The 72089-nt window shown below is 37.0% G+C and overlaps 1 protein-coding gene across 2 annotated transcripts; it reads right to left on the reverse strand.

The window, feature by feature from the left end:
- Positions 1–1176: 1176 nt before the first annotated feature.
- On the reverse strand, positions 1177–27736 carry RLIM (ring finger protein, LIM domain interacting). Of its 2 annotated transcripts, XM_043571086.1 has the most exons (5): positions 27444–27651; positions 25573–25636; positions 10880–11072; positions 9494–9577; positions 1177–8188 (listed from the first exon to the last, which is right to left on the reverse strand). In XM_043571086.1, the coding sequence occupies exons 3-5, from the start codon at positions 11046–11048 to the stop codon at positions 6576–6578; spliced, it is 1866 nt and encodes a 621-aa protein (XP_043427021.1). In that variant the 5' UTR covers positions 11049–11072; positions 25573–25636; positions 27444–27651; the 3' UTR covers positions 1177–6575. The 2 variants fall into 2 exon arrangements, with proteins under 2 accessions (XP_043427021.1, XP_043427020.1); XM_043571085.1 differs by lacking the exon at positions 25573–25636 and having other exon boundaries at positions 27444–27736.
- Positions 27737–72089: the final 44353 nt, after the last annotated feature.

Raw genomic sequence — 72089 nt, forward strand, 5'->3', positions numbered from 1 at the left:
AGGCCTGGAATCAGAGATGACTGGAAATACTTGGCCACTTACCATGTGACCTTGGGAAAATTACAAAATGCCTGTTTCTCATCTGCATCACCTATAAAACAGGGTGATAACAATACATCTCAGAGTCACTATGGGGATTACATAATTTATAGAGTGCCTGATACAATGCCTAACAGCAATCAGAAAAATTTAGCTATTTTTAATATAGCTATTCGTAATCCATTTGGAATGTCTTAAATTTAAATCTTGCCTGAATTCAAAGACCTCAAAGAACTTGGACCCTAGATTTCCTATTTTTTTAAAAAAAGACCATTAAAAGTATAGCTTATATTCCACTCTGATGAACCAGATCCTCTGTTCTGGGTAATGGTCTCTTCCACCAAATTTCCCTCAAGATGCTTGTGCATTGGCTTATTTTGTTGTCTACAGTCAACTTTTCAGTGGTGTTCTTGAGTTTCAAAGAGCAGAATCATGAACAACACTTAAAAACCCTGGGAAGGTCATAAGGCAAAGAGCTGACCACACCAAAGTTATTCCGAGGAACTGAGTTCCCATGCCAATAACAGGGCTCAGTGGGCACCAGAGGAAATGAAACTAATAAAAACCACCATCAGCTAAATGATTATCAGTACCAAGGGGAAGTCTCATCCAGGTATCAGAATGTGACAACCTACTTAAGAAACAAGGACATGACATCTTAGTGGCTTAAGGAACATGTGTTAAGAGTTTGGAGATAGGGATGGAAAACAAAAGCTACATGAACACATGTGCACACCTAGATGGGTTTTTGCATTTACAGAGGTCAAGCAAGAGAGTAGGCAGGGTAACGGTGAGAATACAAGTTAACAGCAAAAATGCACCTACTTAAGATGTCTTATTTACATAAATCTTTTCAGGATTCTTGCATCGGAATACACTTTAATCTTTTATTTTACCACTTGAAGATAAAGGATAAAGCCATTAAACTACACAACATAAAATGGAGGTCATATCCCATAAACCAAACCTACTCAAACTCATGGAAGTGAGGAAAATCAAAATCAAGGTTGTGTTAAGGAATTTCACTTGATTCTAAAAATCAAGTCTATGTGACATTGGTTTGATGCAACAAAACCTTTATTAGATTTATCAGATTCCCCTTTTTAAAGAAAAACCCAAGAGATGATCAAGCACAAATGATCACTTCATGCATTTTATTGATAGTCTATATTTTAAATCTGCAGTATGACATCTTACATAGGGAAAAAGCTTCTTCCTAAAAGATAACTATTAATAATGAAACCAGCTGTAATATGACTGACCTTTCAAGGTCTTGTTTTGCATTAAACAAGTTATTTTTTAGCAGGTGTAAAGCACTGTACAAAAAAAAAAAAAGGAAACTGGGTACATTCTCAAAATTTAATACAGGGCTTCCCAACCAGGAGTCTTCTGGATAGATATTGGAGAAGGGTGTTACGTTCAGATTTAAAATTGAAAGAAAATGAGAAACCAGATAAAGCAAGCCAACCAAATTCACTTCACTTTGTGCTCCTTTCTGCTTTTTTGAAAATCTCTCCCAGAGGTCAGGAAGCCCTGGTATAACAATCACTTTAGTCTTTACAGAACATACATTTATGTGCTTCATGTTCAAAGACATAAAGGCAGCTTTTGTTACTATTCCCCCTCCAAATCCCTTCAGGTTCTTTTGGCTTCAGAAAGCTTTCTAAGACTGCTGCCCAGTTAGTTCTTTATATATGAATCCAAGTAAACATCTATACCAAAGCAGCTCTTCATGGGAGAAGATAAAACAGGCACAGATACATAACCAGGCCAACTGCATACCTACTCAACCTGATACCTGATCACATGGCCCTATATCTTTAAAAGCAGCACCAGGGACAAATGGAGCTAACAAGAGGTAAAATCCAAACATCTGACAGTTCAAACACAAATTAATCAGTTCAAAGAATGTTAGCAGAGGGCCACTAAATAGAGTTTAAGGCTGGGCAGCTGGTTCAACCATACATTGGTATTGGAATAAATCTGCAAGATGAGGAACTGAGAGGAACCCTGAAATAACCAGGCACAGTGGTATGGTGGGGTTCACTTTCATTGCATGTATTTAAGGTATCGTTCAATCCAAGTGACTATAAAGCAGCTTGTCGCTCTTTAGTAGTAAACAAATCCTAATCAAAACCAAATATCTCACTGTAATTGTATTTGAGAGTGTTGGAGAGTGTGTTCATTTGCTTCAAATTTGAATTAAAACACCTATATAGACATGGAAATCATCATGAAACTGATAAAAACTGTTGTTATCCCTTGAGAGTTCCAACACTTGAGTACCAGCTCTATCCTACACTGTTAAGTACAAAATGGAGTTACTAAAGCAAGTGAGATCACTCACCTATTGGGAATATTACAGTATTTTAGAAGTGTTCCAGTTAAGAACTCAATTTCAAGATGCTAAAAATTTTAAAGGGCAAGTACTTAACTCGTAGCTGTTTCTTAGTTGCTAATTAAAAATCCAATTTAAAAATAAGTGAAACACTCATTCCTCGGACCTTGCACTTTTAACTTTCCAAATGAAGCATGTTATTTTTGATTTACGTCTTCAAGTGTTTTTCGAAAGTGTACAATTTACCAGTTAACTCATTGAATTACAACACTGTTATTGAATACTAAACATAGTGAACAATTATACTATAGATAAGGGGGGGAAACAACGCCTAACACTTTCATATGTGCCTTATCCACCTCTTACATCACTAAGGTACAGAATACTTTAGAAAATAGCAATCAACAGTCTCATAAGAAAAGAAAAAAGTGCCCTGCAAACATGGCTTCTGTGTACTTAATATTGACCATACATTTGATAGGGAAGCCAGTAAAGTAAAACTTAAAAACTCAAGGAAGATTATATTTTTTGTTCACAAAAGAACAAAGGAGAATAAAAAGGGGTGGAGGGGAATACCCTCCATTTTTAAAAGGAAAGTATCGACAACCACCACAAGGTGCCACTGTATTCTAGCAAGCTGTAAAAATGGCCTTGTAAGAGTCATTTTGCAACATTAACCTCCCTATCGCATGGGTATTTTGGGAAATGACTGAAAGTCACGACTGATGCTTGACCCATTTCAGGTCATAGACACTTGAGAAGCAGGTGGTTAAATAAAAAAGCATATTGAGTGATAACCCTTCATAAATACAATTTGAGACACTGACACTAGGAGAGAACACTTGGCACAGAAAGGACATGTTTTCCCAAAGGAAAAAAAATTACTTGAGGTAACACTTATAGCTAAGCAGTTTCCTAATCTTAAAGTTTGGATAAACTCAACAATCATGTTTATAGAGATTGTATGTGTGTGTACATTACACACACACACACACACACACACACACACACACACACACACAATCCTGGTACTAAACTTTGTTAACTTTACAATTGATTATTTCCTATACTCCCAACACTAATGTGAACACTTCTCTCAATCTCCACCTCCATTAACCATTAACACCACTGAGGTGTAACTAATGTGTTCTTTTTAGAGCAAATATTCCAAATTAACAATATGGCTCATCTTCTAGTGTTGCTATAGATAAAGTCTGCACACTTCAAAACCTAACTTGCTCAATTTTGGTTTTAGTAATAATAAATCTCAACCTTGTCAGCTGCTTGGAGTTAAACAACATAACACCTCAAACACTTCATACCAGTAAGTGAATTTTTAAAAATACCTGAAATACTCGAGAAAACTCAGTTTTTAGTATTTTTCCCTATGCTCTGAACGTTATTTCCCAACATTGTTTTTTCTTGTTCCTATTACTGCATGAAGTTCAAACTAGGTCTTCAACACAGAACCTTTTGTAATAAAGAAAAAGTGCAAAGATACAAAATGAAATGTAGTCTTTAGCAAGAAAATGTTCCCTCAAGAGAACAGGTGTTTTGGATGCTGGTGGGGAAAAAAGACTCTTGTTCTCCATTGTACATCTGACACCTACAAATGACCTTGTCTTCCAAGGTCCACAACACCAGTAAGTATAGTCATGGGCCTTGTAAAAAAAAAAAAGTAGCAAATTTCACTAAAATATTTGTATCCATTCTACACAATCCAATGGAAATTAATGAGTGCTACTGAAAAAGGTGTCCACATGCACATGTCCAATATGTGCATTCTACTGAAGGCTAAAAACTTAAAATCCTATTTCCAGTGTTTATGAATAGCTTCAATATCTACATTCATAACCAGCATTCTGCATGAGTTACCTCTTACCTTAATATGTCACAAATGAGTAATACATCTTGGGAGGTTAGGGAGGTACCTGTTGTCAATAACTTTTATGCTTAGAATGTGCTGTAGTTGTTTTTAAACTATTTAAAATAAACACCCTTATAATGGGACATTTCAAACCAAGAGGAAAATGGGTTTGTTTTTAGCCAATTGGGACTACCCTGCAGATCTGAAAACCGTAGATTACACCCTTGGGAAAGGAGACAAGGAGGCTCACAAATATAAAGGAATCCTGACTTTTACATGGACATTTTTTTTAAAAAGATAAAATGTATTACATAAGCGCCATAAACAGTGAAATCTGCTTATATTAAAAAAAATAAGTGAAGCTTTGTTTGGACATTATTTCCTTGCAAGAGCAGTACATATCCTTAGTAAACAACTACCATATTTACAAGTTAATTACCTTGATACTTAGGTAGGATTGAAAGCTGGAGGAAAATATAAAAGAATGAGCTTTGAAATAACCTTTACAGACAGGTTGATAACAGATAAGGTAGCCAGATAATTCCTGAAGCAGACTTGTTTATTTTGTAGAGTATCTGACTATGCGTGGATAGTTGTCACTTTAAAGACCAAGGATGCATTCAATTCCTCTTTGGGTCCACTATCTTTTCCCAGATAAACAAACAAGTCCTCCACAGTCAGATTAATCCTAACCAAAACTGGCCTCAAAAGAGAAATTTGGCAAGAGTACTGGGGTATTTCATAAACCTAATCTTATTACTAAGGAAACAACACAAAAACACATGTGCCATTGATTTTGAGTTGGCAGCCTCATCTTCAAATATGAGCAGTACAATGAAAAATTTGAATTTCAAATAACCCAACTTTCAACAAAGGACAAATATCCCTTAATTCTTCAATTGGTCTTTAAATATGAGATGTTAAGTGTGTGTTGGATAGTAATGAAATATTAACAAGTGTGGCCTGGTACCTTAAATGACAAATCTCGAAAATAATGCAAATTGGAGACTTTCTTACAGAGTACACACCTCTGTACCAACTTTAATTCTTATGCTAAAAGTGGTTTATAGTCTCTTTCCTCCACCTTTTTCTTTTTTTGAGGAGCAGACTTGTAGAAACATCAATGTAAACTTGTGCTAGGTGGTAGTGATTTGTTTTCTTTAAACCAAAACTCTACCAAAGTTGTTAAATCTATTTCATCAGCTCAATTAGAATACTGTGTCAAGGATCTCACCATGTGAAACCAGTTCACATCTGTATGGTTACTGTCTTCATAAAAATTTTAAATTCTTCAGAGCAGTTTTCTTTACTCCTCCTATCTTTCATTTCCTGCCTAAATCCAAGTTAAAGTACAAAATTTCCATTGGTTATCTTCAACGCAGTTCAATTCTGCACTCCGTCCTTTCCTCTGCATGTCACAGTAGCTGTTCACATACATTATAAATACTATAGATATGTTCTGCTCTTGACATCTACACACTTACAAAAGCAGCTTTGTACTTTGTTTGGTGTGTTTTTACTATGTTGGCTCACAAAAAGCAGTTTTTTTCATTTCTAAGCATGGTACTTTACAATTTTTAATGCATTAATACAACAGTGCATTGGAAAAGTACTGAGCCTCTACAAAATAGCTTTACATTTTTAAACAAATGAATGTGATTTTTTCACTTACACAAGCATAGGCTTTTTTTAATATTTCCACAAGATAAATATCTCAATTAAACTATAAGCTCACTCTACAGTGTGCCACAGTGATGGGCTTAGGAGACAGTTATACATTTAGAAGATCCTAACCTTAGTGTTATTTACACTGACGTCCAATATCACCTCATCTGAAAGGTGAACAAATGACATTCAGCATGTAGCTGAATTTGTGCCAACTAATAACTGGGAATGGCAAAGCTTTAAGCAATCACTTATTATACATGTACTGTAACTTAGTCTACACTGGGAATTTCCTTTGTCCCTCTCTCCTATGGCATGGGAAACGTTAAAGATCAAAGATCAATGAGAAACAGATAAAGAGTCATTGCTAAGGCTGATCTTTTAAGATAACAAAGGAAAAACTGATAAATGTAGATGATGAATCACCAGTAATAGCAATTACTGGTACTGAAGTCAGATTTTTATGTCCTAAAACATTGCTTTTTAAATATTTCCTTTTATTCTGGAACAGAAATTGGAAAAAGGACAATGATGCATTCAGAAAGCAATGACTCAATTCAGGTTGCTACTTTACATTTAAGCACCACCCAAAAAGTGGGCATAAAGTAAGTGATTCCTGTTTGCCCATCACTATACCAGCTACATAGCTGAGAGTTCAGACCTTAATTACACAACACTTTCTCTGTTACCAGAAGCTAAGACTGCTCTGCGACAAATAGGACAAGTAGAATTCTCAGATAACCAGCGATCGATGCAGTGGACATGGTACTCATGGGAACAAGGTAGTTTACGAAGTTTGTTGCCTTCTGTATATTCTGTAATGCAAACACTACAGGTTTTTAATGCATCGTTTTCACCAAAACTTCTCATTGCCAAGTTGTCAATCTGTTCTTTGGTGAGTCCTCTAGGTTGGTCATCATCATCCTCATTTAAGAGGAAAAACTGAGCCAGACTAAGGAAGGGCAAAGAGCCACTTTCATCAAATGTTACTGGGGCCCTGTGTCGACCCTCTCGCCTGGCACCTGATGAGACTGATGATGAGCTTCCTTCATTACTGCCTTCAAACACCTCTGAGCTAGTCTCTGAACTTTCACCACTGGAACTGGAACTAGGACTGGAACTAGAACTGGAACTAGAACTGGAACTAGAACTGGAACTGGAACCAGAACTGCTACTACCACCAGAACCCCCTCTTCCATTCCGTGACTCTGCCCTTTCCACATTTCGACTCGAGGCTGAGCCACTAGGCTCTGAATCACTATCACTATACATAAAGTAGCTTAACTCACCAAAACCTGTCATTATCTGCCTTAACATGGTCTGAATTGCAACAGATGTAGTCTCACTTAAACCAGTATTTAAGATTCTACGAATCGGAATTCTGATGGTACTGACATAGGTTCTCACACCTGCCCGTTCGGAACGTGAAAACGTACGCCTAAAACCTCCTCGTTCACTTTCATAAGTGACAGTGTTGTTTGGCGTCTGAGACCTTGACCGAGTTCTGCTAGCTATGCTATCTCTCTGCCTATACTCTCCAGGACGAACTCTTCTTACTTGAAGATCAAGGACTATGGTTGGAGGTCTCTGTCCTGATCCTGTAGATTCACCACTGCTGGTTGTGTCTGAAGAACCTGCTCCTTGTGAAGCATTTCTGGTTCCCGAAGCTGCAAAAAGACCTCTACTTAGCAAGTCAGGTCCACTTATTTGTTGTCTCAATGTCACATGGTGCCGGGTTCTAGAACTTCCCTCAGTCTCATTTACCAAAGGATGCTCAAAAGTCTGAGATGAGATACTATGATGAGATCTTCGTGGAATTTCACTCATTGGATGCAGAGGCGACCTACTTCGTTCAGCTCTTGCTCGGGTTCTCCGATGGTCTGGGCTCCTGCTTCTTGCCCTTCTCTGACCTCTGGTAGGTGCAACTTCTCCCGTTAATGCTTCAGTTGAATTTCGTTCTGATCTGGAAGGCCTTGCAGATGTTGATTCAGATCGTGGATTTTCCACTTGCCTTTGGCTGTTGTTGTCTGTATTTTCTCCACCAGAACGTCTTGCAGATGGCTCATTTTCATTCTCTGGATTTTGGCTCCCATTATTACGGTTAACATTGATCTCTAAACTGAATCTGAAATCACCACTGTTTGGATTAGTCCGGCTCACTGCTCTCCAAGATTGGTTTCCTCTTTGCCCACTTCTTGTTGTATTTCCAGTTTGTCTGACAGAGTTAAGCCAGTCTATTATAGAGTCACCATTAGACACATCATCTGAAGAGTCTCCACCTGTTTTTAAAAAAGGGAGGGGTGAAGGAGAAAAAGGAACTACTAAAATTAGGACAATCATATAATAATGCTCTGAAACTCTGCGTTAGAGAAAAAAGAAAGATTCCCAATGGATGTCACATTTACAGATATTTGTAAGCTATACTGTATAGATTTGCAAAGTAAAGACAGGAATGTTTTAATTTCGTTTCAAAAGAACAAGCTAATCCTAGAGAAATTTAGAGAATGTTTTTTAAAGGGAATCTGTAGGAAGTCTATTTTCAATACTTCATATACAGAAGACATTTTTTCAGTCCGCTGTCAAAACACTAATGTAATCAAATAAGACAAATGCCAGTTAAGGTACAGGGCTACTGCTTTAGTGCAAAGTACATTTCTCTCAAATTTGCATTAGTTTACAATATTTCTTCTAGGATCCTGACTTAAATGCTTTTGATATATAGGTCTTTTAAAACACAAGACTGCTGTAGCCGTTGCAAAAATATAAATGGGGTTTACTAGTTTAAAAGTATTGAGTACTTCTTCATATTACCAAGAGCTTAAATTAACATGAAACTGGAGATCAGAACAAATGAATAGTCTGAATCTGGCATAGTACATGTAATGGCATGCTTAAGAACCAAACTGTTATCACAGCCTCTTATGTTAGATAGCCAAATTCCCCACAATCCTATTTAAAACATAAAAGCAGGATTTCTCAACACTGGCACTATTTCCATTTTGAGCCAGATAATTCTTTGTTCTGGGGGCTGTGTTGTTGTGAATTTTAGGATGTAAAGATGTTTAGAAGCATCCCTGGCCTCTACCCACTAGCTACTAGTAGAAAGCCCCAGCTTGTTGTGGCAACAACCAAAAAACGTCTCCAGATATTGCCAATGTCCCCTGGGGGGCAGCGGGGGGTGGGGGTGGGAATTATAACCTGTTGATAGCTACTAGGTTAGAGAATATAGCCATTTCTTTCTGCTGGTGGAAAACTCACATGTTTATAAGGAAAAAATAATTCAGTAGGAAGGAAAAAATTTCAATGGAGGTAAAAAAATCAAGAAAAAATATCACATTATTTAAATGTGGCTTATTTAAAGCCATTTCTCACTATGTCTCAATTAATACAAACAACCCAAAGGTGAAGCAGAAAAAAAACACGTTGACATTCTCACCAAATATCAAGAAAATGCCAGTTCTCTTTTTATTAACAATTACTTAGCACTAAATTAATTTGTTCCATTTCTCGGTAATCTCTGGCTGACATTTACTGAAGTTCCTTATCTATTTCATCCTCTACCCACCCTCCAAAGCAAAATATACCTCTATTTTCATCTGAGTTTTGTGGTGGTGGACCCTCTTTAATTTGTTGTAGTCTTCTCAGCAACTCTTCCTCAGTACTTTCACCTGAAAATAGTTTAAAAATGTTTGCCAAATTACGAAAACTGAGATGAAAACCAAGGAGTAGGAACCTGGGTATGGGAGCATGACATTAAAACTTAATATAAGTTTCTTTCCAGTTTACTAAATGCTTTGGCATATAACAGCTCATTCTTTAAAACTGTAACTCTGGGAAGCAGACATTATTATCTGCATTTTAAAACAAGGAAACTGAGACTAAGTGAGAGACTGATGTATCAATAAATGGCAGGGCCAGAATACCAACTTAGGCATTCTAATTCAAGTCTGGTTCTGTTGGCTCAAAACACACTCCTTCTCATAAGAGGCATGCTAACACCTTACCTTTTAAAATTTAAACAATAACTCAAAAGTTAGTAGAATTAAATAGAGGGGCGCCTGGGTGGCTCAGTTGGTTAAGCGTCCAACTTTGGCTCAGGTCACGATCTCGTAGTTCTTGAGTACGAGCCCCACAATGGGCTCTGTGCTGACAGCTCGCAGCCTGGAGCCTGCTTCTAATTCTGTGTCTCCCTTTCTCTCTGCCCCTCCCCTGCTTGCACTCTTTCTCTCAAAAATAAAATCATTTAAAAAATTTTTAAAAAGAATTAAATAGATATGAGGAGAACTAGACATAATGAGTTTTAATTAGGATCAAATGGGACCTAATTGGGCAAAAGAGAATAATCAAGCACAAAGTTCTGAATTAACAATTTTACCCAAGGCCAGCTTTGGAGGATTATGATTAGAATATAATCTGGGAATCAGAGATGACAAAAAAGGAAGTCTGTCCTAGGAACTAACATTCCCATTAGCTCTTCCACACTCAGATTTATGTCTTGTAGGTTAAATAAAGCTAACTAAAAACAAAAATATTGTTCAGTTCCAGTCTTTTCAATTCAGCTTGCTATAAATTCATAATATAATTCATAATTAAAAGATGTGATAGAGGTTAATTCCAAATATAAGTGAACAGAATTAGGCAATAAGTACAGCAATAAATGTCATTCTGTATCCCTTGTATTAAAATCACACTTCATGGGGCACCTGGGTGGCTCAGTCGGTTAAGGGTCTGACTTTGGCTCAGGTCATGATGTCACAGCTTGTGAGTTCGAGCCCCACATTAGGCTCTGTGCTGACAGCTCAGAGCATGAAGCCTGCTTTCAATTCTCTCCCACTTGCACTTTGTCTCTCTCAAAAATAAATAAACATTAAAAAAATTCTAAAAATCATACTTCATAATGGCTGCAGAAACAGATTTTTATAATAAGACTTTTTTTTTTAAAAGACCAGAAATCTTCACACATCGCATACCTGGGGTGCCTAGCAAATTGTTATCTCTCATAAGTCTATAATCTTCTTCACTCAGGTTATTTACAAATTGATAGAAAGCTTCTTCCCGATCCAATCGGTCCATCTGACTTCTGCGCTGTGCTGCAGACTGATCACCACTTCCTTTATCGTTAGAATCTGAGCTTTCCATCTTGATGAACAAGTGGAAAATTATCTACAAGGAGAAAGGAGATCAATCTTGAAAACAAAAGTTACCATGTGTTCTGCAGAACACTTTAAATTATGTGAAAATCCAGAATGCAGGTCAAGATGTGAATTTTCAGACATCATATGAATAAAATTTCATCAAAGAAAAACTCCCAAAAAGGACTGTTATACTAGGAAAAAAGTAGGTCAGGAGTAAGCAAACTATGAAAACCAGCCCTGGCGCCTATTTTTTTCCTTGAGATCAAAGAATGACTTTTTTTTTACACTTTTAAAGACTGTTTTTACAAAAGGGAGATAATGTTTTGTGATACACAAAAAGTATATGCAATTCAAATTTCAGTGTTCATCAAGTTTCATTGGAATACAGTCATATGCATTCATTTACATATTGTTTGTGGCTGCTTTTGTGCTGTAGTGGCAGAGCTGAGTAGAGATGAGCGACCGGATGTGGCACTCTCATCACTTTGCATTGGTGATGATCTGTACCTTATAAACTGTAGTGATGTAACCTGACAGAATTTCAAGTGTCATACATATCACCAGAACTATGACATTTTAAAAAACTACCAGTTCATACTTATCATGTCAAATGAAGTAAAAGTGCACTTTGTCAACCTCAAAGGCATAGTGGAATATGGATTTTGTTGTGAGATGGAAAAGACTGAGTTTATTATGCAATGGCACTCTTTTTTTTTTTAATTTTTTTTTTCAACGTTTATTTATTTTTGGGACAGAGAGAGACAGAGCATGAACGGGGGAGGGGCAGAGAGAGAGGGAGACACAGAATCGGAAACAGGCTCCAGGCTCTGAGCCATCAGCCCAGAGCCCGACGCGGGGCTCGAACTCACGGACCGCGAGATCGTGACCTGGCTGAAGTCGGATGCTTAACCGACTGCGCCACCCAGGCGCCCCGCAATGGCACTCTTTAACTGTCCTAAAATAAAATAACACGTTCATACTATCAGACTAAGCAACCATCACGATATTCCCAATTCACAGAAGAGCTACAGTCCAAAAAATTGGAAATTTAAAAAGAACACTCTCATCACAAAATATTTTCTCAGAATAAAAAATGAAGCTTCAACCAAAGTAAGTTTCCAAGTGGTTTGTTGGCTAAATCAAGAAAATCTGTTTATAATGGGGAGTTAATTAAACTGTGCTTCATTGCAGAAGCTAAAGAAATGTGTCAGAGAAAATAAACCTGTTTAAGATGATTAGCTTTGTTTTGTTTTTTATTTTTTAATGTTTATATATTTTTGAAAGCATGCACGTGAGTGGGGGAGGGGCAGAGAAAGAGGGGACACAGAATCCAAAGCAGGCTCCAGGCTCTGAGTGGTCAGCACAGAGCCTGATATGGGGCTCAAACTCACCGACTGTGAGATCATGATCTGAGCCGAAGTTGGACGCTTAACTGACTGAGCCACTCAGGCGCCCCAAGATGATTGGATTTTTGTGAGAGTAGCTGCTCAAAAATTCAAGGATATTGGGATATGTCATAATCAATTGAAAAATGAGACAGCAAATGATTCTGAGTGAGTTTTCTTGGCTCTTGATGAGTCGACAAATGTAATTGATACTATTCAGTTGTTTATTCAAGGAGTCAAGTATTGATTACTCAAGAAGTTTGAAGTAACTACAGAAGTAGCCTCTATGAATAGTCTGCATGGAGCAACTACAGGTGATTCGTATTTTTTTTAAGTTTATTTTATTTTGAGAGAGAAAGAGCATGTGCACAAGTGGGGGAGGGGCAGAGAGAAGGAGAGACAGAATCCCAAGTAGGCTCCACAGCATCAACGCAGAGCCCGATGCAGGGCTCAAACTCACTAACCCATGAGATCATGACCTGAGCTGTGATCAAGAGTCAGAGGCTTAACTGACTGTGCCACCGAGGTGCCCCAACTATTTCAAAAAAGTTGAGAAAACATTAATTGAGCACAGCTTAAAGTGAAATCTGCTAAGATGTGTTACAACTGAAATGGTGGTAAATATATATGTACAGCAGCTAAAGACAAGTTGGACAAATTTATAAAGCTTGTGAAAATGTAAGGTATTTAAAGTCTATGGTTATTCATTATATTATTCATCAGCAGGTAGTTTGCAGAAACTATGTGAATCTAACGTATTACTGAACCGGTATTATTACCAGTGAACTTCATCACTGTGGACTTAAACATCACCAGTTCTCTTGAATTTTTGTCAGAAATAGAAGCTCATTTTCCTAACTTGCCCTACTCCTTGTTAATTTGATGGCTTAGCCTTGGTAAAGTTATACCGTAATTCATTGTACGCAAGTCCAAGACTGAATTTTTTTTCTGAATGAGAAGAACCACCTTCAATCACTATTACCAAATGATGAATGGCTTGAGAAATTAGCTATTGCTGTAGACTTCCTAATGTGTTTTAATGAATTCAACCTAAAATTACAAGGCAGAACAGCACTTATATGCAAAACTTATAATGCAGTAAGATCATTTCAACAACTAACACTGGAATCACAACGTTAAGCTGCTTTACACATGCTATCAAAGAAACAACAGTTCCATTCCCCTACAAATTTGTAACAGATTTATTTTCTGAGCACAAATTACAGTTACGGAAGCATTTTTTGGACCTCATTGCAACTACAAAGAAAATTTCCTTATTTCAAAATCCCTTTAACTGCATCTGAGGAGCTTCCACCTAACCTTCAACTGAAAGTGATAATTCTGCCGTGTAATGATATGCTGAAAGGTAAATATCAAATGAATTCTATAAATGCCTTCTGTAAGGGATAAATATGCTTCATTAAAATTCTATGCTTGTGTACTGATTAGATAGCAACATAGGCATACTGTGTTTTATTGAACTTCACAGATAACTGTTTTTTTTTTTTAATAAATTGAAAGGTTTCTGGCAATCCTGAGTGGAGCAAGTCTATTGGTGCTAATTTTTCTAGCAGCATTAGCTCAGTTTGTGTCTCTGTCTCACATTTTGGTGATTCTTGCAATATTTCAAACTTTTCATTATTATTACATTTGCTGTGGTGATCTGTAATCTTTGATGTTCTAATTGTTTTGGGGTGCCATGCACCATGCCCATGTAAGATAGCAAACTAAACAGATAAATGTGTGTGTTCTAACTGCTCCAACCACCTGTTCCCCATCTCTCCCCCTTTTCCTGGGCTTCCCTATTCCCTGAGACACAATACTGAAATTAGGCCAATTAATTAAACCCTACAATGACCTCTATGTATACAAATGTGAAAGGAAGAATCACACATCTCTCACTTTAAATCAAAAGCTAGCAAAATGATTAAGCTTAGTGAGGAAGGCATGTCAAAAGCCACAATAAGCCAAAAGCTAGCCCTCTTGTGCCAAATAGCCAAATTGTGGATGCAAAGGAAGAGTTCTTGAAGGAAACTAAAAGTGCTATTCCAGTGAATGCACGAATGATAAGAAAGGGTAACAGCCTTATTGATGGTATGGAAAGTTTCAGTGGTCTGGATAGAAGATCAAACCAGCCCCAATATTCCCTCAAGCCAAAGTATAATCAAGAATAAGGCCCTAAAACTTTTCATTCTATGAAGGCTGAGAGAGGTAAGGAAGCTGCATGAGAAAAGTTTGAAAGGTAGTTCATGAGGTTTCCTAATATAAAACTGCAAGGTGAAGCAGCAAATGCTGATGTAGAAGCTGCAGCAACATCAAGGAGGCAAGACCCTCTCTCCGCCAGCAAAAAGATTACGACTCACTGAAACGCTCAGATGATGGATAGCATTTTTAAGCAACAAAGCATTTGAAATTAAGGTATGCACATCATTTTTCAGACATAATGCTATTTATTGCAAACTTAACTTACTACACTGTAAATATAACCTTTATATGCACTGGGAAACCAAAAAATTCATTTGACTTGGTTTATTTGCTTTGTTATATTTGTGATATTTGCTTTGTTATGTTAGTCTGGAATTGAACCTGCAGTATCTCCTAGGTTTTCTTGTACCTGTATGTGTGAAAAGACATTTTCAAAAATTAAATAAGGAAAATCTCATTTTAAGTCAGTAACACTAGATGAACATCTGCAAATAATTTTGATAAGTAATATGTTTAGCCCTGATTAAGCAAAATGTCCCTCCAAAAAAGAATGCCACTCTTCCTGTTATCAGACCCATATTACAGAATACTACTCCACTATTATTATATTTTGAGTTTTACCAAGAAAAACTTTGTGGAAATTTGGGCTTCTCTCTTTTTATATAAATAACTACGAAATATGCTCAATTTTGCTTTTTGATCAGCAAAGCCAAAAAACACATTACTACCTGGCTTTTCTACCACTTTCAATTAACCACTCTAATGAAAAACAACAGTAGTAAGTAAGCAATCTAAAATAAGACTCCAAACAAACAAAAAAAGTCATCCTCTAGCTTTTTTCCTTCTAACACCAGATTGACCTTAAGTTCACACTGAAAATATAAAAGTTAATTCCACAAAAATATGAAGACCTGACTTGTGGAAGAGGTAATCTATATCAGTACTAAGATTCAATCCCAAATACAATACATGAAATATCTGGATATTCACAATTCAGTACTAAAGAGAAAAATAAAACCAAACTCTCTTTCAGATAATAATAATAATAAAAGAAGAAGCTTCTCTACCTGTCTGGTTTTTATAACTTTAAACTTTAAGACTGGAAATCAACAGCTTAAAGTCATATAGGCCAGGAAATGGAAAACAAACAAACAAACAAAAAACAAAAGGAAGTCAAAATTTTCCATATGTAGCTAAGGAACACAATTTGGTGTTGGTAATAGTTAAGCAGCTAACTTAAAAAAATACAGGAAAGCACAAAGGAAAAAGACGCTTCAGCCATAACTCTTCAAACCAAAGAAAACCACCAGCGATATTTGTTATTAAGCACCTAATATTCTGAAAGTTAACATGGAAGTTAGGACAAAGTCCACTTGTGGAGGATCAGTAAATAGTTCTAAAAATAATTTATAAAAAAAAGTATAACTCAGTATGGTTGAAAGGCTTTTAAAACATAAATCTTGAAAGACAAAAATGTCTGGTAAGTTCTGACATTTGAAGGATATGAACCAAAGATAATAGAAAACTCACATACCAAGGACTGTTCTAAGAATGTCACAAACTCTTAAGAACAGCATCGGGGAGGTTAAAGCCCATATGGAACAGAAACTTGCAAAAATATGGAAGATTTTTAAAATGGCTTTGAAAAACGGAATCTGAAACAAGAAAGGGGTCTTATACTCAGTGGTGGGGGAGTTGGTATATTAACAGAGGACGGAAGGTAGAGGCACTCAACTTCTGTTTTGTTCCTATTTTATTCAACAAGGAGAACCACCTTCCAACTGGAAGCAGTGGAAAAAACAAACTTCTCAAAGAGAGAATCAAGAGACTGAACTGCAAAACTTCTAATGATGATCTCTGAGAAATCACAGAGAATAGGAGAGATGATTAAAAAAACACTAGATTTAGAAATAATCTAACCTTCAAATAAAAAGTGAAGTCTATAAACTGTAGCACAGCAAAATCTGACCAGAAACCTAGAGGGAAATTCTGGAATAGACTATCAGATATATTGCAAACACGGAGAAGAAAAATATGTTTACCAGCAGTGGGGTTCACTGCCAAATTAACCTTATTTGCTTTCCATAGGGATGGTTCTCAACCTTGGCTTGTACATTAGAATCACCTGGGAAGCTTTCTCTGGGGTTGGCCAGATAGCAATATTTTAAAAATTCCACAGGTAATTCTATTGAACAGTTAGGTTTGAGAACCTCTTTAATAGGAACGTCAGAATTACACTGCTGACTAGTCTGGGTTGATTTCTGTACAGAGTCTGAGAAGGTTTTACATCCTTATTTATTATCATGGAGAAATGTAGCCTAGATTAGCGCTTCTCAAACTTCAGCATACAAACAGATCACCTGGAAATCCTGTTAAAATACAGATTCTGATTCAGTGGATTTGGGGTGGGGCCGGAGAACCTGCATTTTAAATAAGCCTCCAAGTGCTGCTGCTGCTGATCCTAGAATCACAGTCTGAGTAGCAAAGAGCTTGATGACAATACAGCTTAACAGATTCACAGAATACAGCTTAATAGATTCACCCTCAAAGGTTACAGAGCAATGTTAACCTGCAAAGAATCCTGTCTTCAGTATTTAAATAAGAACCATGTCAAAGACATGCCAACCAAATCTAACCAATTCAGAGTTGGGAGTTAGTAATGAAGATGTATGTATATGATAAGTAATATTTTGAATTTTCAGTGGCTTGTGAGGATGAGCTGAAATCAACAAAAGTGATGGTATATGTGCTACCCTGAACACTTTATGAAGGATTATCAAATTAAAATAACCTATATGAAGAGTACAGAGTAGGGAGGAAACGTACTCATGTGAAAAGAGCAGTTCACATGAAGACCTCAAGTTTTCAGTTAACAAAAAGCTCAATAAAAAACCTGTTTGAACTAGCTAAGAAACCTAAGATAGTCTCATACTGCGTTCATAGACCACAGTGTTCAAATAAAAGTGGTAACAGACCCAAGGCAACCTGTTGTTCAGATCTAGAATGACCAAAATGACAAGTCAGGGAACACCATAAAGAAAATGGCTGAATTACCCAGAGAAGACTTGCATGAAGACAAAACTAAAAACGGGCATGATTTACATTTTCAAATATTTAGAGTTATAACATGACAGGGAGAACCACAGAATCAAACTAGGGCTAACAGTTGAAGAATTATGGGAGCAGATATTTCTTTCTTTTGATACAATGGTCTAACAATGAAACTACTCTAAAGTGGAGATGTAACCAGCCTCTTGAAGCAAGCAAACTACCCATTCTCTCAAAATATTCAAGCAGAATTCTGGTGGATATTAAGAGGAGATTGCTTACTAGGTAGGAGTTTGAACGGACGGACTTCAAAAGACCCTTTGGATTAACATGTCATTAAGGATGGGGAAGTCTCTTAGTTTTCTATTCTGGGCTTAGGGTCCTATTAAGCTACGTATTCCACTGCCACAATTTTGTTATAACACTTTGATAAGACAAATCCACTTAAGTTGCTGCATCCTTGCCCTGCAACATACCTTGTACTTTATACTACCTTCACACTTCCACTAACACTGTTCCCTCAGCTGCTTCTCAGTCTCTCCCCATTTCACTCACCCTTTAAGATGAAATGAAATGAAATCTTACCTCCTGAAAAACTATTACTATCTCAGCTAGCAATTTTTTAAAAATTTTTTTTTCAACGTTTATTTATTTTTGGGACAGAGAGAGACAGAGCATGAACGGGGTAGGGGCAGAGAGAGAGGGAGACACAGAATCGGAAACAGGCTCCAGGCTCTGAGCCATCAGCCCAGAGCCTGACGCGGGGCTCAAACTCACGGACCGCGAGATCGTGACCTGGCTGAAGTCGACGCTTAACCGACTGCGCCACCCAGGCGCCCCTCAGCTAGCAATTTTTTCATCCATTGCTGCACACAGCGTTTGTGCCACTAGAGTGGCACTTCATGCCTTACGTGGTCTTTTATAGTTTTGAAATATTCTTCATAATCTTACTTACCCAACATAACCAAAATACCATTTCAACATGTTATCACTATAAAAAATTAGTGAGATGTCTCACATTCTTTTTGTTAATACCAAGTGTTTGAAATCTGGTATTTTGCATTCACAGCACATCTCAAGCTGGATACTAAATTTTCAATGGTTAAAGTAAAATGCAGTCCTACCAAAACAATGAAGTTGTGTTTAATGAGAAAATATTTTACGCTGCTTCACTTTTAATTTAACTTAGTTAAAATGAAAGAAAATTAAAAGTTCAGTAATACAGTTACACCAGTGACATTTCGAGTGTCAGGTAGCCACATGTGCTTAGTGGCTACCACACTGGACAGTGCAATTTGAAAGAATTTGCTTGTAAGGTAGAGAAATCCCACATATGCGACGAATTTCAAAGTGTTTCCAATATATTGTTCGTGCTCTACACACCCACTATTTATTCATCCTCTTTATGTTTTTCTAAAATAAAATAGTAATGTTAATATTCTACCAATATACATGGAATAGAGAATTCTTTCCTATGTTCACCAATCATCAAGATTTCATTCTTGACCTTTTTAGAATTTCTATCATTTCCTACATGGAAACTAGAGACAAAACATTACACCTCTATTGAAAACCCTACTGACACTGTGATTTTAGGGACTGTTGAATCCTAAACAGCTCTTTCCTGGTGAGCTTAGAGGTTAGTTTATTCCATGCAAGAATCTTTATCTTGGTTTAATTTTATCTTTAAATTTAACACTTTAACAATGGGACACACTCACAAAGCAACACATGATCATCCAAATTACTCTTACTTCCATAATCATATCCTGCTCTCCTTTTCCCTCCTCCCAATATACACCAGAGAAAATCAAGGAAAATAATTTCCCCACATGACATCCCTTGTAATACACTTATTTTTATTTCAAAACTGCGACCAAACCAGCAAGGCTTCATTAAACAGAACACACAATGTTTTTGCTAAGGTATAGGTGTCCACTGAAGGAGAAGTTTATTTCTTGTAGTTGATTAGGGGACAGGGAAAGAAAACTTTGACTTCTTTCCCTACTTTTGCCTTCTTTCTGACTTACTCTGCATTTCCCCTAGGCTGGGCATGGGGTTCAAGAGATTTCAGCACTGACAAGACACTTCTACACTTTCGGGACATTTAATGGGTGAGTTATGACCGTTACACCTGCAGAGTTCCCCTGGACAAGAGGTAATTACATTCTGGAGAAAAAAGGAAATCCCGAATATAAGCAATGCTCTCAAATGCCTTGTAAAATGATCTTACACACACACACACACACACACACACACACACACACACACCCATGAACCTGGTCTTATTTTAAGCAGTCCCTTTATTACCCAAGCAGAATAAAGTGAAAAAATATAGTAAATCTAAACCACAGGTTCAGACCCTGGTAGATGTAACATTACCACTCGTAAGTGAAAATGAACATTTTAAAGGTTAAAGCACACTAAAGATGCCAGACACCACAATTCAAATGATCAAATACAGATCTCTCTCCATTTTGGTGTCAAATTTTAATAAAGAATTATGTTGCCAAAATGGGTCTCTAGATTCTACTCTATGGTGAACACTGTGGTACACTTCCAGTTTAACTAGTAAGAGGAAAGAAGAATCCTCCCACACTCTTGGGCTCCTTCTATCAACAATAAAAGAGAACATCTTAAATCTATTTAGTTATCTTACTCTCAGTTACAATATTCATGTGCATAAGTCAGAAATTTTGGAGTAAATATATGATTAGCATCACCCACTTTTAAACTTAAATATTTTTTTTGAAAAGTTTACCAATAAAATAATTTAAGAGAATATGTAATTGTTAAGTCACTTAGGTCTCTCCTTTATTATAAGCAATACCCACTACCATGTATTGACACAACCCTTTCACTTATATTTCACTTAATCCTCACAACAATCCTATAGGAATAATCACCTCTATTTTACAGATAACAGGTATAGAGTGAGAAAGTGATTTACCAAATGCCAAGTAGCTGGTAAGTGGAAAGAGTCAGTAATTAAATACAAGTCTCCTAATTCCAAATCCAGTCAAGTTTTCACTACATGAACAACTGACTCCCAATAATTTTGCAAAACTATATACTTTAAAACACATTCCTTCAATCCCAACAGGCATGTCTAAAGTATTCAACCTCACTATGAGCTTTTTATACCCTGTTCACTCTTGGTATGAAAACTTCCAAAGCAACAAAACACCTTTTATAAGCAGTATGAAGCAAGTAGGACTTATTTTTAAGTAAGTCAACTTTTAGTACTTTTGTTTTAAAAACAAAAAATAGCATATTTTATTAACCTTATTTCTTCCAGAGTACTGTGTGCCAATATATCCAAATCCATTCCTGGAAATGAGCAGCCAAATTATAAATTTTGCCCAGTCATTTCAAAAACTATTCGTTTGGTCAATGAATGTTTGTGTCAGGTAAATTCAATTCCAGGAAAGAAAAGCCAGCAAGAAAACTAAACCTGAGGTTTATTCTGTAATTAGAGAATTTAAAGCAGATTTTATTCACCTTGAGTATTTTAAAGCACTGTCTTAGGGATTTCCATTTCTTATATATTAATACAAGTATGTTTCTGACCACTGTTAAAAGTTTTTCATTTAATTTTCCTATGTTCTCCAATCTTTAAAGAATGTAATTTTCTTATGTCAGGGTGAAAAGTCATTTAAAACATATTGTTCATACTAATGGGTCACTCCTGGTGCTAAATACATACATATTATATTCAATAGATATACTGCATCACAGTACCCAATGAAGGAGACTTAAGGCACCAAAAATACTGTTAAACAAAAGACTTTACAAAACTGAATCCTGAAATCCAAATGCTTGTGTGAATATCAATTTAAAAAGAAGCCACATCTATTAAGTCTGTGAGATATAATCTCTTCTTAAAAACAAAAAGGTACAGTGGGAGGGAGTAATCAAGGTAACCTAATATCAACTAACTACCAGAGCACCTTGAGCATTTCATCTTTTGTGTTCATACAAGCTCCAGACTCAATAGTGTTCTAAAGGAGAACATGCCAATTAAAAAAATCATAGTATCAACATAAAAATGTGTCATACTGAAAAAGAACAAGTATCATTCTGTTTGCAACAGAGCTTAATTAAGAACCTCAGAAATAAATGGAAAGTAATGATATGCAATCCTCGTCAATAAAGAAAATAGCTCAATAATACCATCACCAAAATGAAAAATATTTAACGCAGTTTTTTTTTAAAGTTAAATCACAAAGAACCACTGAATTTGAGGTCAGGATATAAAGTACTATTGTATATGTAGTCGCCAAAAGTATTGAGAATTTACATATACAGAATGTTTAATTAAAATTTTATAGCATTTGTAATAGACAAAAGATGATTAACAATCAAACAGCTTTTTTATTCTATCAGTGGAAGGGTGGAATTCAGTTCTGTGAAAAGGAGAAAGTAGGAGATAGTGGGTTCTAGTCTCAGCTGTAATATTAACCAGCTATGTTAATTTGGCCAATTCACTTAACCTCTTGTGCCTCAGGATGTTCATCAATATTAAGAGAGCTGGCTTAAAACCACCCATAAGGTACCTGCCAGTTCTATGAATCTGTGACTATGAATAAAATATAACCCAGGTCACATTACAGTAGTAAGTCAGAAAAATAAGGCTTAAGAAACAACATGAGTAACTAGGCTATCAGCCTAAAACGCTGTGCTTTTCTCCCTACCACTTCACTCAGGCACTTCTATCTCCTTTTTGTGACTATCTTACTTTTTTCAACAGAAATATAAAGCACCCCTCTTTGAAAAACAGGACAGGATTGATGTTTCACTGCCTTTACCTAATGCATGATACCTGTCATCACCCACACAATTTGTTGATTATTTCCAATACTGGCCTATCAGAGGATGCTACCAAGGACTCTACCACTATTGATACTATTATAGCAATACAAGATTACAAAATATTATCTGCATGGCAATGTTACTTTAGCCTCATTTATATTCTTTTATCTTTACCACTTGAAAAGGACAGCAGGAAAAAAAAAGGATTCAGAAGTGTCCCTCATGGGTCTAAATCTCTTGGCAGGAAGTCTACTGACGTGCAGCTCACAAACAGTTCTATTACAACCCTCTACAACAGTTAAACTGAAAGAGTATTAATAAGAATGCCAACAAATCAGAGGACAGAGATCAAACCAAATGCTGCCAGTTCACAGGAACAAGTTAGTTAATAAACCATCATAATGACATTTCTATTCACTCAAGTACTTTAGACAGTAAATTTAATCTTCGATTACTCATTCCATGTTATTATTGAGCTACATCACTAAATTGGAATTTGGTCTTACCCACACAAACTCAATTCTGCCTCATTATCCCCAACAAGTCAAAAAATGACTCAAAACACCAAAATGTTCATGTGTTCATAAAAAAGTAATGTAATATCATTGACTATTGACAGTTTTGGTGTTAATCGATAACTATCTTTAAGAACTATCTTTAAGATACTATCTTTAAAAACATAAGTTTTACATCTAACTTTTTAAAAAGTGAAGAAAGTTTTTAAAATTAAAAATCCCTTGACCAAGAAAGAAAATATTATGTACACAAATGACGGTTATATCATTTGAGGGAAACAATTTTGTGTTACCGAATGAAACATGCTGACAACTGTGCTTCCTGAACCAGTGTTCTGACATAGAAATGATGACCATAGTGACCATATATCCCCAGTTTATCCAGAAGAGTAGCAATCTACACCTGTTGTCCCACAGTGATTATTAATATGGCCCTCTTTCACTCTCAAAACTGTTCCAGCTTGGATAAATTAATATAGTCAGTCACCTTGGATATAATTGACACTAATGGGAAATTTGGCCAGTAAGAAAATTAAAATTATAATTAAGAGTTAACTTCCTTCTCCCTACAGCTTTTAATTAAGTGGAGAGTGAGAGGAAAGAGATCATTTTTCATTATAAAGTTAAAAACACCCAACACAAATACCCCCCTCCCAACAAAATATCATGTTCATCACCATGCAAATGTTATAATGGCAGCCCAAGCTGGAGTCATGAAATCATTGCAAAAGGTGCACAAATTGATATACACACCACAAACTGTCTATAGATATTTGTCTCACACATATGTAGGTACTAATGAACAAAAATCTTGGGTCAGAAAATCTACAACAAAAAGATCAACTATATATTTCAGAAATAAAACCATAAGTTCATATATTCCTGAATTGTTCAAAATTGCCAATATTTTCATATTTAAAAAACATCTCAATTGATGACAGGAAAAATAAACTGATTATCTAGGAAATTTCCATTTTCAAGGTTGGGAGAAAATAATGAAGGAAAAAACAGACACAAGCATTATTGCCTTCTTACACTGGTTATCAAAATGTCAAGGGATTATATAAACGAATACTTTCTGAAGTCGATGGCCCATAAGGTTTTGGAAATCTTTGTGTTATACAGAGGTGTTAAGGAAGTAAACTTACAAAAGAAAAACATGTCCTACGCAGTGGCCCAAAATTCTAGCACCTCATCAATCTGGATTTGAGAGAGGACTTTTCACTTTCTAATTTGTTATCCACCCTATGGTAAATCAAGGGACAAGAGGCTGGTGAGTGATTTGCTCTATTTCACAATCTACTAGGTCTATGGAAAAAGTAATACACACATTATAATTCCACAGATGCAGATGTCCCATCTGACCTACTATATTATTTAAGGCCTCACAACATCTTCACTAACCTGAAAGAACATATACAACCAGCCTAACATTTCCAGATCATTTCATTAAGCTATTTCTTAAAACCATTTCTGATTGTAAATTGTTATCAAATTATATCACAAGCAGTAATAGCTGAAACAGGAACCGGGACATAAAAAAAAGGGGAGAGGGTAATTGCTAAAAGTCTCACCTACTTCATAAAGCAGATTCCCTTTAAGTGGGAACAAAAGTTTTTGAAATGATCTAACCTATAGATTTCTTTTATAACAAGCTTTCATTTTCTTTCCATCTCCAAACTAATTAGAGAGCAATTAAGTCTAGAGGTATAAAAGTTTAGTGACTCCAGGTTCAAAGAGACCTGGGTTAAAATGGGGGCTCTACCATTTATTAGATATTTAATTGAGGACAAATTGCTTAACCTCTTTTCAGTTTCGATTACCTCTGTAAAATAGTTAATATCCTCATGAGGCTTTGCTATGAGGATTACAAAGTCATGCATGTAAAAACACAGGACACAGAACATACATTCAATGCAAATTAGTTATGAATTTAAGCTAATTCCATCCCAGTTTGCCTAGGGCAATCCAGGTTTGCACCTGTTGTCCAGGCATAATTATTAATAATGTCCTTTTTGCTCCTAAAAGCAACCTGGCTAGGGCAATAAATTATGTGGTTACCCTAACAATGATGGTAATGAAAGGAGTTAATATCACAGTATCATATATCAATTAAGATTTTTTGGACCTTGAAGGAAAAAAGTTGACCACCACCCAAACCAATGTAAGATTATATTCCTGTAAGACACTCAACTGATGTTTCATTTAGTTATTCAATGAACATTGAAACACTATTTATTTAGACCCATCCCATTCCAACAATGATTTAAGGCAGCAAATTTCTACTTTGTTCTTTCTGTTCTATATAGGTATTGGTAAACTTCAGATATTATTTTAAAAGAAGAAAATTCACAGACAAAACACTAGTGAGTTCTAGTTACTCAGACACACTACCCTTTGAATTCCCAATGAAAAACCCATTTTCATCATGAAGAATGCCCAGCACCAATAAACATATATCAAATGAGCCCATCCAATTACAGGGCCTGCAAAACAGAATAAATATTTTTAAACATGCATTCTACACATAAATCATCAGGAGACGCAACAAAAAATAAATTACCTGACTGTTATGACATAGTATTGTAATACAATAAACTGGATTTTAGTTTTCTTCACTCTCTGCTCTAGAAAAAAAAAGAATCCATTATTCTTCCTCTTTCATAAGATAGACATTTTCTTTGAAATAGACACATCCTAAAAAAAAAACACATCCTATATATTTTAAGTTACCCCATAACCCAACCTAATTTAGTATTACTATTAGGATATTTGGGGAGATTGAGAAGGTCAGAGAAAACCAGCAATCTTGTGTTAGAAGATTTCCTTTAAAGGCTGAAAGCCAATCTACCTTTTAATATAAGCTTGCTTAAAATAGGCCTTTCCTTAGACCAGTAATATTTTCAGATTCTGATGGTTACTTTCAAGTACTTATTTGGCACATTACAGGAGCCTATGGCAGAAACTAAAGTATGAAAGATCAGCAGGACATTTAGGCTAAAGAATGAAAATTGTTCAGTGTAACAGTCTCTTGAAATCATAGTTTAAAAAGTATTTGGATTGGTCTTCCTGGGTACTTTGTTTTTATAATTTATAAAGCTGATTTGGGGGTGGGGGGCTATAATTGGGCTGCCTGGTCTCAAGTCATCCAAGACGGACATAATGTACCTGATGGGGGTGCTTGGGGTAATTTTGTCTTTAATCACGAAGAATCAAGTAAATGATTCTAGTATTAGAAACGACTAGTAGTACATTTATTTCTTCCTCCCTTCAATGATCCAAAGCGACAGCGGTTAATTCTGATTCAGGAAATGGGGGCTCCTTACTTGCAGCAAAAAATTACTGTTGGACCTTGCAAATGGTGGATGACAACCTCATATAAATGCTTCCTCTTGCCCCTAAACGAAAAGAATGACCTAAATAACAAGATTGCTAGACCTCAAATTCCCGGACTAACCTGTGGAATAAGTACAGGGAGACGGTCTAGGGAAGGAACGTGGCTGTCTCCTCCATCTTGAAATTAATCAGCATAAGGGAAAAAGGGACTGAGTATTCAGGAAGCAGAAGCCCAACCGGTTAATACTAGTTACTAAAGCTATGGCGTACGTGGCAGGTACCGCCCGCAGAAGCCGAGACCCTTAGGCTTTTCTTTTTGAGGGGGGAGGGGTTGGGTTGTTGCCGGATTGAAGGAAATTAAGTTGAAAATGTTTTGGCCCAATTCCCACCCTTACCCAGGGAAAACAACAAACACGCAACAGCTTTTCCCTGCCTTTTTGGGGTATTCTTGCAGTGGTATCTGGCAAAGACTATGCCAGGGTTATCGAGTAAGGGAGTAAACCAGTTGCCCCAGATCCTCAGGGAAGATGTCATCGTGGCCCCAGGGGGCGCCTAATTGATAGTGCCCAGCAGAAGGGCTCGAAGTGGGGTTCTGCAAATCCTAAGAAATCTAAAGGCCCAAGAGTTCCCTGCAACTGACTTAGAGCAGCCTGATTTTTTTCCCTTTTCCCAAGCCCAAGCCCGCCATGTAAAAGAGGGGTAAGGAAGCGAGGGAAGCCTCCAGAGAACCAAAGAGAAAAAACCCTAAGACGATCAAAGATTCTCATGCCGGAGGCCAACACTCATAAATCGCCTCCCCCAAATTCTTAAGATTGTAGAGGGCCTTGGCTTTAGCTTGCACCGCCACGGGGAGGAAGTACTACCCACCTCCTTCCCCTTCTTCAAGAGACTGTGACTATACGCCCAACTAAAATGGCAGCGGCGACTACGCCACGGAGCCCCCCGCAGCAATCAGCGCCTTGGGGTCCGGAGGCGGCGCTGAGCGTCCGCCACGACGCGACACTCAGGCCATTTTGAGAGAACGCGGCGGCCGCAGCTCCGCTGTCTTCCTCTCGCGCTCCATCCATTTCTCAAGAGGTTTCCCAAGGCTTCACTTACTCGGTTTTAGTGTCGGGTCCGACTCTGTCGGTTCGGCCGCCGCCGCCGAGGCTCCTGTGCACCTCCCCTGCCCCTGCTCTCAAGCCCGCCTCCGATGAGTCGCTGGTTGAGACCCGCCTCTAGCCCAGCGCCTGCTCGGAAACGTTGCTCAGGCAGCCATTATCTTCCCCATTGTTACCAAGCAGCGACAGGAAACGACTGCCCACAACAGGAAGTGATGATGCCGCGTTCCGGCCCCGCAGCCCCACTCCTAGTCTATTAGCCAATCCCAGGCGATTCCTCGAAAAGGCTCGGCGGGAGGAAGAAGGGGGCAACAGACGACGCGGCAAGGCGGGCCGTGGTCTGGAAAAGGAGAGCTGCTGTGACGCCCACCATGTGACAGGCCCCACCCTCCTCCGCCATTTTGAATTGTGGCGAGAAATTCGCGTTCTGAGAACTGTGGGAACCTTTGCTTTCCAGTTCTGAAAACTGAAGAACGTCACCTTATGACCTCTTGAAGCCATTTTCAGAGAGCGAGAAATGCGGTATTAGTCCAACCTGACGTCAGTTCATACAATTAGTCCAGACTAATTTAATATCTTACCTTTTATTCAGTATCTATTGAGTGCGAACTATCAAGCATTGTTGTAGATGCTGGGGATACAGAGGAAATTAAAACAGACCCTAGATCCCAGTTCTCATGGTTCTTTATATTCTACATTCTCAGGATTCTTTATACTCGGAGGAGGGACAATAATTACTATATATCTATATATTGGGTGATGCATGCTAGTGAGAAAAAGCAGAGGAAAGGGGGTGGGGTGGGGTGGAATGGGACCGTGCCCGGTGGGGGCAATTGTGGTTTTCAACAGTGGTCACAGTTGGCCTCTCTGAGATGGTAATTTTCTGAAATACTTGAGAAGAGGCGATGATTGTAAACGGTGGGAAAAATCTGATAACCTTGGTATTTGTAAAAGGACAGTTAAGGCCTTTCTTAGATGCTGATGCCTGAAGGAAGTTAGGGAACCAGCCTCACGACATCCTACTCCCGTTTTCGCAGTTAATTTAGAAAAACAACGTTACCCAAGTTTTTAGGGTGTTTCTGTGTTCCTTTTTCCACTTTTCTGTTTTCTCTGTTTCCAGGTAACACTCCAGCTACACTGGCTCTTCTAACAAACCAAAAGGCCCCACTTCTACAACTTTACATAGGCTAGAATATTTTCCCTTTGTATCTTAGCTCTTAACGACCAACACTCTTCTCAGTCGTCATCTCCCCAGAAGAGACTTCCCTAACCACGCTATCTAAAATAATTTCCCCATCCCCTTACCTGCTTAATTTTATTTAAAGTACTTAATCTGAAAGTATATTATTTATTTGTTTACCCCACCCCTGAAGAGCAGTAAACCTTGTTTCTGTGTTTATTGTTATAACCTGAGCGAGCTCATAGTAGGCCATCAAATATTTTTTGAGAGAATGCCCCCCTCAGCATGATGACCATTTTATCAGCCTGGAATATAAGTATTTCACTCCAAGCAGTTACAATAATATTCTCATATTTCCTGCTCACCTTCCCAGCGGGCTTGATATTGTCATTTTTTACGGTATATGTACATAATTTAGGTGCTGTGGCCGTACTCATTTTTTTTCTTATATGACATAATCATGTACCAGAAATTTTACCTAGAATGTGTGAAATGAATTCTTCAGTGGTTTACGATTCCTAATAAGCCCAGTATTGAGCTTCTGGTAATAACATTAGCCACTCCTTGACATATTCTTGAGGCAAACATGACTTAAGGTGAAATTTACAATCATAAGAGAAAATGTAAGTGAAAAATGTGTTTATAGCTTTGGGAATGTGGAAGGACTTTCTAGACATGACAAAAAAATTTTAAGGAATTACTGTTAAGTAAGACTTCATAAATAAAAGCTTCTGAATATCAAAACACAAGGTTAGTCAAGTTAAAAGAGAAATGACAAACAAAAAAATAATTTCAACATGACATATGACAGCTAAGGGGTAATACTAGTCTTTAATAAAACTAAAAGACAAATGACAAATTGGTAAAAATGCTACATATATGATAAACATATGACAAACACCATTAGTCTGTACAAAGCTATCATAAATTGATTTTTTTAAAAATATAAACACCCCCGGGGCGCCTGGGTGGCGCAGTCGGTTAAGCGTCCGACTTCAGCCAGGTCACGATCTCGCGGTCCGTGAGTTCGAGCCCCGCGTCAGGCTCTGGGCTGATGACTCAGAGCCTGGAGCCTGTTTCCGATTCTGTGTCTCCCTCTCTCTCTGCCCCTCCCCTGTTCATGCTCTGTCTCTCTCTGTCCCAAAAATAAAATAAACATTGAAAAAAAAAAAATTTATAAAAATATAAACACCCCAATTTAAAAATGTGGTAAGGACAATAAATAAGCAATTCAAACAAGGAGAAAATATTTGCCTGATAAGCATATGATAATAGGTCCAACCTCACTAGTAACCAAAAATGAAAACAAAAACAGTAGTTTCTTTTTTCCTCTTAGAATGTCAAAGATAAAAAATTTGATAATATTAAGTGTTGACGAAGATCCTATGAAATAGGCACACCTGTATGCTACTGGTACAAATTGATATAACATGTTTTAGGCAACTTGACAATACATATCAAAAGCCTCAAGATACTGTTTGACAAACAAGTCCACATACAGAAATTTATTATAAGTAAAACAAGTGGACACATTTGCAGAGGTGTATGTAATGAATGTACAAAGATTTTAATCATAGTGAGGCTTATAATATTTAAATACTGGAAAATCAGGGAAACAACAATCCAATAATAGTGAAATACTTTACAGTGCATGTACATAATGTACTCTTACATAGCCATTAAAAATTAGTAGCTAGATCTGGAAATATGTTCAGGTTACATTTTTAATGAAAAAAGCAATTTACAAAATAGCATGCATGATTAACCTGATTTTTATATTAAAATAGGTGTAAATATACATTAAAAAGTCTAGATGTGTATACATGCAAATAAAATGTAAAAGGATTATTAGTCACCTTTCTTCTTTACCTCTTTTTGCATTGTCTTAAATATCTTGCAATGTGCATGCATTACTTGGTATTAGGAGAAGGGGCCATTTTCATTTTGAAAGACAAGTCTGAATATGAAAAAAAAAATAAAAGAGTATCTTCCCATCCACCTATTTTTCCATATGTATCATTTAATATTCCCTTTCTCTCTCTCTTTCTTCTGTCCTTTTCTTTTTCTCTTCCTCTCTTCCATGTATTCTTCCATGCTGCTTTATAAGCAAGGAGCTGCTTACTTCCAAAATCTTGGAAGTGACTTCTCAAAACAGTTTATCCTATGATGGCATTCAGAGCCACCCAAGAACCCAAGGAAACAACCACTGAATAATTTTCATTCAGTTCCTACTCAGTCTAATTGCATTTCTCTCCCATGCACTTCTTACATAATGGGTGATGTGCAAATGATTTTTACTCCTTCCTTGTAAGATGTCCTTTAACTGGAAAAAAATAATTTCCCAAACTTTCTTGTGCTCATTTATTTAACAAAATGTATTGATCATCCACTATATGCTGGCCGCTGGGAATAGATCAGTAGACCACAGACAGGAAGACCCTAACCTTATGGCAAGACACACTGAACAAATACTTATAAATGTAATGAACGTTACAAAGGAGACATGTAGGTACAAAGGAACATTTAATTTAGAGAAGTTGCCACTTTTAGCCAAGACCTGAGCTGAAGTAAGAATGACAATTAAGGAGGGAAAAAGATTAAGGAGGAGCCCTGGAAGAGGGAATGATCTGTACAAATTTCCTGGGATGAGTAAATGGAGAACTGAAAGAATAGCTCATTTTCTTTAGAAAATAGCTCTATGCGATTTTTTTCTTACCATTCATCATGCCAGAATTTATCTTGTCTATTTGTTTATGTTGTTTACTGTTTGTATGTCTATGTTTCTAGCATGTCAATCTTCCTACTAGCCTGCCCCCAGTGTTAAATTCCATGGGGACTGAGGCTTTGTCCCACTACTACACTGCTGTATTTTATGAGCCTAAAATATGTAATAGACAATCAGTATTTCTTGAAAGAATCAAAGAATTAGCTGGTAGCTCATATTAGAGATTTTGGATTCTTAAGAGCAAGGGGAAGTTGTTGAAGAGTTTTAAAAAGAGATCATTTAAAAATTATCTAAAAAATTTTTAAAGAGCTTTATGACTGCCATATGTTCAAGATTGAATTTTCTTTGTAGTGGGTATACTTACTATGTTAAGATTCCAATCTCCTTTAAGAAACTTGACAGGTTTTGTTTTAAAAAACAAATGACACCCACAAAATATCTATTTAGTTTAGATACTACCTGTAGTGTCTAAGGAGATTTTTTAAAACATCTTTTGAATAAGGGGCGCCTGGGTGGCTCACTCAGTTAAGCAACTGACTTTGGCTCAAGTCATGGTCTCACAGTTCGTGGGTTTGAGCCCTGCGTCTGGCTCTGTGCTGACAGCTCCGAGCCTGGAGCCTACTTCGGATTGTGTCTCCCTCTCTCTCTGCCTCTCCCCCACTTGTGCTCTGTCTCTCTTTCTCCCTCAAAAGTAAATAAAATGTAAAAAAATCTTTTGAATAAGAACTACTGGCCAAAATTAATTTAATCAGAAAACCAATGTCTGCTTCTTAGTGATTCCAGCGGTCCACAATAATATTCAAGATATAAATGAATTCAAAATGTTTTTCTTCAATTTGCCCTGATGAAGAGAATAACAGGATGGGAAGGGATAAGTGAAAGGTAATTAGTAATTTATCCATTCATTCAGTTAAGTCATTCATTCAACAATATTTATTGTGTGCTGTAGCACTGTCCTACGCCTTGGGGCTATAGATATAAAAGATATAAACTATAGAAAGCTTATGAAAGAAATTGAAGAAGACGCAAAAAAAAAAATGGAAAAAGATTCCATGCTCCTGGATAGGAAGAACAAATATTGTGAAAATGTTGATACCACCAAAAGCCATCTACATATTCAATGCAATCCCTATCAAAGTAACACCAGCATTCTTCACAGAGCTAGAACAAATAATCCTAAAATTTGTATGGAACCAGAAAAGACCCCGAATTGCCAAAGCGATCTTGAAAAAGAAAACCAAAGTAGGAGGCATCACAATCCCAGTCTTCAAGCTATACTACAAATCTGTAATCATCAAGACAGTATGATACTGGCACAAGAACAGACACTCAGATCAATGGGACAGAATAGAGAACCCAGAAATGGACCCACAAACGTATGGCTTCGACAAAGCAGGAAAGAATAGCCAATGGAATAAAGACAGTCTCTTCAGCAAGTGGTGCTGGGAAAACTGGACAGCGACGTGCCAAAGAATGAACCTGGACCACTTTCTTACACCGTACACAAAAATAAACTCAAAATGGATAAAACACCTCAATGTAAGACAGGAAGCCGTCAAAATCCTCGAGGAGAAAGCAAGCAAAAACCTCTTTGACCTTGGCCGCAGCAACTTCTTCCTCAACACATCTCCAGAGGCAAGAGAAACAAAAGCAAAAATGAATTACTGGGACCTCATCAAAATGAAAAGCTTCTGTACAGCAAAGGAAACAATCAGCAAAACTAAAAGGCAACCGACAGAATGAGAGAAGATACTTGCAAACGACATATCAGATAAAGGGTTTGTACCCAAAATCTATAAAGAACATATCAAACTCACACCCAAAAAACAAATAATCCAGTGAAGAAATGGGCAAAAGACATGAATAGACACTTCTCCAAAGAAGACATCCAGATGGCCAACCAACACATGATAAAATGCTCAACTTCACTCATCATCAGGGAAATACAAATCAAAACCACAATGAGATACCACCTTACACCTGTCAGAATGGCTAACATTAACAACTCAGGCAACAACAGATGTTGGCGAGGATGCGGAGAAAGAGGGTCTCTTTTGCATTGTTGGTGGGAATGAAAGCTGGTGCAGCCACTCTGGAAAGTAGTATGGAGGTTCCTCAAAAAACTAAAAATAGAACTATCGTACGACCCAACAATTGTACTACTAGGTATTTTTCCAAGGATACAGGTGTACTGTTTCGAAGGGACACATGCACCCCAATGTTTATAGCAGCCCTATCAACAATAGCAAAGTATGGAAAGAGTCCAAATGTCCATTGGTGGATGAATGGATAAAGAAGATGTGGTATATATATACAATGGAGTATCACTCGGCAGTCAAAAAGAATGAAATCTTGCCGTTTGCACCTACGTGGATGGAACTGGAGGGTATTATCCTAAGTGAAATTAGTCAGTCAGAGAAAGACAAATATTATATGACTTCACTTATATGAGGACTTAAAGAGACAAAGCAGATGAACATAAGGGAAGGGAACCAAAAATAATATAAAAACAGGGAGAGGGACAAAACAGAAGAGACTCGTAAATATGGAGAACAAACTGAGGGCTACTGGAGGGGTTGTGGGATGGGGGATGGGCCAAATGGGTAAGGGGCACTTAGGAATCTACTCCTGAAACCATTGTGGCCCTATATGCTAACTAATTTGTATGTAAATTTAAAAAATAAATGAAATTAAAAATTAAAAAAAAAGATATAGTCACTGTCCTGAGAAAATTTACAGTCCAGAAGAAAAGAGGCAGGATCTAGTTTCATCAACAGTCAATTTGTAAAAATATGTAGAAGCTAAAGCTGATGTGTTGGTTTCACTGTAGGGGCCCAGGCAACACTTTCTAGAAAGTCACCCACAAATTTGTATTCACAGAATGTTAGAGGACTTAAAAATAAATGAAAGATTAGGGAGTGAAGCACAGAAAGTGTAAGAGTAAAGCCCTTTTATTCCTTGCCATCTGTAGAAGTTATTATTAACCTAAAAGACTTAAGAATGGCATCTTGTATATTCACCTTAGGCTAGTAGGAAAGATTACAATTGTTTTCATTCCTAGCAGCACAATGCCATGTTTATACTAGTATTGCTATTGAAAACCTAGTTGCTCTGTCACTTTCTCTCTTTGAAAAAGGTGATGGATATTGTTTCTCCTACAAATACTTTGTAATGAACTGGAGTTGTTCTCCAACAAAATATACTCTAGAAATAGGAAGTATTATTGCAAATATTCAAACACAGTAGAAATAAAATATGTACTGATGCCTGGTTAATTACGTTACTAGTAGGGGAACTCAGTAAATTTACCGTAGTGCCTTTTTTCCCCCATCTAATACAGCAGCAGTGAAAAGATCTTTCTACATTTTATGCTTTCTGGGAATATAAAAACAACCTGCCTAAGGAAGCAATATCAAGCACCTTATGTATCAAGCATGAAGGTTTCAGATGCTCTGATATAGAAAGCACAGAGCAGTTTTCTTTTTTTTTTAATTTTTTTAATGTTTACATATTTTGAGAGAGAGAGAGAGAGAGAGAGAGAGAGAGAGAGTGGGGGAGTGGCAGAGAGAGAGGAAGACACGGAATCCAAAGCAGGCTCCAGGCTCTGAGTTGTCAGCACAGAGCCCGACGCAGGGCTCGAACCCACGAACTGTGAGATCATGACCTGAGCCGAAGTCAGACGCTTAACCGACTGAGCCACCCAGGCGCCCCCAGAGCAGTTTTCTAAATCATACCAAAACAACCAGAATGCAATTTTTCTTTAACAAATTAAGTGCAATATAACAGGTAAAAGACAGAAGGCTTGGATTAGAGAAGAAATACTCATCTTGTCTCCCAATTAGTAATCTATTTTAATGAATGCATCGTCGTTTAATTATTTAAACTGTGAAGAATAAATTGTTTAAAGTAGACTAGGTTGACTATGCACTGTCTTTAGCATCAAACAACTTCTCTGCGGAGACAGGATGATTCTGTCCCTGCTTCTTATCTCCATCCTCCTCAGTCACCATAAAAGCCTCAAGCCCCTCTGGTCCCTCACCCACCCAAACTTTCATCTCCATAGAGGTCAGCTGTAAATCCACTTCCATATCCATCTCCACCGTTTTGCACCCCCTCAACACTTTCCACTGAACCCTCTGAAACCATGCATTCAACACTAGCAGTTACCCCTGTTTTCCTAGTCTCTTTGTAGAAAGGTCTATCCTTAGCACTTTGACTGAGAAGTACCAGTTTCCAAAAGACCTCCCCTCCCCCAAGATTCACTGAGAAAAAACCCAAGTGCAGACTGTTTTTCCTAGAAAAGTCTTCAAATCTCAAATCCAGAAGGAGAGATGGGAGGGGCACCTAATTAAAATGTAGATTCCCAGGCCTCACCCTAGGATTCTGACTCAGACGTTTTAGGGTGCAACTCAGGAATCTTCTTCATTTCAAATAGACTTTCCAGAAGATTCAGATGCAGGTTATCTGCAGACAAGTGCTTAGAAGATGGACTTATTTAAAACAATAATAGTTATCCTTCACTGTGTCCCTACTATGTGCCAAGAACATTATGCATATTACCTCATTTAACTCTCTCATACACACAAAAAAAACTTGAAAGATGTTATGAGCATTTAATAGTTAAGGAAAATGAAGCTCAAAGAAGCAAAACTGAAATTTGCATAAGATCATACAACTGTAAATAATGGAGATAGGTTTGCATCTCTAAGTGCATGCTGCTTCTAACAACCCATATCTCCTAGCTCCTAAACCAGGGTTAAAGTGAATAATAAATTTTAAAAAGTATTTTCTTTTTTAAAAAAATGTTTGTTTGTTTTTCTGTTTTAGAGAGAGAGAGAGGCGGGGAGAGAGAGAGAGAGAGAGAGAGAGAGAGAGAGAGAGAGAATAAGTGGAAGAGGGGCAGAGAGTGGAAGAGAAAGAATCCCAAGCAGGCTCCACAGGGACCTGACACGGGACTCAATCTCACCACTGTGAGATCATGACCTGAGCCAAAATCAAGAGTCTGTTGCCTAACTGAGCCACCCAGGCACCCCTTAAAAAGTATTTTCATTAAAGGTGATTTAAAAGGTATTGCCCAGCTCTGCTAGAAATGTTATTCTTAATAAGTTCTATATATCTTATAATACTAAAGATCTTGAATGGGTATTTTTTTGTGTGTGTCAAATAAAAGTTCTCTCTCCTCCCGTTTTACCCACCTTTCTGTATGTATATATTGCAGAAATATTCTAAAGTCACTTATTTTTTTGGCTAGGTTAATTTCTTTTTTTTTTTTCCTTTTTGACAGGACAAAAGCACTTGGAAATACCTAGAAAAAGGTTGAAATCTCTGACTTCAGGAAAACCTGGTCAGTGCTCATCTGCTTCTTAAACACTCAAGGTAATCCAGCTGTGAGAAAATTGCTATCAATCTTCCATAACTCTATATTTCAAGGAGAAATAAAATGGTGTTTAAAAATATGCCATACTACTTACACATATAAATAATAAAATATTTATTGTGTACTTAAAAAGTGTCAGGCTCTATACTAACACTAAGCAGTCCTTTTATTTAAGGTTCACCAGAAACCTGTGACGTATGTTTTATTATACCTATATTAAAGCTGGGGAAATTAAAGTTTGAAGTAACTATCAAGCAATACAGCTAGTAAGTGAAGAAGCCAGGGATGCGAACCAAGCCTGTGAGACTGTAGAGTACATGTCAGGTACTAAAGATGCGGCCACATAATTCAGAATAAGGAGTGAAAGGCCGTATTTTTATTTTGGATGCTTTTATTTTCTCCACGGAGCACTGGAGCAACAGATGCATTTCTGAACAGATCCACTTCTCACATGTGAAGTGCCTATCCCGCTTAGAGCCCCTTCATGTTGAGTGGTAGCTGACTTGCACTGGTTTGAGTACTGAGCAGAGAAGAGAAAATACCCCGTGTTTCTTTTCACTCAGTGTACTATCTTCTCCATCGTGGTCTCTCAGTTATTTCCATACTGGAAGGCACACATTCACTTTCAAAGGAAGGATTATTGCTTAAATCTGCCTGATTATGAATGCCTATAAACTCTTCTTGACAGAGGCGAGCCTGTTTCTTTAAGAGCAGAGTAAGGAATCTTCATTTCTCTGATCCTGAATGCCGGAGTCTTGAATTACCATCCATTTTTGAAGAAAATATTTTACAAAAAGATATAGAGTAATGCAGGTATCATCATACTAAGACACAAAACTAGATTTCCTACTCTCTTCTCTGGTCCAGAACTTGATTCAACAAGAAGCCTTCAGTCATAAATAGAGCATCAGTCTTTGATAGCAGTGTAGCTGGACTGGTCACTTTCCATTAGGGTAAAGTTGAAATTTTACAGTTTGACTCATGATGCCAGTTGAATAAATGCAGTAAAAGCCAAAACAAGATTAGGTGAGGAAGCTAAAAGACACTAATGTAATTGGTGTTATCTCTGATCCTGAGCAAAGCTGCCAGATAGCAGAGCTATCAAATAGCAAAGTTATTGTGGTTGTCCCTTCAGCATTGCTCCCCCAACTAGACTTCCAAGCATCAAGTTGTCAGTGCTTAGCCAACTTTAGTTATTTCTAACTATATTCAAAAGTTTTGTTATATTCCTTACTGTTAGTGTTTTTTTTCCTCTAAATTGACTCACCTTTTAAAATGTAAATATTTTTATTTAAAAGGATATTTTATCAGTATTATAAATGGAAAACCATATCATTTGCCATAGATGGAAGATAACCAGAAAAATCAATACATAATTAATAAAATACAGTATGTTTGTTTGAATGTCACTTGTGATCAGGCTGATTACATTTAATATGTTGACTAACATAAACAAAGGAAACCTTATTTATGGATTGGTCTTCCTGGCATGAAGCCCAATACTGTCCAGAATATCTCATTATATTGCTTCCCTCTCTTCCCAATTAAGCCAGTTCTATAGTTTTTCCTCTTAGGACTCAAACCTCCTTGGTGGCCTATTTCAAAGTGATAATTAGCTCAAATTGAATAAGCCAATTCCCAGCTTAGGAAAAGGTATTGGAAGAGATTCTTTCCACATAATAAATATGGGTTTCAACTTTTGCGTTCTTGAGGTAATTGCTGCCTTTTTTCATGAAACCAGTGATCTCCAAACCTCCAAATCACGGGTGCCAGAGCTCACCCTGGTAACTCCGATTTGGTAAGACTGAGGTGGGGTCCACATATCTGTATTCAAGGAGTGCACTTGTCGTGATGAGCACTGGGGATGTATGGAATTGTTGAATCACTATATTGTACACCTGAAACGAATATATTAAATATACTGGAATTGAAATTTAAAAACCAAAACAAACAAACAAACAAACCTCCCCAACTAATTTGAATGTGGAGAGGTCTTTTGAGGGAGCCATAGCAGATTGTTGGGGAACATATTTTCAGGTGACAGTGCTTGTTGACACTTGTCAAATCACACTTAGGCAGTTACTACAGGCAAGGTTAATTCTGTAGACTTGATTACCTAAAGAAGAATTTAATTGGGAGCAAATGAGGTATATTTTTATTTTTTAATTTTCTTTTAATGTTTACTATTTATTTGAGAGAGAGAGAGAGCAGGGGAGGGGCAGAGAGAAAGGGAGACACAGAATCCAAAGCAGGGTCCAGGCTCCAAGCTGTCAGCACAGCACCCAACACGGGGTGAACTCAGGAGCCTTGAGATCATGACCTGAGCTGAAGTTGGGATGCTTAACCACCTGTGCCACCAGGCGCCCCTATAATTATTATTATTTTAAGAGAATTTCAAAGAAGTAGTGCCAGTATTGATTGATTTGGGGGAATAAAAAGCTCAAATCATACACAAATATTCCATGTAAATATCTGTGATAAAGATGGCATTTCAAATCAACTGTATGATAGATTACTTTTTAACCAATGATGTTGAGACAATTTATTAACTTTGAACAAAAAGTTACAAAAAATAACATCCATCTGGATAAAACCATTTTATATATATAAAAAATGAAAAAAAAGTGTATATTGGTTCACTCTTTTTGAAGTAAGATTTGGCATTATATCCCAAAAGGCTTAAAAATCTGCATGGCCTTTTACTTAGCAATTCTGCATTTAGGAATTTATCTTGAGGAAATAATCACATAAGTGCACAAAGCTGTATATATAAGACTGTTCATTGAACATTGTTAATAATGTAAAGCTAGATACAGTCAAAATATTCAGAAATACAGTATTCGTTACATAACATATGGCACACTTGCACAGTGAAATGTATTTCAGGAATGAAATATAATTATGTCTTTCCATATTTATTGGTATGGAAAGATACTTATGTTACAATATGAAAATGCAGGTTACCAAATATAGTATCCTCCTTTTCAAATATGTATAATAATATATACAAAGAAAAAAAAGTCTGGATAAGTCACCAAAATATTAATGGTGTTTATCTAGTAGATGGTAGGTTTCCAGGTAGCTTTTATTTTCTTGTTTGTATCTTTTGACATTTTCTTAAAAAAATGTATAAGCACGAATTATTTTTAAAATAAGGAAAAGCAATAAAGATATTTCTATTTTTGCTGATACCTTTTAGCTTAGCATATCTAATTCTAGGAATTTTTCCTAAAGAATCAGAGATATATACACATGCACAAAAATAACACCCAAAGATTGTTCATTATTAAATTATTTATAATGCAAAATATTAAAATGCCCTCTCTTCAATAATTAGGATGTTTTTAAAAATGTTTAAAATCATCTTAGCCATTTTTAAGTGTATAGCTTTGTAGTGAACTAGATTATTTGTTAATAAATTATGGCACACTTTATGAAGGGATATTATAGCACCATTAAATGGTTTATTTTAGTTTAATGACTTGGGAAATGTTTATGACATATTGTCAAGTAAGAAAAATCAGTTTATCACATATGCATGGTATGATTCTAATTTTGTTTTAAAGACATATTTTTATTTATTTATTTTATTTTTTTTTTCAATATATGAAATTTATTGTCAAATTGGTTTCCATACACCACCCAGTGCTCATCCCAAAAGGTGCCCTCCTCAATACTCATTATGCACCCTCCTCTCCCTCCCACCCCCCATCAACCCTCAGTTTGTTCTCAGTTTTTTTTTTTTTAATTTTTTTTTTCAACGTTTATTTATTTTTGGGACAGAGAGAGACAGAGCATGAACGGGCGAGGGGCAGAGAGAGAGGGAGACACAGAATCGGAAACAGGCTCCAGGCTCTGAGCCATCAGCCCAGAGCCCGATGCGGGGCTCGAACTCACGGACCGCGAGATCGTGACCTGGCTGAAGTCGGACGCTTAACCGACTGCGCCACCCAGGCGCCCCTGTTCTCAGTTTTTAAGATTCTCTTATGCTTTGGCTCTCTCCCACTCTAACCTCTTTTTTTTTCCTTCACCTCCCCCATGGGTTTCTGTTAAGTTTCTCAGGATCCACATAAGAGTGAAAACATATGGTATCTGTCTTTCTCTGTATGGCTTATTTCACCTAGCATAACACTCTCCAGTTCCATCCACGTTGCTACAAAGGGCCATATTTCATTCTTTCTCATTGCCACGTAGTAGTCCATTGTGTATATAAACCACAATTCCTTTATCCATTCATCAGTTGATGGACATTTAGGCTCTTTCCATAATTTGGCTATTGTTGAGAGTGCTGCTATAAACACTGGGGTACAAGTGCCCCTATGCATCAGTACTCCTGTATCCCTTGGGTAAATTCCTAGCAGTGCTATTGCTGGGTCATAGGGTAGGTCTATTTTTAATTTTTTGAGGAACCTCCACACTGTTTTCCAGAGTGGCTGCACCAATTTGCATTCCCACCAACAGTGCAAGAGGGTTCCCGTTTCTCCACATCCTCTCCAGCATCTATAGTCTCCTGATTTGTTCATTTTGGCCACTCTGACTGGCGTGAGATGATATCTGAGTGTGGTTTTGATTTGTATTTCCCTGATGAGGAGCGACGTTGAGCATCTTTTCATGTGCCTGTTGGCCATCCGGATGTCTTCTTTAGAGAAGTTAAAGACATATTTTTAAATATGTTAACTTTTTTCTTTTTTTATAGCTGGTACTTTTATTTTTTATTTTATTTTTTATATTAAATATAATTTTTTGTTGGATTGGTTTCCATACAACACCCAGTGCTCATCCCAACAGGTGCCCTCCTCAATGCCCATCACCCACTTTCCCCTCTCCCCCACCCCCCATCAACCCTTAGTTTGTTCTCAGTATTTAAGTCTTTATGGTTTGCCTCGCTCCCTCTCTGTAACTTTTTTTCCCCCTTCCCCTCCCTCATGGTTCTCTGTTAACTTTTTTCTTTTTCAAAATTTTCTTTAAATTCCGGTTAGTTATAATACAGTGCAATATTGGTTTCAGGAGTAGAATTCAGTGACTCATCACTTACATACAACACCCAATGCTCACCCCAAAAGTGGCCTCCTTAATACCCAGCACCTGTATAGCCCATCTCCCAACCACCTTCCTCCATCAACCCTCAGTTTGTTCTCTATCTTTAAGAGTCTTTCATAGTTTGTTTCCCTCTCCCCTTTTCCCCTTTCCCATATATTCATCTGTTTTGTTTCTTAAATTTCATGTATGAGTGAAATCATATGGTATTTGTCTTTCTCTGACTTTCTTATTTTGTTTAGCATAATACTCTCTAGCTCCATCCATGTCATTACAAATGGCAAGATTTCATTCTTTTTGACAGCTGAGTAATATTCCACTGTATATATATATCACATCTTCTTTATCCATTCATCAGTCGATGGACATTTGGGCTCTCTCCATAGTTTGGCTATTGTTGATAATGCTGCTATAAACATCAGTGTGCATGTACCCCTTCAACTCTGTGTTTTTGTATGCTTTGAGTACATACCTAGAAGTGCAATTGCTGGATCATAGGATAGTTCTATTTTTAACTTTTTGAGGAAACTCCATACTATTTTCCACAGTGGCTGCACCAGTTTGCATTCCCACCAACATTGCAAGAGGGTTACCCTTTCTCTGCATCGTCACCAACACCTGTTGTTTCTTGTGTTGTTAATTTTAGCTATTCTGACCAGAATGAGGTGGTATCTCTTCATGGTTTTGATTTGTATTTCCCTGATGAAAAGTGGTGTTGAGCATCTTTTCATGTGTCTGTTAGCCATATGGATGTCTTCTTTGGAAAAGTTTAAAGATATATTTTATAAACATAGGAAAAATAAATCTGGAAGGATATATATTGAAATGTTAATATATATTTCTGGGTACTGGCCTTACAGGTCATTATTTCCCAAAGTGTCTGAAAGATGCACGCATTACTTTTGTACTCAGAAGAAAAATAAATGTTGAAGAAAGAAAAAGAGATTTTTATCTCTAGAGTAATCAGGTTTTCTCATCTTCTTATGCATTGCAAATTGTCCATTAGACTGTAACTATCATGTGCGCAGAGATTAGGTTTAAAAAAAATTTCTCCTGGTACTCCCTGGGACATAGTGTTTTGCATTCAATAAATGTTGACTAACTGAATTTGTGCATATGTACCTATGTGGGAATGCATATTTAAATATGCAAATCTCTTTCTCACTAGTAGTGAGAAAAAAAGTGAAAGAGTTTTTTGCAAAGTGCTATAGGCCTACAGGCCTTTTGCCATATATTGGGAAAGGAAAGCACTTGTCAAGGCTGAGAGTACAAAGTGACCATTAAAGATTTGTGAATCATACCAGTCAAGTTTGTCAATTTCGGTCCAAGCAATTATTTTCTTATACTATCTCTGTTTGGATAATCTTGAGTCTCATCCAAATCTTTTGTGGTTCTACCTATTAGCTTGTCTTGTCTGGGCACTTGACTGGAAATTTTTTTACGTTTATTTATTTATTTTGTGAAAGAGAGAGAGAGAAAGAGAAAGAGAGAATGGGGAAGGGGCAGAAAGAATCCCAAGCAGCCTCTGAGCTGTCAGTGTGAAGCCTGATGCAGGGCTCAAACTCACAAACCATGAGATTGTGACCTGAGCTGAAATCAAGCGTTGGACACTTAACCGACTGGGCCACCCAGGTGCCCCACCTTTACTGGAAATTTTTAACTAAAAAGCCACATACCACTGCAACTGGTAAATGGGCTACCTGTACCCAGTCTGGGTTCCTTCTTACAAGCCAGTGTTAAATCAGCTGAAGTGGCAAGGGCCTCTTTCTATTGGGAAGCTGGCCAGAAGGACAGGTTTGCAGGTCTTTTGTCATATTTCATTTCTCATCTCCAAATCTCCATTCTCCACATCAAAACTTGTATGAGTAAAAAACTTGTACTTCAGGATATCAGCAGGTGCCCAAGAGGGAATGAGTATCAAAATCTCTCAAGCCATTAAATTATTTTAAAAACTTCTAACACACTCTTCAGAATCAGACAGCAGAGCTCAAGAATTTATACATTTGATATCAGAAATGGGAGGACAGGATAAAGACCCAATTTGAGCCCTTGATGATTTGATTTTTTTTAATAATAGTTATGACTGTGCAAAGAAGGCATAGAAAGTGTGGGACATTTTAAAGGCACATAATGGTTTATATTTAATTATAACTTTAGTTGAGCTGATGACAAAGGTTGGGGCCTAATCATGACTCAGGTTTACCCTCAGAGACACCTTAGATAATTAGGCTGGGCTTCTGCTTTGTCAAAGGCCCTGATAGAAAATTACTAATTCTAAAATCTCCCATAGGATGTTTTTACACAATGAGGTAGGAATTGGAGAAGTGGGATTTTGGAAATCTAGGCAGATTGACCAACTGTGAATTTATACTGCCTCATTATGTTAACCTGTTGGTGTATGTATTTGGGGGACACACTAATGCCACTGTCTTCTTACATATTTATTGGACTGTCAAGTTATAAAGTGTCACTACTAAAATCCAAAGTATTGTGTAGCAGACCTTGGCTTACTATTTCCTCTGCTCATCAGCAAACCCTGTAAGTTTCCCATACCAAAGTCCTGACAGCAGGATCCCTACTCTCAGCAGAGCTTTAACAGAAGAAAGTGCTAGTGAGGTCTCATGTGATCCAGTTTTACTCTTTTTTCAAATTAACCAGGAAGTGTTATTTGTAAATAATTAAAACCATAACCCATTCGGGGCCCCTCAACCACATCAGATTTTACATTGGAAGTGATATCTGCTAAAAAACCTATACTATGCATTTTTGTGGGAGACACAGGGGGTATGGTATCCTCATAAAGAGAACACATCAGAACTGACACAAGAGTCAATGAGAATTACAGGGTTTCTAAGCAATACATTTACTAAAAATAATTTTCCTTGGGGGCGCCTGGGTGGCGCAGTCGGTTAAGCGTCCGACTTCAGCCAGGTCACGGTCTCGCGGTCCGTGAGTTCGAGCCCCGCGTCGGGCTCTGGGCTGATGGCTCAGAGCCTGGAGCCTGCTTCCGATTCTGTGTCTCCCTCTCTCTCTGCCCCTCCCCCGTTCATGCTCTGTCTCTCTCTGTCCCAAAAATAAATAAAAACGTTGAAAAAAAATTTAAAAAAAAATAATTTTCCTTGTATAAAAGAGTATGGCTCCACTTACATCCTTGTACTGTGAACCTTCTATACCACTGGCAAAATCTGTACCTTATAGAATATACTAACAGCCTCTAATCTAGTGACTACACTCAGTCTCACCCTTGCATACTAGGCCTTAAATACATATTTGGTAGATAAATGGATAAATGAATCTAGGAGATGGTATTTTTCAGTGTCTACTAGTGTTAAATTGAGTATAAGTAAGCTTTCAAAATACAGTCCATCATAAAATGTGTGGTGAACTATAGAGAGTGGACCCTTGAAAAAGAGAGGTTGTCTAAAAGTGACCACTAAGCATCAGTTCTAGATATTTTTCTTTAGCAGCTCAGCTTCTAGGCTGAGCCACTCACTTCACCTCTTTTTGTTCCTTATCCTACAAGTTTTTGAAGAGTCAGAAATATGGCTTTTGTAGTTCTTGAAATCTGCACACTGGCTGCTTTTATTGCCCCCTAACTGAATAATTTTATATTCTGGTGTTTCATTTTTATGTCATTGGCCTGGGTAATGCCCATTTCTTGTTTTATTGTTTTTCATTCCTGTATAGGACTCCCATTTCACTTCTCCATTCTCCATACGTAACTGTGCTAACATGATTTGTGTGTATCTTTTAACTTACAGGTATTCTTGTAAAATATCTATAATCTTATATACATATTTTTACCTGTATGTAAATGAAATTATGTCATATATCTCATTTCCCCCTCAGCACTGTATTTAAAAGCTCCATCCATGTTGTTATGTGCATATCTACCCCATTGATTTTTGTTCCTGCTGCATTACTCTCCTAGCATCTCCAACTCCCCCCACCACAAATCGTGCTGCTATAAATAGCCCTGCCTGAACCCATGTAGGAATTTTGAGGGGATATTGGTTCAAGAAAAAATTGCTGGGGTATGAGCAATTAATTGCTTCTAGTTACTTCAGAATGATGGCAAAAATCTAGATTCCTTTTTTTAATGTTTCTTTATTTTTGAGAGAGAGAGCACAAGTGAGGGAGGGGCAGAGAGAGAGAGAGAGAGAGAGAGAGGGAGAGAGGGAGAGAGAGAGAGAACCCCAAGCAGGCTCTGAGCTGTCAGCGCAGAGCACGACATGGGGCTCAAACTCACGAATTGCAAGATCATGACCCAAGCTGAAGCTGAATGCTCAACCAACTGAGCCATCCAGGTGCCCCACAAATCTACATTCACCTGCATATATAAATCTACATTCTACCAGCACTTGGCATGACCCTGCTCCCTAAGTTTTATTAGTTTAATAAGTACAAAGTGATATTTCATTGATTTTCTAAATTTACATTTCTCTGATTATGGATTGGTTTGAGTATCTCTACATATGCTTATTAATCCTTTGGGTTTGCTTGTATGCATATTGCTTATAAATAGCATTTGCCTATTTTTCGACTGGAGTTGCTGATTTTTTTTGTTGTTTATTTGCCAGAGTTCTCATATATTTAGGCATTCTTTGTTGGTTTCAGACATTGAAAATATTTTCTCTAATTTTATCATCTTCCTATTAGTTTTGCCCATGGTGTTTTATGTCAAATAGAAGTCTGTAATATTAAAATATTTGAATTCATCAAAGATTTGCTTTATGGTTTGACTTCTAGAATTTTGTTTAAGGAGTTCTTTCCCCATTCCATCCTCTATCTCCAGGTCACAAATGTATTTTGAAAATATTTTCCTCTATTAAAGCTGTAGTGTTACCTTTCACTTTTAGTTCCCTAATCCATCTATTGTCCACTTTTTAATATAACATTATTTAGGGACTTAGTTTTATTTTTATTCATATGATACAAAACAATTTTAGAAGCATTCATTAGGCTGCTGTATATGCATTAAAGGCATGTCATGGGGACAATGGCAATTATGGGGAAATGAAAAAGGAAAAGCATTTGTTTGGTGAATCATGACAGGACTAGGCTCTATCAACCCAGCTACTAATGACATTCAGAATTCTAGGCTTCTCCTAAAAGTACAATTTTTCCAAGCAGAAGCAAAAGAGATAGGACTCTGCATGAACTAGAAAGACTAAAGCTTCTCTTGCATTCAATTCTAGCACCCATGTTCCCTATATCCTCTAATGTCTGCTATTATGGCTCCTACCATGGTTTCCTGGCTGCAACTTCCAAGTGGACCTGGAGTTAAAGATCCCGGTGGCAAGGGACATGAGCTTTGGAATGGTATTATCCATGCTACAGATGTACTATGACTTGTAGCCACGCACTGAAGAAAAAGTTCTCAGACACTTAGACTGAGTGGACATGCAGGGCTGCCTCTGCCAGTGAAACAGCAGCAGCAGCAAACTGCACATAGTCTTTATTTCATGTTCGCCAGGTATAAACATCAAAGATTGTTAAAGCATGGGAGGAAAACACAAAGAGCCTCCAGACAGACCAAACACACATCTAGTGTTTACATGAAAGCATGCAGGAGGATGTGTAGTTTCAAGGACTGCTAGGCAATTACAGTGGGTCTATCTGTTCCTTAACTGGCTCCTGGGAGATCATGGGGCTCTGGATCTCATAGCGCTATCGTGTTCGACCACCTTGAGACCAAAACATCGCTGACATTTCAGCAGTTAACCCATTCACTTTCCCAGGGATTACAATACACTCTCTAGAAATAACTCCACAATGACTGGAACCCAAATAGCTGTGAGGATGATCTTGCTGTATGATCAGTCACTCCATTTGTCTCCAGGATTGAGTTGGCTGAGCTAGCTGACTTAGCAGGTGTTTCATCCTTGGGCATCCCTCTTGAGCTGTGTGCATTGCCAAGGAGAACATACTTTCTGGTCAGCTGTTGGTATCATTCCTAGCCAAGAAGAAGCCTGATTAACTGTGTACTTTCTGTTCAAGTGGCAAGTTGGTCTCATCAAATAGTATTTTCCACTAATTTTTAGGAAAAATGGAAGATTCCTAGACCAATTTGGAAACCCACCTTCTCCTTGTCTAACTAATGTTTTAGTCATCTCTGAACTGGGGCTCGATTTCAACCATCTCTAAGTGAGATAGAACTACTTTATTTTTTGACACTGTGTTGGGGTCCAGGGTCAAAACATCTAAAAATTCATAGCTCCATTATTTGCAATGATTGGAATTTTTAAAGTGCCACTACAAAACGTGGTATATATGTACAATGGAATGTTATTCAACCTTAAAAAGGAAGGAAATTCTGATATACATCACAACATAGAAGAACTTTGAAAATGTTGTGCTAAGTGAAACATTGTGCTAAGTCACAAAAAGACAAATCCTGTATGATTCCACTTATTTGAGATATCTAGAGTAGAATGAGCTGTGGGGAAGAGAAATGGAGTTGCTATTCAATGGGTATAGTGTTCAATTTGACAATAAATTATATTTAAAAAATTTCTTATTTACAATTTAAAAATATAACCTTTCAAATAATGGTTAAAAAATGGGTATAGTGTTTCAGTTTTGCAAGATGAAAAAGTTCTGGAGGTGGATGGTGATGATGGTTGCATGACAATGTAAATGTAGTTAATGTCACTGACCTCTACGTTCTAAAATGGTTAATATGGCAAATTTTATGTTATGTGTATTTTACCACAATTAAAAGTTTAAAACAAACAAATAAAAAGGGGGCATTAAAGTAATGAATTATTAAGTCAATAGAGTATTACTGAGAAGCTTTTCGCAACACTCATTTCCACACTGAATTCAGAAAAACAAAGAATTCTTCCTAGGGAAACTGGAGTCCAACATGAGAAACATAAGGCTGAACTTAAGACAGAACTAAATATTAAGAGGAAGAGAAAGAGGTAACACACACAGAAGCAGTTACTGTGATATATCTAATTGCTCGTTGGGCACAAGATAAAAAACAGATTATTCTCACAATACCCAAAATGGTTAAGAGACAGAGCTATGTTATATTTATCATTTTACTTTATGTAGTTTTTGAAAAAGTACTTTGTTGAGAAATGATGAACCCAGTGATTAATACACATATGTAAATTTTTATAAGTTTTGACATATGTATATCACCGTGAAGTCCCAAAATCAAGATGATGAATATATCCATCCCCTCAAAATTTCCACATTTGCACATTTTAATTCCTCCCTCCCAATCCTCACCACTTCTGAAACCTCACTCCCATCCCCTGTCTATAGGTAACCACTGTCACAATTTTACATTATTTTATATTTGTAAGAGTGTCTTTATAGTACTTTTTAATATTGAAGTATAATTAACATACAGTGGTCTATTAGTTTCAGGTATACAGTATAATGATCTAACAATTCCATACATCATCCAGTGCTCATCAAGATAAGTGTACTCTTGATCCCCTTTATTTTGCCCCTCTACCCACCTACCTCCCCTCTGGAAACCACCAGATTGTTCTCTGCATTTAAGAGTCTGGGGTGTTTTTTTGTCTTTTTTTCCTTGTTTGTTCATTTGTTTTGTTTCTTAAATTCAACATATGAGTGAAATCATATGGCATTTCTCTTTCTTTGAGAGTTTTATGTAATCAAACACCAAGTGCCACTTTTTCCTGGCTTGTTTACTTAGCAGAATTATTCTGAGATTTATCCATGTGGTAGTGTTTATAAATAGTTTGTTCCTTTTTATTCCTAAATAGTATTCCATTGTATAGATATAGCACATTTTGTTTACCCACATATCTGTTAACGGACATTTGGGTTGTCTTTAATTTTTAGCTGTTGTTAATAACACTGCTATGAATATTCATGTATATTCTTTGTATGGAATTATGTTTTCAGTTCTGTTAGGTAAAACACCTAGGAGTGAAATGGCTGGATCATATGGTAGATGTGTTTTATGTTTTATAAGAAATTACCACTGTTTCCAAAGTGATTATACCAGTTTACATCCCCATCAGAAACATATGAAATTTCTAGTTGTTCCACATTCTCACCAACATTTAGTATGGTTAACCATTTTGTTTGGCCATTTACTTATCTATTGGATGTGAGATGGTATATTAGTTTCTTATTGCTGCTGTACAAATTACCATGAATTTAATAGATTGAAACAACACAAATTTATTATCTTATAGTTTTGGAAGTCAGAAGGTTGAAATGAGTCTTAATGGACTAAAATCAAGGTTTCAGCAAGATTGTATTCCTTCTGGAGGCTGCAAGGGAACTCCATTCCCTTGCTTTTTCCATCTTCTGGAGGCCACTTACATTCCTTGAGTCATACATAGCCTCTTCTTCCTCCATCTTCAAAGCACATCTTTTGCTTCTGTTGTCACATATTTTTTTTCAACTCCAATACTTAAGCATCATCTCTCTTTAAAAGAGCATGGTGATTATGTTGAACCCTTACAAATAATCCAGGATAATCTCCTGAACTCAAGGTCCTGAAGTTGATCACATTTGAAAAGCCCCTTTTACAAGGTAAGGTAATATATTCTCAAGTTTCAAGGTTTAGAAAGTAGGCATCTTGGGGGAAGGGTACATTATTTAGCCTACCATAATTGATATCTCATTGTGTATGGGTGTTTATAACAGCTTAAAATACAATTCACATACCCTAAAATAATCCCTTTTAAAAAATTCACTAGTTTTTAGTATATTCACAAAGTTGTAGAGCCATCAACACTAATTTTAGAACATTTTCCTTCACTCTAATAAGAAACACCATACTAATTAGCATGTTCCATCCTACTTGTTCACCATTCTCTTTCACCAGCCCAAGGCAATCATTAATCTGCTTTCTGTCTTCATGGATTTGCTCTTTCATTTAATATACGTGGAATCAAATGTGGTCTTTTGTGACTGAATTCTCTCACTTAGCATAATGGTTTGAAGGTCCATCCATTTTGTAGTGTATATCAGCACTTTATTCATTTTTATGGCTGAACAATAGTCTATGGTATAGCGATACTACATATTTTATATCCATGCATCAATTGATAGACAATTTATTTGCTTTCACTTTTTTCGCAATTGTCAATAATGCTGCCAGATACATTGTCTACATATTTTTGTGTAGGCATATGTTTTAGTTTCTCTTGGAATTGATGGGTCATATGGTACTTCTATGTTTTACTTTTTGAGGAACTAACAACTTGTTTTTCCAAGTGGCCACATCATTTTACATTCCCACCAGCAATGTTGTGAAGCTTCACATTTCTTTTTTTATTAAAAATTTCTTAAATGTTTATTTATTTTTGAGAGAGAGAGAGACAGAGACAGAGATAGAGCATGAGCAGGGGAAGGGCAGAGAGAGAGACACACAGACTCTGAAGCAGGCTCTGAGCTGTCAGCACAGAGTCCGACGTGGGCCTCGAACCCACAGACGGTGAGATCATGACCTGAGCTGAAGTCAGATGCTTAACCAACTGAGCCACCCAGGCACCCCTGAGGTTTCACATTTCTATACATCCTCACCAATACATGTAATTGTTCATCTTTTTTTATTACAGTCATTCCAGTAGGAAGTGGTATCTTTGTGGTTTTCATTAGCAGTTCCCTGAAAACTAAGATGTTGAACATCTTTTCACATGCTTATTAGGTATTTATATTCTTTGGGGAAATATCTATTCAGATTATTTTCCTGTTTTTTAACTGAGTTATTTATCATTTTATTGTTGATTTATGAGTTCCTTTATACATTCTGGGTACAGCTCCTCATCAGATATATGATTTGCAAATATTTTATCCCATTACCTGGGTTGTTTTTTCATGTTCTAAAAAGTGTCCTTGGAAGCACAAGTTTTTAAAAAATGTTTATTTATTTTTCAGAGGGAGAAGAGAGCCCAAGCAGGGGTGGGGTAGAGGAGGGGGGCAGAGGTTCTGAAGCAGGCTCTGTGCTGACAGCAGAGAGACTGATATGGGGCTTGAATTCGGGAACCGTGAGATCATGACCTGAGCCAAAGTCAGCTGCTCAACTGACTGAGCCACCCAGGCATCCCTGAAGCACAAAACTTTTTCATTTTGAAGTGCAACTTATCTATTCTGTCTTTTGTTGTCTGTGTTTTTGGTATCATATCTAAGAAACTTTTGTCAAACTCAAGGCCATAAAAATTTACTTCTATATTTTTTTCTAAGGGCTTTATGATTTTAGTTCTTAAATCTAGGTATTTCATACATTTTGCGTTTATTCTGTGTATGATCTGAGGAAAGGATGTAACTTTATTCTTTTGCATGTGGACATCTAATGGTCCCAGTTTATTTGTTGAAAAGACATATTTTCCCCATTGAATTCTACTGCTCCTCTTGTCAAAAATCAACTGACCATAAATTTGAAGGTTTTTATGTGGATATTCAATTCTATGCCATTGATCTATATGTTTACCTGTATGCTAGGACCACACTATCTTGATTACACTACTGTAGCTTTGTAGCAAGTTTTGAAATTAGGAAGTGTGAGTCTTTCTGTTTTGTTCTTTTTTCAAGATTAATTTGGGTGTTCTGAATCTCTGGACTATCTACATGCATTTTAGGATCAAACTGTAAATTTCTGCAAAGAAACAGTCTGGGATTTTGATGGGGATTGTGTTGAATACGTAGTTCAACTTGGGAAGCATTGCCATCTTAATATTTAAGTGTTTTCATCCAGGAACATTGGGCATCTTTCTACATTTAGATCTTCTTTAATTTCTTTCCACAACATTTTGTAGTTTTCATTATATAAGTCTTGCATTTTTTGTTAAATTTCTTCCTAAGTATTTTATTCATTTTAATACTATTGTAACAGGAATTTTCTTAATTTCATTTTCAGATTGTTTGTTTTATATGTAGACAAGTACAATGGTTTTTGTATATTAATCTTGAATCCTATAGTGCTGCTAAACACATTTATTAGCTCTAGTAGTTTTTTGAAAATTCTTTAGTATTTACTATGTACAAGTTGTGTCATTTGCAAACAGGATTAGTTTTACTTCTTCCTTTTAAATCTACGTGTCTTTTATTTCATTTTCTTGCCAAATAGCCCTGGATAGAACTTTGTAGTGCTGTATAGAGGTGATGAGAGGGACATCCTTGTCTTGTTCTTGACATTAGGAGGACAGCTTTCATTTTTTCACTATTACATATGATGATACTTATGGGTTTTTTTTGTAGATATTCTCTATCATACTGAGGAATCTCCCTTCCATTTCTAATGAGTTGAGTGTTTTTATCATGAAAGGGTATTAGATTTTGTCAAATGCTTTTCAACATCTCTCTTTTTAAAATTTTTAATGTTAATTTATTTTGAGAGAGAGAGAGAGAGAGAGAGAATGAGCGGGGGAGGGGCAGAGAGAGAGGGAGGCACAGAATCCAAAGCAGGCTCCAGGCTCTAAGCTGTCAGCATAGACCTGAGCTCCAGGCTCTGAGCTGCCATGATCTGAGCCGAAGTCAGATGCCCAACCGACTGAGCCACCCAGGCACCCCTCAACATCCCTTGAATGGATCATGTAGTTTTTGTCCTTTTTCTATTAATAATATATTAATATGGTGTATCACATTGACTAATTTTTATATTTAATTTTCAATTTTTTTTAGAGAGAGCATGAGTGGTGGAGAGGGGCAGAGGGAGAGAGAGAGACAGAGAGAGAGAGAGAGACAGAGAGAGAGAGAGAGAGAGAGAGAGAGAGAGAGTGAATCTGAAGAAGGGTCCATGCTCATCACAGAGCCCAATGTGGGGTTCAATCCAACAACCCTGGGATCATAACCTGAGCTGAAATCAAGAGTCAGATACTCAACTGACCAAAACACCCAGGTGCCCCGACTAATTTTTGTATTTAAAACAAACTTGGGGCACCTGGGTGGCTCAGTCAGTTAAGCACCCAACTTCAGCTCCGTCAAGATCTCATGGTTTGTGAGTTAAAGCCCTGCATCAGGTTCTGTGCTGACAGCTCAGAGCCTGGAGCCTGCTTCGAATTCTGTATCTCATTCTCTCACTACCCCTCCCCCACTTGTGCTCTGTCTCTCTCTGTCTCTCAAAAATAAATGTAAATTATTTAAAAATAAATAAAACAAACTTGCATTCTTGGGCTAAATCCTGTTTGGTTGTGGTATATAACCCTTTCTATATATTGCTGGATTCAGATTGCTAGTTTTTGGTTGAGGATATCTGTATATATATTCACAGGAGATTTTAGACCAGTTAATTTTGTCTGAGGTCATTTGCTGCCAATCTGAAGATCTTCCTTTAATATTTCTTGTACAGCAGATCTGCTGACTACTTATTCTTTGTTTCTGCTTATTTGGAAATGTCTTCATTTTGCCTCGTTCTTACAAGATAGATTTGCTGGATATACAATTTTTGATTGACAGGATTTTTTTTCTTTCAGCATTTTGAATATATCATCCTTCTGCTCTCCATTATTTTTGAATATTTTTTATGCTGCTTTTCTCTCTCATTCATATGTTGGCACACTTAATGTCGTTGTACACGTCCCTGAAGCTGTATTTACATTTCTGTATTCTTTTCTCTCTTTATTCTTAAAATTGCATAATCTCTATTAATCTATCTTCAAGTTCACAAATTCTTTCTTCTGCCAGTTAACTATATACTCTTTCAAATCTACTAGAGCCTCTTTAGTGAATTTTTCATTTTTATTATTGTACTTTTAAAATCCAGAATTTTATTTTTAAAAATGATTTCTCTTTGTATTGATTTTTCTTTTTATTGAGACATTGTCATCATCCTTTCCTTTAATTCATTAAGCAAGGTTTTGTCTAGCTTTTTAAAAAAAATTTTATTTAAAGTCCAGTTAGTTCACATACAGGGTAATATCAATTTTAGGTGTACAATTTAGTGATTCAACACTTCTATACAGCACCTGGTGCTCATCACAAGTGCACTCCTTAATCCCCATCACCTATTTTGCTCATCCTCCCACACACCTCCCTTCCAGTAACCCTCTGTTTGCTCTCTATATTTAAGAGTCTGTTTCTTGATTTGCATCTATCTCTTTTTTGTCTCTTTGCTCATTTGTTTTGTTTCTTAAACTCCACATATGAGTGAAATCATATGATATTTGTCTTTCTTTGACTGACTTATTTCACTTAGCATAACACTCTGCTAACTCCATCCATGTCATTGCAAATGACAAGGTTTCATTCTTTTGATGGCTGTGTAATATTTCACTGTATGTAACATATATATATACATACACACATATACATACATATATATGTACATATATATATATGTATGTATATATATATGTGTGTGTGTGTATATATGTACATATACACACACACACATCTTCTTTATCTACTTAGCAATCCATGGATATTTTGGATCTTTCCATAATTTGGCTATTGTTGATAATGCTGCATAAACATCAGGGCACATGTATTCCTTCAAATTAGTATTTTTGTATTCTTTGGGCACATACCTATTAGTGCAATTACTGGATCATAGGGTAGTTCTATTTTTAACTTTTTGAAGAACCTCCATACTGTTCTCCATACTGTTTTCCACAGTGGCTACACGCAAGTTTACATTCCTACCAACAGTGCAGAAGGGTTCCCCTTTCTCTGCATCCTCACAAACACCTGTTGTTTCTTGTGTTGTGCATTTTAGCCATTCTGACAGGTGTGAGGTGATATCTCATTATAGTTTTGATTTGTATTTGCCTGATGATGAGTGATATTGCGCATCTTTTCCTGTGTCTGTTGGCCATCTGGATGTCTTCTTTGGAAAAAAATATTTATTCATGTCCTCTGCCCATTTTTAAATTGGATTATTCAGTTTTTGGGTGTCGAGTTTTATAAGTTCTTTATATACTTTGGATACTAATTCCTCTAGTTCTTGGAACATATTTATTGTAATAGTAAATCTGCAACCACACTCAGATACCACCTCACGCCAGTCAGAGTGGCTAAAATGAACAAATCAGGAGACTATAGATGATGGAGAGGATGTGGAGAAACAGGACCCCTCTTGCACTGTTGGTGGGAATGCAAACTGGTGCTGCCATTCTGGAAAACAGTGTGGAGGTTCCTCAGAAAATTAAAAATAGACCTACCCTATGATCCAGCAATATCACTGCTAGGAATTTACCCAAGGGATATAGGAGTGCTGATGCATAGGGGCACTTGTACCCCAATGTTTATGGCAGCACTTTCAACAATAGCCTAAATAGAAAGAGCCTAAATGTCCATCAACTGATGAATGGATAAAGAAATTGTGGTTTAAATACACAATGGAATACTATGTGGCAATGAGAAAGAATGAAATATGGCCTTTTGTAGCAACGTGGATGGAACTGGAGAGTGTTATGCTAAGTGAAATAAGTCATACAGAGAAAGACAGATACCATATGTTTTCACTCTTATGTGGATCCTGAGAAACTTAAGAGAAACCCATGGGGGAGGGGAAGGAAAAAAAAAAGGTTAGGGAGGGAGCCAAAACATAAGAGACTCTTAAAAACAGAATAATCTGAGGGTTGATGGGGGGGTGGGAAGGAGGGGAGGGTGGGTGTTGGGTATTGAGGAGGGCACCTTTTGGGATGAGCACTGGGTGTTGTATGGAAACAAATTTGACAATAAATTTCATATTAAAAAAATAAAAAATAAAAAAATTTTAGCTCATAAAGAGAGCAATAAAATAAAATAATAGTAAATCTGCAATCTTTGTGTCCCAAATCTAACACCAAGCCCCTCTCACTGGCAGTTTTGGTTTCTGCTTCTTTTCTTGTGTATAAGTTAAACTTGCCTGTTTTTTAAATTTATAATATATAATTATATTTTAAGCTGGATATTTTAGATAATATAGCAACTCTACTGATCCTCCATCTCCCAGGGTTTATTGTTAGTATTTTTTGTCTTTTTGTTTGTTTGTTTAGTGGTATAAATGTACTATATTTTAGTAAAGTCTATTTCCCCTGTAATGTGCAGACCTAATGTCATTCCTCAGAAGGCACAATTTTAGGCATGTAAGCAGTCACTCTGAAATGACAGTGGTTTTTGAAGAGCTCCTTTTGTCTCTTTCCCTGATTTCTCTGTTAAGCTGTCTGTCTTTGTTGGTAGCACTGAGAGCAGTTAGGCACCGTAATTGCTGGCTAATTGCTCTACTCTTTTCAACAATGCCCTGTGGCATAAATTGCTCTTCAGTCTGATCCAATTAAACTTGGACCCCTTTGCAGAGGTAGTTTTTGAGGCCAGCTTTTGAGTTTTGCTCTGACTCCAAGAGGGCTTTTCTTAGCTCTCTCTTTCCCTCAGTCTCTCTAATAAATTGGCCTATAGTTAGCTTAGTATGTTCTCATGAAGCTGCTAGCCTCTTAGTTGCTTACTACAAAAATCTCCAGTGTTTCAAGAGCACCCTTTGGCTTGAACTTAACCACACTGTGTTCCAAATAAAGGCAGTTCCTTTTGGGAAAGTTTCAGAGTTCACTATTCTTATGACTTTCCTTGAACAAATTCTCTGTGTCACTGCCCCAGAGCTAAGGTTGGGAACAGTGGCCTGTATCAGAGTGGCACACTTGCTTTATAAGTAGAGTGTGCCTTGCCTCTCTTGCTTTGGAAAATATCCTATAAGTCAGCTGGGGTGAGGGTGATAGGGGACAAGTGTTTTTGGCCTGCCACGCCTAGGTTAGAGCTTCTACTATTAGTTAAGTCTTGTTGCGGGAAAGAAGCCCCATCCTCTCAACCATGTTTGGTTGTAATAGAGCTGCAATATGAATCTGGGGGAAATGAGAAATGCTAGTTACCTTCCCCTCTTGGGAAGAAAACCCATATTCTTGGATTTACTTGCCCACAATGGAGCTTATGTCACTGAGCTTAGATTCTCACTGCTTTTACCAAGATTTAGTAGGTTTTTTCGAATAAATCTCTCTTCATTTGCTATACCTTTAGAAAAATTTCCAGAGACTTTAAATGGTTAGTTTTTTTTAAGTAATTTTCACCAGTTATGGTTGTTTTGCTGAGAAGAGGGATCATGTAAAATTTCATGCTTCCATTCTGGAAGTAATCTCTGTTTAATACTTTACAAAACTTTCAGAATATTTTCCAAAGTGGCTGTACCATTTTACATTCCCATCACCAATATAGGAGAGATCTTAAGTTGATGCATCCTCACCAGCATTTAACATTTATCAATATTCTCTGCATTCTTACCAGCATTCAACATTATAATTTTTTTTTTTATTTTAGCCACCTGGTAGATATGTAGTGAATTTTATTTGTATTTCTCTGATAACTGATTAATGTTTACATGTGCCTTATAGTCATTTGTACATTTTATGTAATCTTTTTTTAAGTTTATTTTTATTTATTTTGACAGAGATAGACAGAATAAGCCGGGGAGGGGCAGAGAGAGAGAGGGAGACAGAATACCAAGCAGGCTCCATGCACTTGTCAGCCCAGAGCCCGATGTGGGGCTCAAACTCACAAACTGTGACATCATGACTGGAGCCAAAATCAAGAGTTGGACACTTAGCTGTCTAAGCCACCTAGGTGCCCCTCTGTGGTCTTAATTTAGATTTTACTAATGGCTTGTAATGTTGAATATCTTTTCTGGTGTGGGACCCAAGGAATTTAACAAAAATCCCCTACCCCTGGACAAGCAGAGCAAGACTAACTCCATTTTGTGCTACACCCACCATCTCATGTATAACCCCCACATGACCTACTTATTGCTTAAGACACTCCCCCACCCTAGTCAAGCCACTGAGCACACCCTTACTGGAAACCGGCTCATATAGGAATGCAGAACCCCTAACCGCCAAAGAATGTAAACCCCGCCTTTTGCCCGCCAAACTTGCTCGCCAATTCTTAAACCCCGCCTTTTGGCCACCGAACTTGTGCACCAATTCTGACCAGAGTGATAGGCTAGTTCAAACAGTTACTATAGGGTAAATCGTAATTCAATTGGCCACCTGCGTGTGGACTGACATGACTATGCAACTTTCTGTGTGTGTTACAATCTCATTGGCCACTTGCCCCTATAAAACTGCTATGCCTCTTAACCTACGGGTCCAAGTCCCTGCTCCGCTGTTTTGGGTACTTGGGCCCAAGCTCGAGCTTACAAATAAACCCTCGTGCATTTGCATTGGTATCAGCTCCTTGGTGGTCTCTCTGATTCGAAATTGGGGGCATTACACTTGTGTTTGCCAACTGTATATCTTTTTTGGTGAAGCATCTATTTAAGTCTCTTGTCCATTAGAATATAGGGTTCTTTGTTTTCTCACTGTTGAGTTTAGAAAGTTATCTACATATTCTTTATTAAATATGTGATTTGCAAATGTTTTTTTTTCATTTGATTTTTGACAAAAATACAAAGGAAATTTAATGGAAAGCTGATAGTGTTTTCAATAAATAGTGATGGACAACTGGATATCTGTATGGGGAAAAAGCAAACCATGACCTCTACCTCACACCATACACATACAAAAATGAAATATACAGCAATATAAAATAATGAAATGGAAGGAGTTAGAATTTCAGAATGGTGGAGTGAGGAACTTGGCAAATCCTCTCTCTTCCTAGTTCGTTCCTTTTTATTGTTGTACAGTATTCCAACAAATGAATGTATCACAGTTAATCTATTTCATCGTATATAAATAATACTCTAACAAACCTTTTCTTACAAAGCACAAATATTGATACATATAACAACTTGGATGGAAATAAAACAACACCACATGGATGAATCTGAAACAATCATGCTTAGTTTAAAAATCCAGACACAAAACAGTAAATACTGCATGATTGCACTTATCAGAATTCTAGAAAAGATAAAACTAACCAATTATGACTGAAAACAGATTGGTGGCTTCCTGGGGCTGGGAGTTGGATAAGAAGCATGAAGGAATATTTTAGAGTGATAGAAATATTCTATTTCTTGATTGGGGTGAAAGTTACATGGATGTATGTATATATTTCTCAATGCTCATTGAACTACAGACATAAAAATTTGGTTAAGTTAATTAAAAAAACAGGGAAGACCATATCACAGGCCCTCATGCAAACCAGAGAGATCTTCTTACCTTCAATGATGAGAGTGAGGGCTGCTTCATCTTTACTTGGTGAAAGACAAAAGCTCAGTGTAAGAATTCTGAATACACCCAGAGACTCTATCTTCTAGGGATGCAATGAAGGCTAACAGATTCTTTATCCACAGTAACGAGGACCTCCAAACTTAGATTAGGTATTGTTCTTTCTGATATCAGCTAAAGATGTAGTCTGCTCCATGTTCATAAGAACAGATAATAACAAATTCAACTTTTACTCCTGGATGTCAAAACTCTTTTTGGAGTATGACTTAGTCTTGCTCTGTTATGGGAAGATATTATTCCTATTTTACACCCTGACATTATCAGGGCCTTCTACCCTACCAGTATCTGGGATCTTTCATCAACCTTTTAACGACCATGTTTTGCCTTAGGAGCACACAGGATAATTGAAGATAACTTTTTTTAAGTCCCATCACCTGTGGAAAGGGCAACCAAGACTGAGGGATACTAAGATAAAAATCTAATAATTAGTTTTTTCTTTCAGAGATAGTTGAGATAGCAACTGATTGTTTTACAAAAAATAAGAAACAATTTAGGAATATGGTGATCTAAAAATGTGAAATATGCAAATAGTATATTATTTATCATTTATTATGATGGGTATCATTCTTAATGATAGCATTTCAGTATTGACAATTCTCCTTGAAGGGCTATGGCTTTGATTTGTAAGATCAGACTGGAATTATGGGTAAAGATCTTTTTCTCTCTCCTAATTAAATCCCTTCAATTTATAGGATTTTCTGTTTTTTTTTTTAAATTTCCTGATTCTTGAGACATTATAGAATATTTGGGAATACAGAAAGCCTATATAAAGAAATAAATCACCTATCATATCCCCAGGAAGAGGACACAAGAAACAGTAGACATAGCAAAGAGAGGCTATTTCATTACTGAGAAATCAACTCTGTTCCTCCATCCCTTATTGATCAGCTTAGCAATAAGAAGCTAACTTCATTTCCACAGGGATATTTCACTGATGTGGGGACTTTTCAAGGTAGATACTAAATGGTCATAAAATGAATGCACTAAGGATTAAATAGGTTCTACGGCAAGTTTTAATTAGAAATCAGAAAATAGTTTATCAGTGACAGTGTTTCCAGGGACTAGCCACATTTTGCCTCATTTATAGTCTGTTACTTGATCATATCCTAATGGATATGGCTAGTACTATAAGCCCTGATCCCACAAGTCCTGACTGTTAAAAGCTGGGGTAAGGTTTTTGATCATAGTAATTTGGTGTTATGGACAGGGACTGAGGAATAGTCATATTTTGACTTAACCTCATTACCTCTCCTATGATAAGAGCCACAAAGGAGTCATACATGTAAGGGACAAGGATAGATAGGAATTAAAACACTACTTTATGATTACTGGAATTAAAAATTAAAAAAAAATTAAAAGCTGGCTTTTAGTATATAACTTAGGCTGAAGGTCCAAAATTGGCTTCACCTTTTCCTGCCAAGCCCCAATCTTATTAGTAATTGACCACTGAATTGGTAAGAACTATTAAGTACCTGAAATATCAAGTGAAGGAGGCAAGAAAACAAAATGGCTGGTCATGCAGGAGACTCTGGCTTAGTGTTTTAATTTCTCAAATGACAGAAAAACATGAAAGAGAAAGCCATCTGCAGTATATAATCTTTTAACCCATAGTGACCAACCCAAATACACTAGCAAACATGGCTCAAGGGATCTGAGCCAATCATATTGCGAGGTCCTCCTTGAGGGAGGGAGTGGAGGTGAGGCAGTTGTAATCTTTTTTTTTTTTCCATTCTCACTTGGCTTAACAACCACTCTTAAGGGTTTTGTTTTGTACCACAGTTGATGCTGTTGTTGCTGTCCACTCTAGGTTCCTTATGACTACAAAAACCTGCCTTTTAGAAAAGGTTCACCCCTTGTCCTCACAAATGACTCAACAAGTAAAGCACCCTCAACAAATCCCTGAACTGAAGCTGCTGTTGATGCTTCCAAAAGTTGTGCCCCTCAGTGAGCACCAGTATGTCTTCAGCCATGTCTTCTTTCCTGAAACCTTGCTTTCCCTCCAGTTCTTCCATTTCCTTCTGTTTTTCCCTTATTTATTTCTTAATGTCCTGTGTCCTCTCTAGCATGTGTAGGGTCATACTATCTTGTTGGATCATAGTGTCTTTTGTCCTTTTTCCTTTCTCTTTGTTTTCCAAACATACTTCTTTAGGTTTTGCCTTATGGGATCCCTCCCATGGTGAAAACTGTAAAGAAAAAAGTTATAGGTCTACAGAAAGTATCTGATGGTCAAATAAAACCTCCTTACCCACTTTTACATCCCTGTGAAGAATAAGGGAATTTCTTCCAGGAGGTATTTTCGCATCATTCAATTATCTAATGCAGACCAGATCCATATATGTTGAGATCCTACTTTGGTGATTTAATATTTTCTCCCCTTTCCTTGGAATCCTAACTCCCTAAGTGCCATGAGCATCTTCCCTCCGGGTCCAGGCCATACCTGATTCTCCAATGACAAGTACTGTGTCACCTGAAACACACTAAATAATTCTTGAAGTATCCTACACTGCTCATCATGATCTTGTTCTCTTGAATTTTTTCTGAATATTTTATAATAAGTCATCAAAAAGATTGTAATCTGCTCTTGTTGATTACACTTTGCAGTTTTCAGAGGGCACCTAAATGGTTTTCTGGATCTGGGTTCCCTGGCAGGAGGGGGTGGGGTGATGGGAGGTCATTCTAGTTTATTCTCGTATTTTTCCTTTTCTGTTGAATCTCTTAGATCTGAGTTATCTTCCTTGACTTAATAACGGAAAATATATCCTTCTTTTCCTAGTCTCATATCAAACAGTTTTTAGGTTTAGGGACATCTTTGGGGGCTCCTTCTTCTTTTCCTTTTAATGTAAGCTGAATTTGGCCTCTAAGATATTAAGCCTTCTCTACCTTTATTTCTTGATAATCCTATGGTTTTCCTTCTGACATTTCTTTAAATTAAAAAAATTAACATTTATTTATTTTTGAGAGACAGAGAGAGACAGAGCATGAGTGGGGGAGGGGTAGAGAGAGAGGGAGACACAGAATCCAAAGCAGGTTCCAGGCTCTGAGCTGTCAGTACAGAACCCAATACAGGGCTCCAACTCACAGGGCTCAAACTCACGGGGCTTGAACTCATGGGGCTCGAACTCATGAACCATGAGATCATGACCTGAACTGAAGTGGGAAGCCTAACCGACTTAGCCACCCAGGCACCCCTGCTTTATGACATTTCTAAAGCCAAAATGGTCTCTTGGGCTGTGGTTCCATGTTCATTTAAAACATACTGTAGTTTCTTTGCCTGCTGCCAAAGTCCTAAAGCTGTTGCTGTGCCAAGTGGATTCTCAAGGCCAAGCAATACTGCCACAGTCCTTTTTTAGTACACTAATTTTTTTGCTATATTTTCTCTTTTGGATTTGTGATAATTTATTTTATTGTCTTTTTCTGCTACCCCAATCTTACAAGTAGCCATAGTCCCCATGTGTTTATAGCTGTCACACTTTTTGATCTGGTTTACAATAAAGTCTATCACCCTTCGGGTCTTTGAAATCTACAACCAGGATTAGAGTCTGCCTAAGGGATTACCAGAACAAATTCAGGAACTTGTAGAGGAACGAAGGCCTTAGAAGCATGGCACACACACCGTATATATGTATAAGTGAGTCACATTACACTAACTTTTACAGTGAATATAATTCAGAATAAGGTAAAGAGCAACATAATGTACCACCTACTAACACTTAATCCTCACCCACCAAAACTCAGTCTTCAGCCATAAAAGGAACAGAATGAAAAAATCAGGAAATAAGCTATGGTTTCCAAATTATGCTACTGTATTAAAGAAAAAGGATATGTCCAAAAAAGAATATTTATTCATAACAATCAAACACTAGAAACTGTTAATGTTTAACTGTTAATAGAGGAACAGATAAACAAATTGTGGTATTTTATTACATGGGATAATTCTCAGATAGAAAATAGATTAGGATAAACATTTTTGGCAAGAATACTTCATAGGTCCTAGTGTGTACTTTATGTTGTATCTCATCAGGAGGCACATTATAATGTCAGCTTGTCCTAATAATAGTACTGCAATGTTTGAACCCTTGGTTAAGATGTCCCCAATCGGCAAAATTTTTTCTCTAGTAACCCCAACCCTTACATCCCGTACAGGAGAGACAAGCCCTGGAGGAGATACCTGGGTTTGAAAAACAACAGGGAAGGCATTCAGGAAAATTCTGGCTGTAGGAAAAGGAAAACATTCTCTTAAAACGCTCATGTGCAGGCTCCCTCAACCTGGAAAACAGCCCCAAAATACCATATGAAAAAGTAAATAGACTCATGCATAGGTGAAGGAGACTTACTTACTAATCTTGGAGCACCTCCAAGGCAGGAGGGAGCTGGACCTTGCCTCAGGGATTGAGACTGGTGACAGCCATCTTTGCTGTCTTGTTCTCCCATGTAGATCCTGGTGCTGGTGGGCAACATTTTGGAATTCTCCCTCTAGGCTGCTAACATGAGTTTATATGAACCAGTGAGAGTCCCACACAATCCTGCACCTCATCTGAGCCTTGCTTGCAGTGAACATGGTGATAACTCTGCCCACCAAAGCATCCACAGAAATTGCAGCCAGGCCTTGCAGCCAGACAGACTGGGGGTCACTCCCACCCATCAATGTGCCCACAGCAGTCATGGACCCACCACAACAGTAGGGCACATCAAATCCACACAGGGGACAACCCTGGAACACCTGACTCTGGGAACCAAGGGAGATTGTGCTTCTGGGACTCACAGTACATCTCCTATATAAGCTCATTCCTTAAAGACCATGAGATGTAGTTGAACTACCTAACAGATAGATACAAACATAGAGAGTTAGACAAAATGAGGAAACAGAGAAATATGTTCTAAATGAAAGAACAAGGAAAAATCTCAGAAAAAGAGCTAAATGAAAATGGAGATAAACAATCTATCCAATAAAGAGTTCAAAGCAATGTTCATAAAGATACTTATCAAACTTGGGAGAAAAATGGATGAATACAGTGAGAACTTTAACAAAAAGATTAGAAATATAAAAAATTACCAATCAGAGCTGAAGAATACAACAGAAATGAAAAATACACCAGAGGGCATAAATAGCAGATTAGATGATGCAGAACAGATCAGCAATGTAGGAGGCAGGGTAGTGAAAATCACCCAAACTGAACAATAAAAGAAAAAATAATTTTTATTAAAAAGTATAGTTTAAAGGACCTCTAGGACAATATCAAGCATAAAACATATGCATGAAAGGGGTCCCAGTAGAAGAGAGAAAGGGGCAGAAAATTTATTTGAAGAAATAATAGCTGAAAATTTCCTTAATCTTGGGGAAAGAAACAGGCACCCAGGTCCAGGAATCCCAGAGAGTCCCAAGCAAGATGAATCCCAGGAAATCCACATTAAGACACATTATAATTGAAATGTCTAAAATTTAGAAAAGAGTGAATCTTAAAAGCAACAAAAGAAATTACATATATGAGAACTCACATAAGACATTCAGCTGATTTTTTCAGCAAAACTTTGCAGGCCAGAAGGGAGTGGCTTGATATATAAAAAGTGCTGAAGGGAAAAACTTACAACTGATGATTTGCTATTTATCAAGGTTATCATTCAGAATTGAAAGGGAGATAAAGAGTTTTCCAGAGAAGCAAAAACTAAAATAGTTCATCGCCACCAAACTGCCCTTATAAGATATATTGAAGGACTTCTCTAAGTGAAAAAGTTATTTCCATAACTAGAAGTAAGAAAATATATGAAAAAGTATCAGTGGTAAATGTAAGCAGTTAGTAAGGTAGTGGATCAACCACTTCTATAAAGCTAGTATAAAAGTTAAAAGATAAAAGTAGTAAAATCAATTATATCTACGATAATTAGTTAAGGGATACAGAAAATAAAAAGATGAAAAATATGACATTAAAAGCATAAAACTTGGGAGGGAAGAGAATGCATTCAAACTTAAGTGACCACCAACTTAAAATAAACTGCTATATACATATGTTGTTACAAACTTCGTGATAACCACAAACAAAAATCCTATAAAAGATACGCAAAAAAGAAATAAAGAGAAATGAATTCAAACATAACACTAAAAAAAGTCACAAAATCACAAGAGAGCAAAAGAAAAGCCAGAGGACTGGAAAACAACCAGAAAACAAACTAACAAAATGTCAATCAGTACATACCTATCAAGAGTTACTTTAAATGTAAATGGATTGGGACGCCTGGGTGGCTCAGTCGGTTAAATGCCCAACTTCAGCTCAGGTCCTGATCCATGGTTTGTGAGTTTGAGCCCCGCATCGGGCTCTGTGCTGATGGCTCAGAGCCTGGAGCCTGCTTCGGATTCTGTGTCTCCTTCTCTCTCTGCCCCTCCCCCAACTTGTGCTCTGTCTCTCTCTGTCTCTCAAAAATAAATAAATGTAAAAAATAAAATAAAATAAAATAAAATAAAAAATAAATGTAAATGGATTAAATTCTGCAATCAAAAAACATAGAGTAGCTGAGTGGACAAAAAGTAAAATCCATCTGTATGCTGTCTACAAGAGACTCAGTTCACATGTGAAGGCACACATGGATTGAAAGTGAAAGGTTGGAAATAGATATTCCATGCAAATGGAAATGAAATGAAGAGTGGGGTAGCAATACATAGAGCAGAGAAAATAAATTTTAAAAGAGGTGCTGTACCAAAGGTATTACATGATGACAAAGGGATCAATCCAACAAGAAGCTACAGCACTTGTAAACATTTATATATCAACATTGCAGGGCTGAAATATATAAAGCAAATATTAATACACATAAAGGGAGAAAATGACAGTAACACAATAATAGTAGGGGACTTTAACACAACACTTACATTAATGGATAAATCATCCAGACAGAAAATGAAACAGTGGCCTTAAACAACATAATAGATTATACACATTTTATAGATATATATAGAATCCACTCCAAAACAGAATATACATTCTTCTCAAGTACACATGGAGCACTCTCCAGTATATATTAAATGTTAGGCTATAAAATATAATTCTGAATAAATTTAAGAAGAATGAAATCATATCAAACATCTTTTCTGACCACAATGGTATAAAATTAAAAATAATTACAAGAAGAAAAACGGAAAGAACACAAACATATGAAAACTCAGAAACATACTGCTAAACAAACAATGGGTCAACAAGGAAATCAAAGAGGAAGTAAAAAAGTACCTCAAGACAAATGAGAATTAAATTATAACATTTTGAGGGGCGCCTGGGTGGCTCAGTCAGTTAAGCATCTGACTCTTGGTTTTGGCTCAGGTTATGATCTCACGGTTCATGGGTTCAAGCCTCACATCAGGCTCTTCACTGACAATGAGGAGCCTGTTTGGGGATTCTCTCTCCTTCTCTCTCTGCCTGTATCTCTCTCTCTCTCTCTCCCAAAAATAAATACATAATTAATTAATTAATAACATTTAAAATATATGGGATGGAGTCTTAAGCAGTTTTAAGAGGGAAGTTTATAGCAATACAGGCCCATTTCAAGAAAAAAGAATAATCCGAAATAAACAATCTAACTTTATACCTAAAGGAACTAGAAAAAGAAAAAAAAATCCCAAAATTAAAGAACAGAAAAATAAGGAGAATCAGAGTGGAAATAAATGAAATAGACTAAAAAATAAATAGAAAATATCAATAAAACCAAGAGCTGCTTCTTTGAAAAGACAAACAAAATCTATAAACCTTTAGTCAGACTCACCAAAAAGAAAAGAAAAAAGAGTACTCAAATAAAATTAGAAATGAAAGAGTGGAAGTTACAACCAATACCACAGAAATACAAAGGACCATAAGACAACACTAGAACAATTATATTCCAACAAACTGGGCAACCTAGAAGAAATGGGTAAATTACTAGAAATATACAATCTTCCAAGACTCAATCAGGAAGTAATAGAAAATCTGAATTGATCAATTACTAGTAATGAAATTAAATCATTAATCAAAAAAAGTCACAGCAAACAAAAGCCCAGGAATAGACAGCTTCACTGGTGAGTTCTACCAAACATTTAAAGAAGATTTAATACATATCCTTTTCAAACGACTCCAAAAAACCGAAGAGAAGGGAATGCTTCCAAACACATTCCGCAAGACTAGCATGACTGATACTTAAACAAAAACCCTACAAAATAAAAAAAATTGTGTACCTATATCCCTATTGAACATAGATGTAAAAATCCTCAACAAAACATTAACAAGCTGAATTCAATACATTAAAAGGACACACACACACACACACACACACAAATATTATTCAGCCATAAAAAAGACTAAAGTTTTGTCATTTACAACATGAATGTACCTAGAGGGTACAATAAGTGAAACAAGTTAGAGAAATACAAATATCATATGGTTTCACTTATATGTGGAATCTAAAAATAAAAACAAATGAACAAACAAAACCAAACAGAAACAGACTCACAAACACCAAGAACAAATGAATTCCAGTCACTTAAGATACAGTGTAATATTAGTTTCATGGTGTACAATATAGTGATTCAACACTTTTGTACAACACTGGTTAATCATCACAAGTGCACTCCTTAATCTTCATCACCTATTCAACCCATTCCCCCACCCATCTCTGGTAAATATCAGTTTGTTCTCTATAGTTTGCCTCTCTTTCTCTCTTTTTGTTCCTTGGCTCATTTGTTTTGTTTCTTAAATTCCACACATGAGTGAAATCATATGGGATTTGTTTTCCTCTGGCTGGCTTATTTAGTTTAGAATAATACTCTAGCTCCATCCATGTCATTTCAAATGACAAGATTTAATTCTTTTTCATAGCTGAGTAATATTCCATTGTATATACATACCACATCTTCTTCATCCATTCATCAATGGACACTTGGGTTCTTCCCATAACTTGGCTGTTATAGATAATGCTGCTATAAACATCAGGTTGCATGTATCCTTTTGAATTAGTATTTTTGTATCTTTGGGTAAATTCCTACTAGTGCAATTGCTGGATCATAATGTAGTTCTATTTTTAACTTATTGAGGGACCTCCATACTGTTTTACACAGTGGTTACATCAGTTTGCATTCCCACCAGCTGTGCAGAAGTGTTCCCCTTTCTCCACATCCCTGCCAACACCTGTTGTTCCTTGTGTTGTTGAGTTTAAGCCATTCTCACAGGCATGAGGTGATATCTCATTATAGTTTTGGTTTGTATTTCCCTGATGGTGAGTGATGTTGAGCATCTTTTCCTGTGCGTTATCCATCTGTGTGTCTTCTTTGGAAAAATGTCTGTTCAGGTCTTCTGACCACTTATTAACTGGATTATTCATTTTTGGGGTTTTGAGTTTTATAAGTTCTTTATTTATTTTGGATACTAACCCTTTATCAGATATGTCATTTGCAAATATCTCCTTCCATTCTGTAGTTGCCTTTTAGTTTTGTTGATTGTTTCCTTTGCTGTGCAGAAGCTTTTTATTTTGATACAGTCACAAATAGTTTATTTTTGCTTTTATTTCCCTTGCCTCAGAAGACATATCTAGTAAGCAGTTACTATAACCAGTGTCAAAGAGGTTACTACCTGTGTTTTGCTGCATCCCAAAAGTTTTGGACCATTGTGTTTTCATTTTCATTTGTTTCCATGGCTTTTTTATTTCTTCTTTGATTTCCTTGTTGACCCATTCATTGTTTAATGGTATATTTTTTATTAATGTTTATTTTATTTTTGAGAGACAGAGCACAAGTGGGGGTGGGGCAGAGAGAGAGGGAGACACAGAATTCAAAACACGCTCCAAGCTCTGAGCTGTCAGCACAGAGCCCAATGCAGGGCTTGAACTCAGGAACAGCGAGATCATGACCTGAGACGAAGTTGGACCCCCAACTGACTGCACCACCCAGGTGCCCCTAGTGGCATGTTTTTTAACCTGTATGTATTTTTGGTCTTTCCAAATTTTTCTTGTGGTTGACTTCCATTTTCATAGCGTTGTAGTCAGAAAAGGTGCATGGTATGATCTCAATCTTTTTTACTTGTTGAATCCTGGTTTGTGACTTAATATGTGACCTATTCTGAAGAATAGAGCACTTGAGAAGAATGTGTATCCTATTGCTTCAGGATGAAATGTTCTGAATATATCTGTTAAGTCCATCTGGTCCAGTGTGTCATTCAAAACCTTGTTTCGTTGCTGATTTATGCTTAGATGATCTCTCCATTGTTGTAAGTGGGGTGTTAAAGTCCCCTACTATTATTGTATTATTATGAGTTGCTTTATGTTTATTATTAATAGTTTTATGTATTTGGGTGCTTTCATGTTGGGTGCATAAATATCTGCAATTGCTAGATCTTCTTGTTCGATTGTCCCCTTTATTATGATATAATGCCTTTCTTCATCTCTTGTTACCATCTTAGGTTTAAAATCTAGTTTGTCTGATAATTATTGTTAGTCTGGCTTTCTTTTGATGTCTATTTGCATGATAAATGTTTCTCCATATCCCTATTTTCAATTTCTTGGTCTAAAGGTGTCTTTAGGTCTAAAATGAGTCTCTTGTAGGCAGAATATAGATGGGTCTTGTTTTTTCACCCATTCTGACACCCTATGTCTTTCTTTTTTTTTTTTCAACGTTTATTTATTTTTGGGACAGAGAGAGACAGAGCATGAATGGGGGAGGGGCAGAGAGAGAGGGAGACACAGAATCAGAAACAGGCTCCAGGCTCCGAGCCATCAGCCCAGAGCCTGACGCGGGGCTCGAACTCACGGACTGTGAGATCGTGACCTGGCTGAAGTCGGACGCTTAACCGACTGCGCCACCCAGGCGCCCCTTGACACCCTATGTCTTTCAATTGGAGTGTTTAGTCCAGTTACATTCAGAATAATTCTTTTTTTTTAATATTTTTTATTTAATTTGAGAGAAAGAGAGATAAAGAGAGAGGGAAAGAGAGAGAAAGGGAGAGAGAAAATCCCAAGAAGGCTCCATGCTTTCAGCATGCAGCCTTATATGGGGCTTGATCCTGTAAACCATGAGATCATGACCTCAGCTGAAGTCAAGAGTTGGAGGCCTAACTGACTGAGCCAAGCAGGCACTTCATTCAGAGTAATTCTTTATAGATATGTGTTTATTGCCATTTTAGTTGTTTTGTCATTGCTTCTGGTGATGTTGTCTTTTCCTTTCTAGTGTTTGTCACATTTGGTCTTTCCTTCCTATGCAAGGAGTCACGTTTAATATTTCTTGCAGGGCTTGTTTAGTGTTCAAGAACTTCTTTAGTTTTTGTTTGACTAGGAAGCTCTATCTCTCCTTCTTTTATGAATGATAGCTTTTCTGGATAGATTATTCTTGGCTGCATATTTTTCCCATTCAGCCCATCGAATATAGCATGCCACTCCCTTCTAGCTTGCCAAATTTCTGTTTAGAAATCCCCAGCTAGTATTATGGTCTTCCCTTGTAAGATAGACTTCTTTTGTCTTGCTGCTTTTAAGATTTTTTTCTTTGTCACTATATTTTCAATTTTAACTACAATATGCCTTGGTGTTGGCCTGCTTTTATTTTGATAGGAGTTCTCTATGATTCCTGGATCTGGATGTCTGTTTCCTTCTCCAGATTAGGGAAATTTTCAGCTATTAATTCCTCAAATAAATTTTCTGCCCCCTTTTCTCTCTTCTTCCTCTGGGATTCCTATGATATGAATTATATCATGTTTGATGGAGTCACTGAGTTCCTTAAGTCTATTTTTGTGTTCAATAATTCTTCCTTCTCTCTTTTGTTCAGCTTCATTATTTTCCATTATTCTATTGTTTGTATCACTTATTCATTCCTCACCTTCTTCCAATCTTGTGGTCATTATATTCAGTCTATTTCAATTCTCAGTTATTGCATTTTTTTTTCATTTCTGCTTGTGTTTTAAGTCTTTTGTCTCCGCAGTGTCTCCCTGATGTCTTTGATGCTTTTCTCAAGCCCAGAAATTATCCTTATGATTGTTGCTTTAAATTCTCCATCAAGCATATTACTTATATCTGTTTTGATTATATCTCCTGCTATAACCTTTTCTTGTTCTTTCTTTTGGGATGAATTCCCCAGTGTTAGCATTTTATCTAAGTCTCCGTCTTCTTCTCTGTGTTAGAAAAGCCTGTTGTTTCCTGCTTCTCAGAGTAATGGCTTTGTGAAGAAGAGGTCATATAGAGCCAAGGGACTTGAAATTAGGGGA

Source organism: Prionailurus bengalensis, chromosome X, assembly GCF_016509475.1.
Source record: "Prionailurus bengalensis isolate Pbe53 chromosome X, Fcat_Pben_1.1_paternal_pri, whole genome shotgun sequence".
NCBI lineage: Eukaryota > Metazoa > Chordata > Mammalia > Carnivora > Felidae > Prionailurus > Prionailurus bengalensis.

Bases quoted from the DNA above. Each gene is read 5' to 3' on its own strand.
- RLIM (XM_043571085.1), bottom strand. From the start codon at position 11,048: ATGGAAAGCTCAGATTCTAACGATAAAGGAAGTGGTGATCAGTCTGCA. The intron at 9,578-10,879 runs GTATGCGATGTG...AACTATTTTCAG, and splicing joins CAATTTGCTAGGCACCCCAG to GTGAAAGTACTGAGGAAGAG. The intron at 8,189-9,493 runs GTATATTTTGCT...TTTTAAAAACAG, and splicing joins AAACTCAGATGAAAATAGAG to GTGGAGACTCTTCAGATGAT.